General features: G+C 43.3%; 6 protein-coding genes and 1 pseudogene across 7 annotated transcripts; 3 read left to right on the forward strand and 4 right to left on the reverse strand.

The window, feature by feature from the left end:
• Positions 1 to 3,459: 3,459 nt before the first annotated feature.
• On the reverse strand, positions 3,460 to 9,123 carry LOC120359902 (probable E3 ubiquitin-protein ligase LOG2). Of its 2 annotated transcripts, XR_005576658.1 has the most exons (4): positions 8,583 to 9,123; positions 7,470 to 7,526; positions 4,267 to 4,482; positions 3,460 to 3,892 (listed from the first exon to the last, which is right to left on the reverse strand). XR_005576658.1 is itself a non-coding variant. In XM_039459344.1 (3 exons), exons 1-3 carry the CDS (start codon positions 8,692 to 8,694, stop codon positions 3,612 to 3,614), a joined length of 450 nt encoding a protein of 149 aa, XP_039315278.1. In that variant the 5' UTR covers positions 8,695 to 9,083; the 3' UTR covers positions 3,460 to 3,611. The 2 variants fall into 2 exon arrangements, 1 of the variants encoding a protein (XP_039315278.1); XM_039459344.1 differs by lacking the exon at positions 4,267 to 4,482 and having other exon boundaries at positions 8,583 to 9,083.
• A 4,019-nt stretch (positions 9,124 to 13,142) lies between these two features.
• LOC113006233 lies at positions 13,143 to 17,798 on the forward strand. The gene is made up of 2 exons (XM_039459345.1): positions 13,143 to 13,294; positions 17,504 to 17,798. The coding sequence occupies exons 1-2, from the start codon at positions 13,205 to 13,207 to the stop codon at positions 17,732 to 17,734; spliced, it is 321 nt and encodes a 106-aa protein (XP_039315279.1). The 5' UTR covers positions 13,143 to 13,204; the 3' UTR covers positions 17,735 to 17,798.
• Positions 17,799 to 18,006: 208 nt separating this feature from the next.
• Positions 18,007 to 20,617, forward strand: LOC120359901. The gene is made up of 3 exons (XM_039459343.1): positions 18,007 to 18,120; positions 18,466 to 18,525; positions 19,839 to 20,617. Exons 1-3 carry the CDS (start codon positions 18,063 to 18,065, stop codon positions 20,384 to 20,386), a joined length of 666 nt encoding a protein of 221 aa, XP_039315277.1. The 5' UTR covers positions 18,007 to 18,062; the 3' UTR covers positions 20,387 to 20,617.
• Positions 20,618 to 28,483: 7,866 nt separating this feature from the next.
• LOC105203532 lies at positions 28,484 to 30,007 on the reverse strand. Its single transcript, XM_011172335.2, has 2 exons — positions 29,891 to 30,007; positions 28,484 to 29,797 (listed from the first exon to the last, which is right to left on the reverse strand). Exons 1-2 carry the CDS (start codon positions 30,005 to 30,007, stop codon positions 28,484 to 28,486), a joined length of 1,431 nt encoding a protein of 476 aa, XP_011170637.2.
• An 18,259-nt stretch (positions 30,008 to 48,266) lies between these two features.
• Positions 48,267 to 49,235, forward strand: LOC120359903 (proteoglycan 4-like). Its single transcript, XM_039459346.1, has one exon. It carries the CDS (start codon positions 48,267 to 48,269, stop codon positions 49,233 to 49,235), a length of 969 nt encoding a protein of 322 aa, XP_039315280.1.
• A 1,062-nt stretch (positions 49,236 to 50,297) lies between these two features.
• LOC105203533 (putative uncharacterized protein DDB_G0282133) lies at positions 50,298 to 54,835 on the reverse strand. Its single transcript, XM_039459347.1, has 3 exons — positions 52,987 to 54,835; positions 51,757 to 52,515; positions 50,298 to 50,347 (listed from the first exon to the last, which is right to left on the reverse strand). Exons 1-3 carry the CDS (start codon positions 54,833 to 54,835, stop codon positions 50,298 to 50,300), a joined length of 2,658 nt encoding a protein of 885 aa, XP_039315281.1.
• Positions 54,836 to 63,088: 8,253 nt separating this feature from the next.
• LOC120359904 lies at positions 63,089 to 63,243 on the reverse strand (annotated as a pseudogene).
• Between the last annotated feature and the right edge of the window lie 1,284 nt (positions 63,244 to 64,527).

The following is a 64,527-nucleotide window of genomic DNA, read 5'->3' on the forward strand; positions in this document are numbered from 1 at the left end:
GGCACCCGTGATGATTCTTTAAGCCCGGCACCGTCAACCTTGCCGTATAAGAGTTGAGCCCATCTCCTGTCAATGTTGGCTTGGCTTGTCATTTCCAACTCTCCGTCTCGCAGTCTATCGCTGCAACGTCTTAGCTCCTCTCTGAGGAAGGCCACAGGTGCGTTCCCGGCCTGGTTGCTCGCCATAGGCAGTTTATTTAGGCGGTTTTGCCTCATCATTGGGGCATTCCATCGCATGGACGGAATCCCGAGGCCACCGTCCCTAACGCTTGTGTGGAAGAATGCGTTGGGAGCGTCAGATGGCAGGTTAAGCCACTTTTTAACCGCCGATCTTACCTTTCTGTCCACATTTTGCAGCATACTCACATTGACGCTGCCGAGTCCGAGTTTATGATATTGTCCCGGCAATATATATGTGCGGAGTATGAACAGCCTCTGCTGTGGTTTCAGAGGTGCCTTGGTAAGCTTTTCGAGCCGTTCGGTTAGTTCTTTGTTAACATCGATCTTTGTCCTACCCTCAGATGTAAAGGGTACTCCAAGGTACGTCCACTGGTTGGTTCTTTTAAGGGTCGGTAGTACCCTGTTATTGCACGTAAAAATTGGACGGGATCCGATAGCGCACGGTGCGATAGCCCACGTCCCGATAGCGCACGTTAAATTTAAAATAATCCCCGATAGCACACGTCTCTTTAGCACACGTCCCGATAACGCACAAAGTAGAACGCGCACCTGTCCGATAACGCACGTCTCGATAGGCCACGTCTCTATAGCGCACGTCCCGATAGCACACGTCCCGATAGCGCAAGTCCCGATAGCGCACGAAGTAAAACGCGCACCTGCCCGAGAGCGCACTTCCCGATAGCGCACGTCAAATTTAAAATAATTCCCGATAACCAACGTCTCTTTAGCATACGTCCCGATAACGCACGAAGTAAAACGCGCTCCTGCCCGATAACGCACGTCTCGATAGCCCACGTCTCGATAGCGCACGTCTCTATAGCGCACGTTTCGATAGCTCACGTCTCGATAGCGCACGTCTCGATAGCCCACGAAGTAAAACGCGCACCTGCCCGATAACGCACGTCCCAAAATAGGTTTAATGCGCGCATTCGGCCTAATTAGCTCTATTTCATTACTGTATTCATCTACACTTCAAGCATAATAGTTGGTATATTTGATGCGTTGCATTCATATGTTTATAATGTATAATGTCTCACTTTCAGCATTTATAAAACATGTGCATCATTATAGTAACTATTTATAAAACATGAAGCAAACGTTCTAGTAACTATTCATTTTAATATTATTTTTATTAATTCAACTAAGGGACATAACCTCATAACCTCACATGTGTCAAACTGCATGAGAATGAGCGAGCGTGAAATATACATTAACATTAGAGAAATGCAATATAGATAACTGTGATGCAATATAGAAGCTGTGATTAACAGACATCTTATTTATATAACTGCATCTAATGTTTCACGTTCAATTATTCTCATGCAGTTTGACAGGTGTAAGGTTATGTCCCTTGATTTTATTAATGAAATGAATGTTTAAATTATAAAATCAATGTGAGAGTCACCAGAACATTTATTTCATGTTTACTAATTAGTTGCTTTAGTGATCCATGTGTATTGGAAATATTGAAAATGAGATATCATACATCATGTATAAATGCTACACTTTAAATTTTCCAACTGTTATGATAGAAGTATACATAAATTTGGTCATGAAATAAAGCTAATTAGGCCGAATGCGCGTGATTAAACCTGTTATTATCTTTCTTTCTTCCTTAAATGCGTATGTTGCTCATTTTTCTAGAAAACATAATGTGTAACGCTTCAACATATCTGTCTCTTAAGTCATTATTTTTCTGCTTCTATCGTGAATGCAATATGTATTTTTAAAGAATTGATCTTCAAAACAAAAATTTAATGAACTAAATGGAGATATGAAAGTGTTTCTAATGCTCGTGTTATGATTAATTTTAAAAGCTATGCCTTAGAGGTTACATTTCTTCGCTTTCATATTTAATAGTGAGTAAATTAATTAATCAACACGTAAGGTAAGTTCAATTTGACTGCAGTTTATTGTAATAACTTTATTATAATTAACGGGATTCAAACTGTCTTATATTAATTATTAATTCATTATGTTACACACTTTAAATTCTCAGAGAGAATTCACAAATATTCTTGACCTCTAACACTCATCTTTTAAAGTTAATGCTATCAGAATACATATTGCATTGCCAATAAAGGCAGTAAAATACTGATTTAGAGATAGATAATATGAAAATATTGTTTATTATATTATAATTTAATTTATAATTAATAATTTTGATATGTATTATAATATAAGTTATACGTTGAACATTGCAGAGTGTCTCTGAATGAAGAAGTGCGTAATTCAACTAATAAATAAGGTAATTTTATTTTGAATGCTGTTCGTTATAATAATTTTATTTTAACGTTATTATTAAACGACATTCAAAATACATTTATTTTACTTGTGAATTGAGTTACACATTTCTGAATTCAGAAACTCCACCACAGCTAAGCTACGTTAGGTTGGAGCTCGATTCTCTTCCAATTCACCGTATGCAGCTTGTAGCTCGCTCCCCTTCGTATGCTGTAAGTGGTTGCTCGTGTACCTGTCGGTAGCTGGGCTATTTTATCCAATTGCCAAGGAATTTAGGTCGTATAAGATGCATCTCGGAGATATAACTTACATGGTTCAAAGTCCTCAAAGTAATTTCCAGTTTGCATAGACAAGATAATGTTTTTGTATTTTAAGAAAAAGTATTGATATTACATTGCTTTAAAATTGAATTTATTATTTTGAAACTTATTTATAAAATGAGTAAAGAAACTTAAAATAATAACATATTCTGATACATATCATTGTTTCTTATACTTATACAACGAATTTTTTTTGATATATTTTGTAAATATGTTAACTTTATAAACTTTTTGGGATAAAAGTATAAGGTATGTGTAAGACTATATAATATGTTATAACATGTTAGATTTAAAAATACGTTTCACAAATGAAAATTATCACATAATGCGTCATTACAACTAACTCGAACTCTATTACAGATTATTTGTAAACTCTTTAAAAAAAAACTTTATGCTTATACAATTAACATTATTTGAAACGTTTTGTACTTTATGATTATTGACTATTTTTTAAATTAAAATGTAAGATATATATGAAACTATATAAGTAATCTCTAATATAGTTAACTTATAAAATATTGGATTTATAAGTTTTTTTTTAAATAAAAATTTGACGTTAGTCTTACGTTAGTTCTTTACAAATAATTATAGTTATTTTAGGTAATTTGTTATCAGATAATTTGGTTTTTTTCTCATAACTTAGATAAATATAAAATAATTTGAGATGCTTTTTTGTAAACGCTTAGGAAAAAAAATTATTAAATTCTTAAAAACATTTAAAGATATTTAATGTTAATAACTTTAATTATTCTAAATATTTTTATAATTAAAGAAATTCTTACTAAACATAAGTTTTAAAATTCTTTGTCTGAAAGCTCTTATAAAATTACTAATATTAATACTGAATATTTCATTTGGTTTGCTTTTTTCATGGAATTCTTACTTTTAAATATGACGTATAATTTGTATTGCAAATAGGACATTTTTTAGATTGCAACTTCAAGATACAATCTGAACAACAACATAAATGGCCACACGAGACAAATATATGATCTGCTTTTTCAACTAAACAAATACAACAGCAATCAGGTGTACGTATGTCATTGAATTGTTGCACTGGATGATACGGAATATTTATATTTTCATTACTTTCATCCGAAAATATATCGCCATAATCGTCTGAAGGGATACCATAAATGTCTTCATCACCTGTAACAGAAAATATATAATTTTGTAAGTAAAATTATCAAATATCGTTTTTATATGTGACAGAAATATAATTTGAAATATTAAACAGACAATCACAAACATAAAAAATTTGTTAAATATATTTAAGTATATTACAAAATTTGTAAACTTGCAACGTTTAATGTAATATGAAATTGTATAATATATTATTATATAGGAAATTTTGTAAGTGGTAGCAACCAGGCAGGGAATGATTCTTTATAAAAATAAAGGAAAAGTAATTAAAATATCTATTTTTACGTATGTATTTTATGTTGAAACAATTTAAGTAAAGAAAAAAAACAATTATATTTGAAATAAAAAAAATTCATGTTATAAGAAAATTAAGTTTTTACCTCTTTTTCACCTTCAATCTTCTGTTTACATATAATTTTATGTATGTTCAGATTATATTCTTATTAGGGACGGGCACTTTCCGCTTGTATTTCTTTTTTTCTTATTTGTACTTTTTTTAAATGTTTTATGTAAACTATTATAGTTATCTATTCTTGACAATCTTATACGTAACTCTTTAAGTGGAACTTTATTACATTCCTTTTGTAATGTTCTTTCTAAAAAATTTTATCGTATTCATTATAGTGTTACGTCCAGAATTCTCGAAATAAGTCTCTCGGGTCGGTTGGCAGGTAGAGACTTAGAGAAATAATTCGAGCGAGGTAGGAAGGACGGAACAGGCCTAATCTCTCGCACACATGTCTCCGGGCGAGTGCGACGAGTCGAATGCGTCAGGTGAGTCAGAATGTAGGTCAGGTGTCGAGAATGACGATCTATGACTCTCATTCAGACTCTTGCATTCGTGTAGTCCTTATTTTGCGTAAACGAATCGAATCGCTTTTACGCGGGATCGGACTAAGTGCAATTTTATCGGAGCGGGAATTAGAGGTGGTTGAAGTAAAGAAAATGATTGAAATTAAGAATTACAATTTTATTTTAACATAATAAAAGAAATAACCAATTACAATGATAGGTGATGACTAAAATAATAATTATTAATTTGCAAATGACATTTTTGTTAATAGAGAACATGTATAATAAAAAGAAGAAAAATCTTATGTTCTTAAATAAAAAAAAATTGTAATTATAACTTAAATTCTAGTTGGTTATAAGTGTGCATGTGTAGGTGTATTTTATGATCAAGGGATTTTTAGTTATCCAGGTAGGCTTTGGAGCGAGTCGAAGATTTCTTCAAATTCATTGAGTACTCTTCGATTCGCTTCGATATTTTCATTTACTATATTCTCTACCTGTTCGGGAGTAAATAATGAATCGGAATGCGGGTTTTCTTGGGGAAACTCTAGCGCGGGGGAATATGGATCTTCCGGAGGTCTTCGAACAGGTGAATCGGAATTACGATAAAAAAAATCGGGGGAAGGTGTAGGAGGAAAATCTGTAGGAGAAAAGGTTGAATCCCGAGGAGAGGCTAAGGGTTCTGCAAAAGGATCGAAGGTAGAAGACGGTGACCCTGGTGGTTGTTTAAAATCTGGTTCTACATGAGATCCAGGAGAGTAAGAGGGGAAGGATAACGACAGGGGGAAAAAGAGTGTGATTCGGGGGACGGATTTGAGACTGGCGGAGATGAGTCGGTCGGTTCGTCGGAAGTACTCAAATTAATTAGAGCGTTAGGCAAAACAGAAATTTTTGCTCGCTGTTTGCGTAATTTACCGCAGAGCGATAACGATGCGCCAAGCCTCCGGAGCTTCTTATTTCGGCGATTCCGACAGTTCTTAATGGCTCTTCGAGTTTTATGGTCAGGGACTCGCTTACGCACTAAAATGAATTTGAGAATTGAGGCTACGTTCTCTCTTTCTTATAAAGGGAAATAAAATTTATATTATAACTTCTTGAAAGAAGAAAAAAGAAAAGCAAAAGGAAAAAGTTTGAATTAATAAGAGGAACGGAATTCTTCGTTTCCGCTGGAAGCAAAGAAAACTGCGAATTCAATCGAACGAGAGTTCGATTGTATCCAGCAGGGAATAAGGAGAGTCGCGGACCCAATCGCGAGAGCTCGATTGTATCCTGCGGGAAATAAAGAGAGTCGTGGACCCAATCGAAAGAGCTCGATTGTATCCTACGGGAAATAAAAGAGTCGCGGACCCAATCGAAAGAGCTCGACTGTATCCTGCGGGAAATAAAGAGAGTCGTGGACCCAATCGAAAGAGCTCGATTGTATCCTACGGGAAATAAAAAGAGTCGCGGACCCAATCGAAAGAGCTCGACTGTATCCTGCGGGAAATAAAGAGAGTCGTGGACCCAATCGAAAGAGCTCGATTGTATCCTACGGGAAATAAAAAGAGTCGCGGACCCAATCGAAAGAGCTCGACTGTATCCTGCGGGAAGTAAAGAGAGTCGTAGACCCAATCGAAAGAGCTCGATTGTATCCTACGGGAAATAAAAAGAGTCGCGGACCCAATCGAAAGAACTCGACTGTATCCTGCGGGAAGTAAAGAGAGTCGTGGACCCAACCGAAAGAGCTCGATTGTATCCTACGGGAAATAAAAGAGTCGCGGACCCAATCGAAAGAGCTCGACTGTATCCTGCGGGAAATAAAGAGAGTCGTGGACCCAATCGAAAGAGCTCGATTGTATCCTACGGGAAATAAAAAGAGTCGCGGACCCAATCGAAAGAGCTCGACTGTATCCTGCGGGAAATAAAGAGACTGAGAGTAATAGAGGGAGAAAAGGAAGGGTAGTGCGATAATACTGAATATATGAGTGTTTTGAAAAATATAACAAATATCTTATGAGAGAGAGAAGGTAGTCTTATGAAGAGTAAAAATAAAAAATAAAAATAATGGACGGCTGAGACTTACTGTTGGGTGAAGTTTTGAAGGTGCGAACGATTTAGTGGTTGGCAGAGCGGATTCAGCTTACAACGGCGGACGGTTGGTCGACGGTTGGCACTCAGAGTGTTCGGATCTCACAATGCCGCGTCGAATTTAAGTACGATGAATACGAATCCGAACGTCACAAACTCGGACATATAATGTCACGGAATGTGCGCCGGATCGAACTAGAGTGAATCGCGAAGCGAAAAATGAGCGATTGATCAGAATGAAAAAAGGTGCGGTATGTGCCCGTAAGTGACTGTAAATGATTGTAAGAAAGTAAGTAAGTGCTGAGTAAGTGCTCGCGAGCTCCGAAGCTCCTTCCTTTTATACCTGATTCTGCCTATGGTTCCTATGGGATTTTAATCCGCAGGTGTACCGTCTCTTATTATTGCCCACGCCCTACCTATTAATTGCGCGACAAGTGTTTCGAGTCGGTGAGGTCAATCATCCGCGTTTCAACGTTTGCTTCCGCCCAAAATCGGCACGTGTCAAGGGTAGACCAACCGTATTGACTCGACCGGACAATTTTAGCGTATCCGCGCGATTAAGATAGGCCATCTTTTCGCAATTTTTCGGTTGCTTGGCTGCATCGACTTCGAAAGAAAAGAATTGTTACTCCGCAGGACGTAACAATAGAAATATATTTATTTCTTTAATGTACTTGATGATTTGCATTACATACAACCTAAAATAAAGTATATGCTAACTTACGAATTTCATCTAATTTTTCTTCTTCGGACGAGTATTTATTTTCATTTTCAGTACTATCTGTAATTAAAAAAAGACATTAATTTATCTTGAATAATGATGTCTTATTTTCAACAGGATGCGATCCGATAGCGCACGGTGCGATAGCCCACCAACCAATCATCTTGACTTATCTAACCCAACCAACGGAAAAACTCTAGGCATCGGCCGCTGTGAGTGGTGGTGTGCTATCGGTCCCGTGCGCTATCGGGATCCGCCCATATAAAAATACATTCATTTTTGCATTCTGTTAGCAGAAATTTGTGCATTATCATACAAAATAAACTGTAGACATTGCTACAAATTTAAGCAATCTCGAAGCAGATTCTTTCCATAACTGCGTTTGTAAACAGTCTGTCAGCAAATTAACGTAAGATTGTTTTAGCAGAAGTAAACATGCAGAATCTTTTGGAAGACTTGAACACTGAATGAAGAAGCAGATCATAACGTAGTTGCTAACAAAATCGTTCAAAATTTATAGCAGATTTTGCTACTTGGGTAAAATATTAACGTCATTAAGATACTAAATAAGAAATGCAATTGAATATTTAAAAAATTCAAAGTAGTTTCTAAGTGGTTTCTGTCTTAAATATAATCATTACTGTACTTAATGTTTACATGTGTGTGTGTGTGTGTGTGTGTGTGTGTGGGTGTGTGTGTGTGGGTGTGTGTGTGTGTGCGCGTGTGTGTGTGGGTGTGTGTGTGTGTGTGTGTGTGCGTGCGTGTGTGTGTGTGTAAACTTAATCATAAATTAGGACTATTTTATAAAGTATTTTAATATATATATTTTTAACAAATATTTCTAATCTATTAAAAATTTTTAGAAAATTATTAAACAATTTTTTCTACCATCTGTTGCCGAAAACCTTATATTAGTTTAAATAAATGAAATATAAACTAAGAGAAAAAAAATTAATTAAAAGCCTATATTTATAAAGTCTTACGTCTTAATGTATGATTAAGTTTGTATGAATAAAATGATGGAACTGATGCAAAATTGTAATTTATTCGTAGTTATCAAAATATTTTTAAATAAATATTGAATAAATTACAAAATAAAGTATAAGAAAAACAAACCTTTAAAATTTTCTTTTTCTGTTTGATGTAAATATTGCTTGTTAAATGCTCGAAACATGTATAAAAATTGCTGAAGAGGTAACCTATCAAGCAAACAAATTTTATTAAACATACGAAAGATTCAAATAAAGTATAGTATGAAATACATTGTTATGTATCTTTAAATATTGCAAAAATCTAATAAATTTCTATATTTATAAATTAAGATGTTATTTATTAAACAGAATTTAATTTACTTTTAAAATTAAATTCAATATGAACACACAAGGTATCTAAAAAGTCATCCATGCAGCCATTTTAAAATAAAGTAAATGATTTCTATAAAAATGTTTTAAACAAAAATGGTTTGGTCTGGATACAAATTATATACGGTAAAATCAATTTTTACAAAAATTGATTTTTCAAGGTAATTGTTACATATAGATCACTGTTACTTTTTAAAAGAATTACATGATTTTTTTATATAATTTCTCTAATTACTTTACGTGTAAAGGTAAAGTTATCAAAAAATTAATAGTATGAAACATTTTATACTTTCTTCTAGTATACTTTGACATAAAATATAAAATGTCTCATAAACTATTGATATTTTGATAATAATGCCATAATATTTTAACATATAGAATTATAAAATAAATCATTACATGTAATGATAACAATAATTGCTTTAGAAAAATAATGCAAATTGCAATATGCAATTGTAGACATTTTTAAAGCATCTATGTATTTTCATTGATCAATTGATCTGGGTAAGCTATAAAAATTGACCAATCACAATCAAATGCGAAGAGAATATTCGACTGTAATTGATCAATTCTTATGGCTTATGACTTATGATACCGACTAATAGCTTATTGTAGAAAGTCTATTAACGGTTCATTGCTTCATATGTACGACTCATCGCCGTTTTTCTTTAACCAGTGAATTGTAAGGTATATAGTAATGTTTCTTGCCGAATTCCTAACGTAAAAGAATATAAAATAAATAATCATTTGAGAGATATTCATTAATCAATTTAATTCGGAAAATTTTCCACATATCTTTTATAGGTTATCCTCGTTGAACACAGTAACCGCTCAAGTTCCGTATACGTGCCGTGCGTGGTATAAAATATGTACAAAATTGTTTTGATTACATCTGCTTGATTCAATCGAAGGCTCATCACGTTTTGCATATAGTGTGCAATGCAAAAGTATTCCTATATCGTACACTAAAAAAAGGAATAGTAAGTACACGTACAATATAATTGATGTTATCGTTTCATGAGAACATTTCATTTTTACATTTTCTTATATATTTTTCTTCATAAAAACAAAAAATTATTATTATTTTAAAGTCACTGTCAAAGAAGTGTCACATTAAAACAAAGAGTTCAAAGATAACGTTTATTAATATCTTAGTAAAGTTATCGTGTTAATGTTTTAACTTTTTTAAATTTAATGTAAATCAGATGTCTAATATCGTTACACGGCGGGTCCCGATAGCACACTCACAATGGCAGATGCCTAGAGATTTTCCGTACGTTGAGTTAGATAATTCAAGATAATTGGTTGGGCTATCAGGATGTGCGCTATCGGAACCCTCCCATCGTTATAATAAGCGTTTATTTGTACGTATTTATGTTCAAATGTAGTATACTTTGTGCAATTGTTTAATCTAATATATTCAATTAAAGATAAGGCAAAATTAAAAATAACTGTAGAAATAAAGTTTTTTCACAAAAATATTAGGCAATTTGTAGTATGACTTTATATATGAATTAGTCTAATAGTAATAAAAATGCTATCAGTAATAAAAAAATTAATAAAAATTCGAAATACTCACCAATACTACAAAAAAAGACAATTTTTAATTGTTTTTGTAATTTTCTATATACTTCTTCTAATACATTTTCCATTCCAGAAACCAATAATAAATTGAGTTTTTTGTAATTATTTTTTAAAATTATATGATATATTTTCTTGCTTATTCTTTAAAAGAATATGCAACGTTACTAAAATAATTTTGTTTATTAAACAATTACGTATGGCTATGAGTATTAACGTATTTTATTAACGCATACTTTATTAATTATTTCTGTTTGATGTTGTGTTATACACGAGTTGAATTACCGGAATTCACTCTGAAGAGAGCGCGAGTGAGAGCTGCGTGAGTGATTAGTCTTCTCAGCGCTCGGACTCGATACGGCCCTGAGCGCGCGATTGCGAGAGCGATTTGATGCGAGATCGCGAGCGACGAAGGTAGCGTAAACCCTTTGTATACTGAGAGGAGTGGGAAGCGGGAGAAACGAATTAAGGTGAACAGAATGATCACTCCGTTGAATTAACCTTTGCAATTCACTCGTCTTTAATTGTAAAATTGTTTCTCAGAGTTCCATACTTAATTTAGCGAGCGCATGAGTTCAAGAAGCGCGTGTCGATAACGAGCGCATCCACGCGCACCTTCTCACTCCCGATACTTCCCGAATATGTCGTCGCTCGATTCCGAGTGTAGTGTATTACTCGCGTCGCTACTCGAATCTGAGGCTGCGGATCTCTCGCAGAGAGCGCGAACCTTCCAGATCTCGTTTAAGCAAAGGAAAGTCGGGAGAAGCAAATTCGGCGGGAAAATGCCTCATTGGCTCGAACGAACTAATTACTGTCTCGTCATCGACGATTTGAAACAGCGTACGGACCGGACCGGTAAACTTAATATTTACTGGATTCGACCTTCCTTTGCGGACGACCACGATAAAAACTTATTTGCTTCGCCTGCAAATATTATTCCCGTGACCGTCGAAGTACAATAATACAAGACTTGGCGAATATCATAATTCTTCAATGTAACAACCTTTTGAAATGAATAGCGAACGAACAAAACAAAAAAAAAAGAAATTAAGTAACTTATAATTAGTTGAACGCGAAACAATTTCAATTATGTTTAATTATGAGAAAAAAAAAAGTGTTTAATTTCAAGTTTAATTGTTGTGTAATTTTCCTTGGAAATTGCATTAATGTGTATATTATCATTTATTTCAATTTTGATTAAAATGTCATTCATATTCATAAATTACACGTGTATTGAATTTCAATACAATTAATTTTTAAGTTACTAAAAATTTATATTTTATTAACTACTTATTGCAAATGTACACCCAAGGACTTTGATTCTGTCCATGGGGAAATTTTCCAAACTAAGAAGTCACTACTTTCTACATACTTGCAGTTCATGATTAATGAAACGACTAAAGCTTATTGGTCGTTACGTTAATCATGAAGTGTAAGTATGTAGAAAAATAGCGACTCCTCAGTTTGGAAAATTTCCTCAAGGACAGAATCAAAGTCCTTAGGTGTACTTATATACATACATTAACAAGTAATGTCGGCTTTATAAAGGCATTCCTACTTAATTTTATTTATGATTAAATTTGTATTTAAGTCTGGAAAAATTTAATTAAAATTTGATTCTTATTCGAATCAAGTTCTATTCGGTTAGACATAAAAATTTCAAATTTGATTTAATTTGATTATCGAAGATTCGATTTAATTTGCAAATGCTTGCTTTGCACACTTATTGTAGGAGATATTTTATTACTATTTAAATAACTTGATTTTGTTTCCTTGATTTTATTGTTATATTTATAGATGGAAGAATTTTCTGGTAAAAAGGCAAATAGCCGTCTTTATGTGTTCAGTGGATATATGTATAATAGGGACAATCGGTATGAATATATTTATCGATGTAGTAGGAGACATTATTTTAAATGCAAAGGATGTCTGCAACAAGATGGTGAAATGTACACTCTCGTTACCGAACATGATCACCCACCAGATGCAGCATTATCTGAAAAATTGAAAATGAAGCAAGAAATGATAAAAATGTGTAAAAATAGATATACAAATAACAAAGACATTTTTGATACTATATCACGACGTTATCCTACAGCAGCTACATCAGTAACATATAATACTATGCGATCATCTCTTTATCGTGAAAAAATCAAATATAAACCACTGTTTCCTGTAAATTTTTTGGGTTTACATACAAAGCTTCAAACTTATAAACCTTTAAACAGTATATATAAAGGTAAAGCAACATCAGTAAAAAATGAAACGGCCCTTATATTCAGTACAGATATACTATTGAAAGAGTTGGCTGCATCCACCGAAATGTATCTTGATGGGACTTTTTCTGTAAGTTGTTTTTCTAATATTGTTCTAGTATTGTTTTTCTAATATATTAGGTCATTAAGTATAAAACTTTACACATGTGAATATCTTGATATTTACATGTATAAAGTTTTGTACTTAATGACCCAATATTTGTGCTTTTAAAAAAACCATAAAAATATTCAAATGTCTTATTTTGTCATTTGTTTATAGATTGTTCCAAAAGTTCCAAAAATAGCGCAGCTATTTACAATACATATACGTTACTTTCAAACAGTAAGTTTTTTTATTATCATATATTTTAAAATTTAATCTAATTAATTGTTCTATTTAAAAAAATAAATTAAATTAATATTTCAGGCAATTGCAACAGTTTTTATATTATGCGAAGCACGAAGTAAACCTATTTATGATGCTATATGGACAAAAATAAAGGAATTAATTCTCGATCTCGAAAGAAACATTAAATTCATAATGTTAGATTATGAACGTGCAACAGGAATATCAGTTAGTGAAAATTTTCCATCTGCTGCAGTACATGGATGCTGGTTCCATTATAATCAGGTATAATATACTTTACTTAAAATAACAATTAAAGATGCAAATTATTTATTTTATTGTAATATATATATATATACATATAATGCAATAAAATAAATATATTTTCCCTGGATTAAGGAAATCGGACGGCGATGCAAGACATTATAAACACTATAAATATTTTTATATATATATATATACAGGGTGTTTCAGACCACCCGTACACCCCTTTTCTCTTCGCAGGATTAGGACCAATCAAAAATATGTTCAGACGAAAGTTGTAGGGTTTCAAAAGATCTATTCAATGATCTTATCAGTTTGACCTTGGATGGCGTCGCCAAGGTCAGATCGAAATCACATTAAGTTTTTTAAATGAAACACCCTATTTTTGATTCCAGAATCTAATAGCTGGTGTCAAGACCTTTCCAAAACACTACAAGGAAGTTTATTTTCGTTGACTACTTTCCGAGTTGTGCGGCTTGAAAGTTACACTACCGCCAACACCATGTAAATAACAATATAGAATCACGCGTTACGCAGAAAGCCGTGCAGCCGACACAAAGAAAGTAAACACGCGAGCCGGGCCAACAAAAACAGATCATGAAAAATCGTGAAAGTTAGCTGTCGCGACCGTAGATAGTCACATACATATGTATGTCATAACATTATGTAATTACATTATTACTTTAACGGTAGCACACGAGCAATAACGAGCGCGGCTTTCTGCGTAACGATGTCTAACTCGTGATTTTATACATATTGTTATTTGCATAGGATGTAGTAGAGATGTATTCACCACAACGCTATTGTGACTCAACTCAACACGAGTGACAATAACTCTCTCAAACTTGTCACCTACGTCTTCAATAACCGTCATATCAGTATCAATCGCGCAACAAAAATCCGACCCTCTTTATTAGTCTAGGTTTATTTAGCCATGTCCTATTCCAATGAAGAAGCATATGATATGCTGCTAATTTTAGGTGAGTGTCGAGGTACATTCATTGCAACGGAAAGATTGTGGCGGGAACGTTATCCTGATCGGACTCCTCACTCGCGAAATGTTTTTTCACGTTTGGCTAAACGAATCAAAATTAAAGGTGTCGTTCAGCCTCAACATAACAAAGGTACACAAATTCGTCGTCCGATTATGGATGAAAGAACAGTGGAAATTCTTGCATCGACAGAATTGAACCCTTATGATTCTTTAAGACGACGAGAACAAGATTCTGGTGTTAGTAAAATCAGTGTTTGGCGCATTCTAAAAAATAACAAATTTCACCCTTACAGAATGTCTGTTCATCAAGCGTTGAATTATAATGATATTAGACAGAGACTTGTATTTTGAAACTTTATAAGACAGCAACCACTTGATTTCCACTTGAAAATTTTATTTTCTGACGAATGTACACTTAAAAGTGATGGATCTGTTAATACTTGGAACTCTCGTTATTGGGCACTATAATCCTCACTGGTTGAGATAAGTAGATCATCAAACCATTTGGAAAGTCAATGTTTGGTGTTGGAAGTCAAATCATAGGTCCTGTTTTCTTTGACAAAAATCTAAACGGTGATAGATATTCCGCCTTGATAATGACAGATCTTCCTGTCTTACTAGAAAATATTCCTCTGCAATTGCGCCTGAACATGTGGTTCCAACAAGATGCATGTCCGTCTCATACATCGAGAGTTGCTCGTGCGGCATTAAATACTATGTTCCCCGACAAGTGGATAGGCAAATACGGTCCAATCAATTATCCACCCCGATCACCAGATCTCACCGTCCTTGATTATTATTTCTGGGGAAGGATAAAAAACTTGGTCTATCATGAACGTCCGACTACGAGGGATAATATGATTCGTAGAATAAGTGAAGCAATTCGATCCTTACGTGCCGAGGAAATTCTTCGAGCAACCAATGATTTTCAAAATAGAGTTGATGCTTGCATCGCAGAGAATGGTGCTCACTTTGAACATTTAGTCGCTTAACAAAACATACACTCATTCATTCCCGAACGTGAGAGGCAAGGGGACTCACGTGAATCAAGCACCCCAAACGTGAGAGGCAAGGGGACTCACGTGAATCAAGCACCCCAAACGTGAGAGGCAAGGGGACTCACGTGAATCAAGCACCCCAAACGTGAGAGGCAAGGGGACTCACGTGAATCAAGCACCCCAATGGGATGAAATTCTCGTCACGTCCACGTCGTTCATTCTGGATAATGCTAAGCACGGGAAAATGCATACAGTCAATCTGGACATGATTGATCATCAAACATAATCAATCCAGTTAATAAACAAAAGCAGAGTACATAAAACTTTGACTCCCCTTTTCCTCCCCCATACACATACGCATGCACGTATGCACACACCCACACACAAGATTAAATCCGACTAAGTAACCACCACATGGTACATCTTGAGTAATGCTGATGCTGGCGGTAGTGTAACTTTCAAGCCGCACAACTCGGAAAGTAGTCAACGAAAATAAACATTCTTATAGTGTTTTGGAAAGGTCTTGACACCAGCTATTAGATTCTGGAATCAAAAATAGGGTGTTCCATTTAAAAAACTTAATGTGATTTCGATCTGACCTTGGCGACGCCATCCAAGGTCAAACTGATAAGATCATTGAATAGATCTTTTAAAACCCTACAACTTTCGTCTAAACATATTTTTGATTGGTCCTAATCCTGCGAAGAGAAAAGGGGTGTACGGGTGGTCTGAAACACCCTGTATATATATATAAAATTAATTTATTTTATATTATATATATATATATAAAATTAATTTATTTATTATTATATATATATATATATATATATATAACATTTGATTTATAAAAATAAAATATTAAATCCATATACATATATTTGTGTATATCTTTGTAATTGTAAAAACTATTTATTATTTGTAGATTATTATTTATCACATAAGTGGATAAATCTCCTTTCATTATTATTTGTCTGTTGTCTTCCATATGGTCTAATTATTTGATTAATTATGGTCTAACTATGTTTTTCCGATCCTACGTGAGCATTTATATCTCCTATCAGCACAATGTCCATGAATCTCTCACACCTTCCATGGTTTCGTGTAACTTTTCATAGAACTCCTTAATTGCTACAGACTCATTTTTTGACAGAGCATATACTGCTTAATAGCAATAATTTGTCATTTTCCTGTGATGTAATTGTATGTTTATTTTTAGTAAGTTTTTGTTAAAAGGTTCCCAGTTTGATACTTTATTCTTTAGAACTTTTTTTATCAGAATAAAGACTTTTCTTCTTGCTTGATGGATTTGAATCTTCTTTGAGAATTTCGCTGTAGAAATGGATGTAATTTCCAATGTTTTCTGTGCTATTTTTTTTCTTTTTATTTCACTCAATACCGCAATATCGATATTTAGTTTCTTTGCAAGAAAATTCATTTTCTCCGTGGTGCTTTGAACGTTCCAGGTATCGAATTACATAATTCATTTTCTCTGCTTTTGTTGTTGTCGGTTGATTTCGTCTTTGCATCCAAGGCTAAATTTAGGGTTCTTATTGTTTATTGTTTTTATAAGTGATGTATTACTAGTCGCCTCAACCATTGATCTGGAGGACCAGTTAATTTGTGATCAAAATTTCCTTCCTCTAGTTTTTAATGATCCAATGCCTCACTGCAAGGCTGCTTGTCTGTATTTCTAGGGCTGCATTTCGAAATTTAATACCAATACTGAAAAACTATAGTATACGTAAGGACTTAAGCAGAATGGTTGACTTATAATTTTAATACAAGTTTTACGACTTAAATCTTTGTCTTTAGTAATGCACAACAACTGTCTTGTGTTTCTAGTCTTATGTTACAAACAAAATCTCTTTTTAGTTTAAGACTTAAGACATAAGATGATTATTGTTACTAAAGACAAAGATTTGAGTCGCAAAACTTGTCTTAAAATTATTAGTCAACCATTCTGTTTAGGCTCTAATGTAAACTATAGATTTTAGTACTTACAGTAAATTTTGGAACACAGCCTAGATAGGAACTTATAGAGAGTGCTATCATTTGGGTCAAATGAACCGTGGTTTTTTTCAAGGTTGTTACTCGTTCCCCTTCTTTTTCAAGTCTGTTAGTTGAGACCCCAGGCTTGGGACTAGTAAAGAGGAGTTAAGAAAAATATTAGAATTAATTAATATATATATTTTATGACAATAACCGAAATCTTTTTACAATTCTGATATTATTTTTCAGGCAATTTTTCGAAAATGGAAATGTTTAAATTTGTTACATGCACCTCATGATGTTTTGTTTATGACAATGACGTTACCTCTGGCTCCACCAGAATATTTCTCAAAAGCTTACAAAATAATAGAAAAGCAAGCAGATACAATGGAAGAGTATCCAGATATTTATTTCTGGCATATCTACGTCGCAATTGGCTTCAAACCGCATCGAAAGTTAGCGTTTATAAATGTCTTATAAGGACTAATAATATAGTTGAATCTTTCCATAACGTAGCAGCAAAAAAATTTGGTTCGAAACATCCAAATTTATGGTTGTGTTTGGGTAATTATTTTTATAATTATTTATTTTAACTAAGTAGTATAACATCATTATGTTTTACTTATGTTTTTTTTTAGAAAAGTTATCCGACATTCTTACTGATCAAGAACTTGATCTTGAAAGAGCTAAGAATGGTTTACGTGTTAGACAAATACGTTCACGTTTAGAAAAACAAAACAATTTACGTATAGTAGAACTTTAGGCAGATCTTGTTACTGACAGGATATCCTTAGAACAATTTTTAAAAATGTTTTACAATCAACATCGAGACCGACAATACAGCATGCAGCAATTAATACATGAAGGTAAGAAATTTTTATTTTTTTAAATTCATTCTTAGTTATTAAATTTCTATATTAAAGGAAATTTGCTTTCTACTGAAATTGTGAGTAGTGAGAAATAAATTTTTAGTAAGCATTTTCTCTTTCCCCGCTTTTCTGACTCCCCTTTTTAACATTAAATTTATAATAATTATAAATTGATAATATCTTTATTACATTAAATTTCCTTGATTTTTTCTTTAAATCTTTTTAAAATTTGATTTATTTTATTAAATTAAATTAGAAGATAATTTGAATATTATTATAAAAATATTACTTTATAGTATATTACATATTTTCTTAAACTTTAAATGTTTCAAATGTTTACAGATGCCAATAACGACGATGATGTACATCTAGAATATTTCTCTGAAATACAGAATGAAAGAGGTATGTATTAATAAAAAAAGTACAAATGAAAACTAGTATTTTTTTTATTTAACATCCGGATCATTACAATCTGTCTAGCGCTGGACATTCAGTAACGTTTATGACTTAGATCAAAAGACAAACAAGGTATATGACTATTGCCATACTCTTATATATTATACGTATATTTGTATATACATTGTAACGTTCCATTTGTAAGTTTACATTTATTCCATTCTACTTTACTTTTACAATATTTAGTCAAGTTAAGGGTTTCCTTATAAGGTCCGAAGAAAGATTTCTTTTAAGTTTTTGTACAATTCTTTTTTTCATGAGTTCTGTGGCAAGACAGTTAGGATGCTCGATTAGAATATTACGATATTTCAGGTTGTATTCCTTAATAGTTTCCTTAACTGTTAGAATGTTTAAGTCGCAACAAAAACTCTTTTGGAACGTACCAAGGCGCGTTTGTAATTATTTTGAGAATCTTGGACTGAAATCTTTGTAAAATCTCAATATTTGTGGTAGATGCTGTGCCCAAAAGGCCGGTATTCATAGTGAATTCTTATATTTAAAATCATCTTAAGTAACATCTTAAGATGCCATCAACCAATCAGACAGCCATATTAGCATTTTAAGACGATCTTGAAATAAGAATCGACTATGAATATCGGCCAAAGTTGGATATCATAGGTCCGTATAGGCTTTAATGTTTTGTATATTAACAGCTTTTTCTCAAAAGATAGTTGAGATTTTCTATTTGTCATCCAATATATTCGTGACTAAATTTTTATTTAAGTTTTGTCTATCTTTGGCGGACCTTTGGTAACTTAGAACATCTCCTATGGATTTTGCTCTAGCTTTGTTTTGAAAATATGTCATAGGTAGATTTTCCTAGTAAGATTTTATTGTTACTCTGTTTTTTGTCTTAGTCTGGCTGTGTTCATTGTTACCCTTAGCCAGTTATCCTAATATTATATTATTTTCTGTAATCGAATCTTTAGTAGACAATGATTACCGCCCCTCCCCCAAAAAAAATCCATGGGCTTAGCCTCCGTAGGGGATGGATTTACCAGGCTAGAGCTTGGGGCACCACTTGGAGTAGTACTTTTCGTTATTATTTTTTCCATTGCTATCTTTTTGCTAGTCTTGATCTACCCCGAGTATTTTATTTCCCCGGTATCCTCTGGCAAACCGATGAGTATTCTCCAATGCCCTACAAGAGGAAACGCCCGATGGAGGACTAGCAACGCCACACGAGTAGTATTAATTAACTATTAAATTATTTTAATAATTTGAAATTCTAATGAGAATATTTTATTTGTTATTTTTAAAAAATACAGTTGTTGACCAAACCTCATCTAGACAAGTGAATGTATCACACTACTATTCCGGTCGTGGCCGCAGGCGTAGACGAACAAACACCTTTATTCCTCCTGAAAGACCTGTTCATATTTCTCCAAAAAATAATTCAGAAAGAAGGCATTCTTCAGAAGAAGAGGACATACCGCCTGTTACTCCTTCTCAAAGATCTATTCATATTTCTCAGGAAAATAATCCAGAAAGAAAAAATTCTTCAGGAGAAGAGGACATGCCGCCTGTTAATCTTCCTCAAAGATCTATTCATATTTCTCAGGAAAATAATCCAGAAGGAAGGCATTCTTCAGGAGAAGAGGACATGACGCCTGTTACTCTTCCTCAAAGATCTATTCATATTTCTCAGGAAAATAATCCAGAAAGAAGGCATTCTTCAGAAGAAGAGAACATACCGCCTATTATTTCTCCTCAAAGCTCGATTAATGTTTCCCCAGAAGTTTTACAAGATATAATTCTTATAGGTTCAAGTAAGAATTTTTACCTAAAAAAATACGAAATAAGATGAAGGCTCCTGGTCCGCGACTGTGCTGAAATCGTGACATTATGAACGAGAATTGATACGTGAAAATTTGTTGCATGCTATTTACAAATAAAATGAATTTGGATAAAATAAAATCATGAAATCGCTTTAAAACACTTGTAAAAATCTACGAAAACTCTCTTTTCTTCCTGTGACAGTCAGTAAACAGTCGTAAGTCACGTAAAGTGAGACCTATTTACACACACACACACACACACACACACACACACACACACGCACGCACGCACGCACGCACGCACGCACGCACACACACACACACACACACACACACACACACACACAGAGGAAAATATACGGACTGACAGCTGTTGAAAGAAATGAAAAATATGCTTCTACGTATAAATTTTAGATAACTTTAGTTTTCACCAATTTTTACAAACGTGCTAAGCATCAGACAAGTTATATTTTCACAATGTAGGACATAATAATGGCAGGCATGACAAAATTTTGTCAACACGTACATTTTCCACGTAAGACTAAATTCTAACTTTTACCATGATACTAAATCGCTACCGTCAATTCTTGGCTAAGTAATCAGGAGCTTTAATGATTATTACTATAATAAACGCTTTACAATTGCTTCATCTTATTATTAATTAAAAAAAAAATTTTACAAAAAATATATTTCATGCAGAATTATATCAAGAATTATCACGAAAATATTTCCTATGAAAAATGTTGTTCTTTTATAGGAAACATTTCTGCGATAAATTTAAACGTATAATTTTTCATTTATTTTTACGTTTCATTTATTTAACGTTTTTCATTTATTTTTATAAAGAATCATTCCCTGCCTGGTTGCTACCACTTACAAAATTTCCTATATAATAATATATTATACAATTTCATATTACATTAAACGTTGCAAGTTTACAAATTTTGTAATATACTTAAATATATTTAACAAATTTTTTATGTTTGTGATTGTCTGTTTAATATTTCAAATTATATTTCTGTCACATATAAAAACGATATTTGATAATTTTACTTACAAAATTATATATTTTCTGTTACAGGTGATGAAGACATTTATGGTATCCCTTCAGACGATTATGGCGATATATTTTCGGATGAAAGTAATGAAAATATAAATATTCCGTATCATCCAGTGCAACAATTCAATGACATACGTACACCTGATTGCTGATGTATTTGTTTAGTTGAAAAAGCAGATCATATATTTGTCTCGTGTGGCCATTTATGTTGTTGTTCAGATTGTATCTTGAAGTTGCAATCTAAAAAATGTCCTATTTGCAATACAAATTATCGTCATATTTAAAAGTAACGTCATATTTGAAAGTAAGAATTCCATGAAAAAAGCAAACCAAATGAAATATTCAGTATTAATATTAGTAATTTTATAAGAGCTTTCAGACAAAGAATTTTAAAACTTATGTTTAGTAAGAATTTCTTTAATTATAAAAATATTTAGAATAATTAAAGTTATTAATATTAAATATCTTTCAATGTTTTTAAGAATTTAATAATTTTTTTTCCTAAGCGTTTACAAAAAAGCATCTCAAATTATTTTATATTTATCTAAGTTATGAGAAAAAAACCAAATTATCTGATAACAAATTACCTAAAATAACTATAATTATTTGTAAAGACTAACGTCAAATTTTTATTTAAAAAAAAAACTTATAAATCCAATATTTTATAAGTTAACTATATTAGAGATTACTTATATAGTTTCATATATATCTTACATTTTAATTTAAAAAGTAGTCAATAATCATAAAGTACAAAACGTTTCAAATAATGTTAATTGTATAAGCATAAAGTTTTTTTTTAAAGAGTTTACAAATAATCAGTAATAGAGTTCAAGTTAGTTGTAATGACGCATTATGTGATAATTTTCATTTGTGAAACGTATTTTTAAATCTAACATGTTATAACATATTATATAGTCTTACACATACCTTATACTTTTATCCCAAGAAGTTTATAAAGTTAACATATTTACAAAATATATCAAAAAAAATTCGTTGTATAAGTATAAGAAACAATGATATGTATCAGAATATGTTATTATTTTAAGTTTCTTTACTCATTTTATAAATAAGTTTCAAAATAATAAATTCAATTTTAAAGCAATGTAATATCAATACTTTTTCTTAAAATACAAAAACATTATCTTGGCTATGCAAACTGGAAATTACTTTCAGGACTTTGAACCATGTAAGTTATATCTCCGAGATGCATCCTATACGACCTAAATTCCTTGGCAATTGGATAAAATAGCCCAGCTACCGACAGGTACACGAGCAACCACTTACAGCATACGAAGGGGAGCGAGCTACAAGCTGCATACGGTGAATTGGAAGAGAATCGGGCTCCAACCTAACGTAGCCTAGCTGTGGTGGAGTTTCTGAATTCAGAAATGTGTAACTCAATTCACAAGTAAAATAAATGTATTTTGAATGTCGTTTAATAATAACGTTAAAATAAAATTATTATAACGAACAGCATTCAAAATAAAATTACCTTATTTATTAGTTGAATTACGCACTTCTTCATTCAGAGACACTCTGCAATGTTCAACGTATAACTTATATTATAATACATATCAAAATTATTAATTATAAATTAAATTATAATATAATAAACAATATTTTCATATTATCTATCTCTAAATCAATATTTTACTGCCTTTATTGGCAATGCAATATGTATTCTGATAGCATTAACTTTAAAAGATGAGTGTTAGAGGTCAAGAATATTTGTGAATTCTCTCTGAGAATTTAAAGTGTGTAACATAATGAATTAATAATTAATATAAGACAGTTTGAATCCCGTTAATTATAATAAAGTTATTACAATAAACTGCAGTCAAATTGAACTTACCTTACGTGTTGATTAATTAATTTACTCACTATTAAATATGAAAGCGAAGAAATGTAACCTCTAAGGCATAGCTTTTAAAATTAATCATAACACGAGCATTAGAAACACTTTCATATCTCCATTTAGTTCATTAAATTCTTGTTTTGAAGATCAATTCTTTAAAAATACATATTGCATTCACGATAGAAGCAGAAAAATAATGACTTAAGAGACAGATATGTTGAAGCGTTACACATTATGTTTTCTAGAAAAATGAGCAACATACGCATTTAAGGAAGAAAGAAAGATAATAACAGGTTTAATCACGCGCATTCGGCCTAATTAGCTTTATTTCATGACCAAATTTATGTATACTTCTATCATAACAGTTGGAAAATTTAAAGTGTAGCATTTATACATGATGTATGATATCTCATTTTCAATATTTCCAATACACATGGATCACTAAAGCAACTAATTAGTAAACATGAAATAAATATTCTGGTGACTCTCACATTGATTTTATAATTTAAACATTCATTTCATTAATAAAATCAAGGGACATAACCTAACACCTGTCAAACTGCATGAGAATAATTGAACGTGAAACATTAGATGCAGTTATATAAATAAGATGTCTGTTAATCACAGCTTCTATATTGCATCATAGTTATCTATATTGCATTTCTCTAATGTTAATGTATATTTCACGCTCGCTCATTCTCATGCAGTTTGACACATGTGAGGTTATGAGGTTATGTCCCTTAGTTGAATTAATGAAAATAATATTAAAATGAATAGTTACTAGAACGTTTGCTTCATGTTTTATAAATAGTTACTATAATGATGCACGTGTTTTATAAATGCTGAAAGTGAGACATTATACATTATAAACATATGAATGCAACGCATCAAATATACCAACTATTATGCTTGAAGTGTAGATGAATACAGTAATGAAATAGAGCTAATTAGGCCGAATGCGCGCATTAAACCTATTTTAGGACGTGCGTTATCGGGCAGGTTTTACTTCGTGGGCTATCGAGACGTGCGCTATCGAGACGTGAGCTATAGAGACGTGCGCTATAGAGACGTGGGCTATCGAGACGTGCGCTATAGAGACGTGCGCTATCGAGACGTGCGCTATAGAGACGTGGGCTATCGAGACGTGCGCTATAGAGACGTGAGCTATCGAAACGTGCGCTATAGAGACGTGGGCTATCGAGACGTGCGCTATAGAGACGTGGGCTATCGAGACGTGCGTTATCGGGCAGGAGCGCGTTTTACTTCGTGCGTTATTGGGACGTATGCTAAAGAGACGTGGGTTATCGGGAATTATTTTAAATTTGACGTGCGCTATCGGGAAGTGCGCTCTCGGGCAGGTGCGCGTTTTACTTCGTGCGCTATCGGGACTTGCGCTATCGGGACGTGTGCTATCGGGACGTGCGCTATAGAGACGTGGCCTATCGAGACGTGCGTTATCGGACACGTGTGCGTTCTACTTTGTGCGTTATCGGGACGTGTGCTAAAGAGACGTGTGCTATCGGGAATTATTTTAAATTTAACGTGCGCTATCGGGACGTGGGCTATCGCACCGTGCGCTATCGGGATCCGCCCGTAAAAATTGTGCTGCCATCGACCACCGTCTTCTTCTCGTGTGGCACGTTTCTTAGAGCAACCGTCATACTTTTTGCTGCATTTATTTGCAGACCACAATCTCTAAAGAATTTATTAGAGATGTCTAGAAGACTTTGAAGGCCAACGGGTGTTGACGCGAATAATAGGAGATCATCTGCAAAGGCCGCTGCACCTACGACCAGTTCTCCTATTCTTGCTCCGATATGTTCGGGGAGTCTACGGAGCATTCGGTCGATGATCATGTTGAAGATCATGGGTGACATTGGGTCACCTTGTTTGACTCCACACGTCGGCTTAATCTTCTTTGAGGTCCACCCATTACAGCATAGGACCGTGGTGCTCCTGCCGTACATATCCATTATGTAATGGATCATAGGTTCCGGCAGGCCCATAACTTCTAACGTTTCCCGTATCGTTTTGTGCGAGACTGAGTCGAAGGCTTTGGCTATATCTAATGAAGCCATGAATAACTGCTTGTGCCGTTTATGGTGGTACCTAAGTATTAGGTCCAGTAGGAACGTGTTGTCGGCACAGCCATCTGTAGGCCTAAACGCTCTTTGCCTTTGGTCAAGTTCGACTGACTGCACCATACGGGTCGCCAATATTTTATGGAAGGTCCTAATTAAGACCGATGAGACCGTAATCGGTCTAAAGTCCTGAGGTATGTTGGCATTAGACTTCTTTGGTATCAGTGTAGTTACTGATGCCAGGAGGCATGTTGGCGCACTACCACACCAGGCTATTATGTTAAAGATTCTGGTAAGAATCTGCTTCGGCACTTTCTTTAGAAGGCGGGCTGTAACGCCATCTGATCCGGCCGAAGTTGTGTTCGCAGGCATTGCTCGTCTGATTTCCTCTGCCGTAATTGGCGCCCAAAGTTCTTTCTGCGTTGGGCGTTTGATGTCACCACTTGAAGCAGTGTCGATGTGACTGCTCATTACTTCTTCCCAGAAGGGGACCATTCTGTCCTTTGGTGGAATCCGGACATTAGTGACATCATCGAGCAACATGCGTGCGCATTTGCTCCTGTTTTTCCGCCAGAGGTCCTGCACCCGGGCGTATTCAGCGCGCCTAGCACGCCGTTTAGATTCGGTAAAACGGCCCGCGTCAAACCCCGGTCGCTCGGCCGACTGCCCGGCGGTACACGCAAGGTATCAGGCCGCAGCTCGCTGTGCGTCGAGGCCGTCGCAAGCGCGCGCCACGGTACACGGATGTTCAACGGACCTAGCGCCGTCACCGGTCCTGGCCCGCTGCTGGCACGTACGGTTAACCTTCGACAGGCCCGCAAACGCGTCCCCCGCCGCGTCCGCGCGCGCGTGGGTACCGCGATACCGGTCGGCGACGCTACTGCTTTGGGTACTCTTAGGACCCGTCTTGAAACACGGACCAAGGAGTCTAACATGTACGCGAGTCATTGGGACTTGTAATGGTATACCTAAAGGCAAAATGAAAGTGAAGGTCGGCCCTGGTTGTCGACCGAGGAAGGATGGGCCGCGTCGCGATGCGGCTCCGCACTCCCGGGGCGTCTCGTTCTCATCGCGAGAAGAGGCGCACCCAGAGCGTACACGTTGGGAACCGAAAGATGGTGAACTATGCCTGGTCAGGACGAAGTCAGGGGAAACCCTGATGGAGGTCCGTAGCGATTCTGACGTGCAAATGGATCGTCGGAACTGGGTATAGGGGCGAAAGACTAATCGAACCATCTAGTAGCTGATTCCCTCCGAAGTTTCCCTTAGGACAGCTGGCACTCGACCGTTCCCGCACGGAACGCGAACGAGTCTCATCTGGTAAAGCGAATGATTAGAGGCCTTGGGGCCAAAACGACCTCAACCTATTCTCAAACTTTAAATGGGTGAAATCTCTGGCTTTCTTGAAACTTGAAGCCACGAGCATCTTAATCTCGGATCAGAGTGTCAAGTGGGCCATTTTTGGTAAGCAGAACTGGCGCTGTGGGATGAACCAAACGCAAAGTTAAGGCGCCCAACTCGACGCTCATGGGACACCATGAAAGGCGTTGGTTGCTTAAGACAGCAGGACGGTGGCCATGGAAGTCGGAATCCGCTAAGGAGTGTGTAACAACTCACCTGCCGAAGCAACTTGTAACCGGACTCGACGTGTTAGTGTTGTTTCAGCCTCGGGTTACCGGAATTAACATTTAAAATTTCAAAAAGCTAAGTTTTGTTGGTCGTTTATTCTCGACGGTCGCCACTTGTTTTGCTTACCCGAAAACAAGAAAGGTGATCACCGGCTGGGTCGCACCGGTAGTCACGTCGCCTACCTCGTTGTATACGCCCTCGATCGCGGTGTTGTTTGACCTGGTTCCCTGCGGCGGTGTATCCGATCGTCCGTCTGAATTTCGGGTCCAAGTCCCTCGGTTGCTCGAAGCCTCGGTACAGCCGATGCTCGGTGATTTACGCCCTCGCAATTGGTAGTTGTTTGCGGAATCGTCGCGCTCACTAATGCGTGCTAGTACGTGGGGTGGGAAAATTGTTGGTCGCTCAAGTGAAAGATGAAACTCAATGTTCGAAACAAATCACACAGTTTATTGCGTTAAACTACATGCGGACTGCCGCGTTCGCATTGTCGTTCGTACAATTGTATTTACGCGGTCGTTCACACAGTCGTTCACGCGTTCACGCACTTAATCTAACGGGATGCGTCGTCACACATCACTCGCGCACGCACGGCGCTTTTATGTACGCGAGTTTCAAACGCGTATTACTTTCAAAGGAAATGCCGGCACTGTCGATCGCCCTTGGGCACCGTGGGCGAAGATTACTAAAAAAAGTCGTAAAATGGTTTATACAGTTTTCGATTCGCGTTACTAGCGAAACGGTTAATTTCGTTCACAGCGCGATTTTTTATTCCGGGTTGATACGAGATATTTTATTTCTCGCCCGTTCGCGGTTGTTAAACGAAACTCGTCATCCTCGCGGGATGATATATCTCTCTAGCCATCCGCTCTGGCTCGCTCCTCGAAATCCACTGAAGCTCGAAGCTTCCACCTCGAAGTTGCGGGACCGTTTTTCTCCCACTCCTTCGAGGTTCTTTTCGTTCGGCCAATCGTGGCCCTTCGCGTCACGCGAGTCACGCCCGGTGCCGCGGTGGCTTTTTCCCCCGGGATTGCGGCTCGCGGTTCGCGTATGCGATCCCCGATGCACGACCGTTATTATTACGTCACGGTAATTTCCGTAATTTAACGAAATAAATTATTTGAAATGAAATAAATAGCATTGTTGGTCGGCCATCGCGAGATCGCCCGTACGCGTTTCGCTGATCGCGTTTGCGCCTCTTATTTTTAATAATTGAAATTATTTCAATAAATGTAACTTTGCATGTATTATAAGAGAAAATAAATATTCAAAGCATATTGCGTATCGGTCGTTCTGATTTGTATGCAAAGTAATGTTAAATTGATTTATAATAAAAACAAATAATAATTATCATCGAAATAAAATAAAATAAAACATAAAATGTAAAATATAAGAAAATAAGATAATGAAAATAATATATGTGATTTAAATGATTATCTACACGAAATGTAAAGTAAAATAAAGTAAAGTAATTATCCTAGTTTTGTATCGCCGGTTTCTTATCTTATTTGTCATTGCTGACGCGCGTTTGGATGACAGGTTGCTGGTCTGCCTCGTGTTCGCCTCTCTTCTGCTGCGTTGTCACGTATCTTGGCGTGACGGCCCTCTGCGGCGTTGAGGGTTCTGCGTTGCTGTCTCTTTCTCTCGTTCTTGGCGTTGACGTATCCGCCCTGGTTGGTTGTTCGGTGTCGTTTTTGCTTTTTATTTTCTCGATGATCGTTTCAATTTTCACATCAGACATATTTTTGTCGGGGTTTACACTGGTTGAATCGCCCTTTAGCATCTCGCTGTATACGCCCTTTAGCATCTGTAATTTAATCGGGAACAAAGTGAAATTGCTGGTCGTCGGCGGTGACAAATTCCCCGTCAATTTCGGGCACAAATTTATTTGTGGCCGGAATTTTGAAAGAGGTGATGGGTGGTTGTTTGTGGAGAAGGTGAGTATTTTGGAAAGGTTGAGTATATCTCTCGGAAGTTGGAGGAATTTTGTTACGGGTTTGTAACTTGCTGGTTTACATTTTCTTATCATTTTGACTCTTTTTATTTTGATAAATGGTTTTCTGGAGTCTGTTATTTCGATATTTGCTATTCTCGGTAGATCTTTATTTAATTCAAGGTCTTTCGGTATCACGGACGTTTCTGTTTCGTCAGGTCGTATGTCGTCAGCTGTCATTAATTTATATCGTCCAGTTTTTTCATCTCGCAAGTAGTGTCTTGTATTCCGTCTCATGTTCGGGTTTTTTATGTTTGCTTCTTTTCTTTCTCTTCTACGCGCTGCCATAGCAATTTTTTGCTGCTCGGTATATATCCTTATGCGTTTATTATTTTTTTTGCTAGTTTGTTTATTTTTTCTCGGCGTCTTTGATTTTGTTGCGCGTTGTTCTTGTTCGTGGTTATTCTTGAATGATTCCGAATTGCTGCTGCTATTATTTTCTTTTATTGTTAATCTTCTTGTTTTGCTAGGTGCTGCGTGTAGTTGGTCTTCCTCGGACATCTCGGGATCTTTTTCTTTCCTTTTTTTCGCGTGGGGTTGATTTTCCACTCTTTTTTTTCTTTCCCTTTCGTCGTGCTTGGATGTTGACTGTTGCTGTTGCTTTCTTTCTTTTTCTTCTCTCGCAGTATTTTTCTCGCTCTCTTTTTCTTTTGGTGTTGATGTTATTATTTTATGTTGTGGCGTATGTAATTGTGTTAGTGTCACATTGCTAGTTATATTTGTCGTTAATTTTTTATTTTTAGTAATATCGTATGTTTCGATGTCTTGTGATGCTGTCGGTGTATGTAACCATGATAGTTGGTCTGCCGCTTGGCTTGTCGTTCCCTGGGATAATTTGTGAATGGACGTGATTTTACCGTTTTTCAGTTTTAACGTGAGCTCTCACGTTTCGCTGGGATTGCGTACTTCGCTACTTACGTTTTCGAATGAAACGTTGGATGTAATTTTATAAATTTGTTTGTGACTTTCGTCCATCACGTTTATGGTATCAAGATATCTCGTTGTTGGTATTCTCCTTTCAATAACTTTTGTCATTAGTTCTATTAGTTTGTATTCTTTGTCTGAGTTATCTATGCGTGCTGCTTCTCTCGTTCTTTGGTCGGTATTCAAAGATTGTTTTATTCTTGACAGGAATTCGATTCTTTCTCTGGATGCTCATTTCATCTCAGCCCAGTCTATTCGTGATTCGGCTACTTTGTTCCACAAGCGGTCCTCCTCGGCGATTGATATTTCATACTCGCGTTTGTCTTGCTCTTCTTGTATCAAAATTCGCATACGCTCGTTGATGCTGAATGCATTTGATACGGCGATATTGCGTTGTAGTACGCCATTTGCGTCGATGAATGACGTGGCTGTCTGTATATGTTGAGAGTCAGTCATTTTTATCATGGATAGTTGGTCTGCCGTTTGTTTATCGTATCGTCTGTTTGTCTCGTCGTTTGTATTGTCGGTTTTGTCGTTTTGCTTACCGTACGTCTGACTTACCGCCTCGTTACGGTTTGCACTGTCTAACGTTAATTTTGTAGTGTCGTTAACGTTTTTGGTTTTGTCACGATTGTTGGTCAGTGATACCGTCAGCACCGTAGTTTTAAAAGCACTGTGGCGTCTCTCGTCGCCCTTGGTCTGCAAAGTGTGGCTGTTGCTTGTAGCGCCATCCGTTGCTTGGTGGTTGAACTGCGTTGTCGTTGCGCTTGAGTGGTCTTTGGTCTCGTCGTGCTTACATTCTTCTTTCTTTTTCTTGCTTAACAAATTTCTTATTAAACTAACGCTATTTCTTGCTTGCGTTAATAACGCGTAAATTTTATTTCTTTTCGTTCTTAATTTTATTCTATTACTTTTTATAATTCTATTTCTAACGCGTGTTGTTTGATTTTTACGCTTATTATGAATCATTTTGTATCTCGTTTTGCGTATAATTGGACTATTAAAGCTATTAATTATTTCATTATTGTTTTGGGGAATTAAAATTTTTTCTACGTTAGTATGCTCGCTCGCTTCGCGACGTTCCCCGTCATCTTCTGTATTTAAGTTTTGAAATTCGCTCGCTATTTTCGCGATAATCTGTTTTTCGTTATCATGTATTTTTACGCATTTGTTAATTAATTTTGTATCGCTCTTGTTAACGCATCGCTTTCCTTGGCACGTTGTTTCGGTTTTTATGATTAATTTGTTTGTGACCGGTGTTTTGGTTACGCTTTCAATTTTATCATTTTCTGTACATATTTTAAAGATTTTTCTCGCGTTGTTTTCTTTGTGTTCTAATTTGCGTTTTAATTTAATCGGTGCTTTTATTACGCGCCTATAGTCGTTCTTTAGTTTTTTATTTGTGTCACATATGATTAGCTGGTCTGCCTTAATCGCGTTTCTTTCTCTGTCCGCATTTATCCATTTTTCCTGGCTATCGCTGTCGCTTTGGTTCGTTTGGACATTTTTTAATTTTGCTAACTCTATTTTACTTTGTTCCAATATTCTTTCCATAATCAAAGGTTTGTTTCGCTCGCTTAAGTATTTCTCGCGCTCTGCTTTGCGTAATTTATTTTTTATTTTTTTCATTTTCGGTGTATCTTTCTAATATCATTTTCATTGTTATCGCTTGCTTGTTAATTTTGCATTCGTTATTTTTGTTTTTTGGTCTTAATGGAATTTCGTTACCGAATATATCGATGTAGACTTAGCGTGGCTCTATGATATCTGATTTTATGCGCTCGATTTGATCTAAATTTAATTTACGTGTTTTTCCGTCTTCTGACGTGTTTGTTAATTTATTGTCGGTTTGCCTATTGTTCGTTTCTATCTCGCATAATTGTATATCGCTTGTTGTTGCGTTTCGCTCGGATTTTATGATTGTATTATTTGATCTAAATTTAATTTACGTGTTTTTCCGTCTTCTGACGTGTTTGTTAATTTATTGTCGGTTTGCCTATTGTTCGTTTCTATCTCGCATAATTGTATATCGTTTGTTGTTGCGTTTCGCTCGGATTTTATGATTGTATTATTTGATTTTGAATCTGTTTTAATTTTGCGGGTGTTTGTGTCGTTACAATTTGTCACGTTCCCCGTCATTCTTTGCTCGCTCGAATTGATTGAATTACAGTGACTCGCGGGTTTAACAATAGTTTCGCTTATTTTATTTGTTACAATTTTACTTGCTTTGCTAACTCCTATCGGTAAGTGTGGATTTGATTTATTACGATTTTCTAGATTGCTGGTCGGTGTTATTTCTACTACAGGTTTGTATAGGTAATTTGTTTTTAACATTTTTATGCACGCTGCTCTCTCGAAAGTATACGACTCGCCTCCGCTCGGTAAATCGTTTCTGGTTGCCATTCTCCATGCGCTTATGTCATTCGTCTCGAAGGTTTCGTATATACAATCGTCGTTTGCTTTGACGGTCTTCCATGGCGTTGTTTCGTTTCGCTCGCGGTTATAATTAGCTATTAAATTATTTTCGCGTGTACATTTGTTTGTTACAATCGTGTTATATTGTCTGTCTTCGTCCTCGGTTTCGGACTCGTAACCTGACAATTCGTCATCAGTCTCGCTTTCCGATTTTTCGCTGTACGCTTGTTTGCTTGAGTTATTTTGTTTATTTCGCTCTAAGTCGTTATTATTTTTATTGATATTTATGTCTATCTCTATATCCTCCGGTTCGCTTTCGGAGATTGAATCGTCGTCGGATAATTCGCTCACGCTCGAATCTTGCTCGCTGTTGTTAGATTCTATTTCTAACGCGTGTTGTTGGTCTGCCTCGTCGTAAGGCAATTCTTCTACGCTATCTACCGCGTCGTCTGTATTTTCGCTCTCGCTATCGTAATCTAAGCTGCTTGTTACGGATCTTGTGTTGGACAATTCGTCCTCGCTTCGCGGTTCGGGATCGTTTAATCCTATGTATCTTATGTCGCGTTGCTCTTCGTCATTGCTATCCGTATTTATATTAATTTCACGTTCGTCGCTAAAATGTTCTTCTATGTCAATTTCGGGAAATTCGTCTTCGTCGTCGCTATCGCTTTCGTTGTCGGGCTTGTATTTTGCCTGCCTATATGGTCTTAGCATTCTGCTGTTGAATGCGCCTATAATATTACCGTCGCGATTGCCTACAAGATATGCATTTTTCCGCAAAATCTCGATAATCTGGAAAAGACCACTGTATAACAGACACAGTTTTTGAATCCTTTTTTGATTCGCGTCTGATAGACTGTGTTTTCTAATCCAAACTAGATCTCCTGGCTCGTATTGTCGCGCTATGGTATGCTTGTCCGCTTGTTTCTTACGTTTATTCGCACTCTCTAATAACTTAGCTCTAGCTTCAACGATTTTTTGTTGGTGCGCCACATCTATTCTAACTTCTGGTATAATTCTTTCCGGTAAATCTAAATGATCTATGTCGTTAGTATGTAACTCTATTGGACTATAACCCGTACTACTGTGCGTGGTCGCGTTTATTACGCGCTCCGCTCGTTTTAAAATGTTGGTCCACAATCCGTGATTATGGCTGCAATAAGTACGAATTATTCTGCCCAATTCTCTCATAACGCGCTCCACGGGGTTAGACTGTGGATTGTACGACGTTGTCTTTTTAATCGTGACGTTATAATTAGCGCGAATGTTCCTCATTCGTTCGCTCTAAATTGACCTGAGTTGTCGCTAAGTATCTCATCGGGTATGCCGACTTCGTCGAAATATTTCTCTAATCGCTTTATTATATTCTTAGTATCTTGTTTTACCATTGGATATAATTTTACGTGTTTGGAAAATTTGTCCATTACGACTAAAATGTATTTAAAATCGCATTTCGCTTTAGGTAACGGACCGAAAATATCGATTGATATCGCTACGCCCGGTTGGTCGGGTAATTCGTAGTATTCTGGCCCTGCCATGGCTCTAGTGTAATGTTTCGTCGCGTGGCATGTTCTACATGATGCTACGATATCTCTGCAAATTCTATCTAAGTTTTGTTCTTCGAAGTATCTATTGCAAGAAGCTATGAGTTTGTCAGTGCCAAAGTGCACGAGTAGTCTGTGCGCTTTGCGTAAAATTTTCCATCTAACGGATTTTGGTAATAAAATTCTCTCTTTTCCGTCCTCGCATAATGATCTGACTAGCTCGTTGCGCCATATTACGTCTAAACGTTGCGGGTCGTCCGCCGCGTCTAACATTGGTTGCAATTTTCGCTGCGCCTCGCCGATTATGCGCGTCCAGTCGTCCGTTATTGTGCCGTCTCTCGGGTTTTGAATTAATGCTATGTGCCTGTCCTCGCTCGCTTTATATATCGAGTCGGTGTTTCTAGATAGTTGGTCTGCCATCTGGTTTTCTTTACCCGGTATATGTCTTATTTCTAGATCGAACTCTTGTAGAAATTGGAACCATCTGGCTATTCTAGTATTGTTTCTTAACATACGCATGTACTTAGAAAAGTTAGTGCTTTGTGATCCGTATGGACTCTGACTCGCCATCCTAGCAGTAACGTATGCCACTTGCGTAGTGCCCATACTAGCGCTAGTGCTTCTAACTCGGTTATCGTGTAGTTAATTTCCGCTCCTTTGAGCGATCTACTGGCGTATGCGATTGTGTATTTAGCCTCGCTGTCGTCGCGGTATTGATAGAGTCTCGCGCCTAATCCGGATCTCGCTGCGTCGGTCTGTATGCCGAATTTATAATTTTTTCGAATCAAGAATAATACTGGAGCCTCATCGAAGGCTGTTTTTATATTTTTAAACGCTTTTTGTTGGACTGCCGTCCACTCGAATTTTTTATTTTTTCTGAGTAATTCCTCTAATGGTTGCGTTAATCTAGAAAGATTTCTTATGAATCGTCTGTCCCAGTTTACTAAACCAAGAAATGATTGTATGTCGCGTTTATTTCGCGGTCTCGCTATATTTTTAATCGCGTTTCTCGTATCTTGATTAATTTCCGCCGTTATTTCGGAAAATGTGTGGCCTAAGAATTTTATCTCGCGTTTAATAAATTCGCATTTGTCGCGATTTACTTTGAAGCCTACTTCGTTTAATTTTTCTATTACGTATTTTAGATGTATTAAATGTTCCTCTAACGTTTTGCTGGTTATTAGTATATCGTCTAAGTATATTATCATGTATTCCGCTGCTTTTGGTCCGAGAGCTTGCGCCATTGCTCTCGTAAATGATGCTCCTGCAGTTTTGATGCCGAAAGGCATTCTTTTGAAGACGTAAGTCTGTCCGTTGAATAGGAAACCTGTGTATTTTCGCGATTCTTTTTTTAACGGTATTTGCCAGAATGCATCTGCGATGTCGATGCTCGAGTAATAATTGTTGGATCCCATTCGTCTAAATACTTCCTCTATCGTCGGTGGTTGTGCGTAATCGTCGATCATACGCTTGTTTAGTTCTCGCGCGTCTAAGCATAGCCTAATTTTACCGTTCTTTTTAATCACTACTACTAACGGGTTTATAAATTGTGTTTGTTGCTTCATAACTATACCTTTTTCCTCTAATTCCTCTATATATCTCGTTACTTTCCTCAAATGTTTTTCCGGAATCGGATACATTTTCTTTTTAAACGGTTCTTCGTGTTTTACTTTGATTTCGTGTTTATAGTGATTGACTTTACCTATGCCCTCGCTGAAGACTAGCTGGTTTGCCATTATAATTTTATTTAACTGGCGTTCTGCGTCATCTAATGTAATCGCGTTAATTGTTTTAAATTTGTTATCGCGCTCCGTTCCAAATTTAATCCTTGTATGTTCGTTATACGTCATTGTCATTTTGAATTTTTTTATAAAATCTATACCTAGTATCACTTTCTCGGACATTCGTTCTACGATGAAAAACTCGTGTTCGAAATTTATTTCGTCGTACGTAAATTTTATTCTAGTCTTGTTGGCTATTACTGCGCCTTTTTCCGAAAATGCGCCTCTAAGTACGAATCTTCTAACGGGTATAATATCTAATACGTCGTTATTTTCGTTGAGCTCGTCGTAAAGCTCTTTGGTAATTGCAGATATGTCCGCGCCTGTATCTATTAAAGCGTTCGCTGAACAATTGTTAAATTTAACTGTTATTATCGGAGTTGTCGGTTCTCTCACGGATTTTTCTTGATCTTCGCGCATTGTTTCGTCTAGGCCTTCTAATATTTGCTCGGTACGCATACGTTTGATCGGTATTAACGTGTCGTTCCTCGTCATCTCGCGCTTCGAATCGTTATGTCTAATTTGCGGTTCGCCGATTGTTATACGCTCGTATTTGAATTGCAAATCATTTTTTATTTCTTTAAACTTGTAACGCTGGTGGTTTTCGTGCGGGTGCGGGAGGTGTCGGAACACGGTGGCGGATAAGCTCGCCGGATTGGTCGGGTTCGGTAGAATAATCGCACTCGGTATTTAGCTGACAAACATATGAGATCTTTATTTGAATATAGTATTTACAAGTAGCCTCAATCGCAGATTGGGTCTAACGCCTCGCGACAAGTGGACCCAGCCTTAGCGGGGGCGCGATTGGCTCGTGGTGGTCGCGGCGACCAATTGCCGCTGCGCGGTCGGAATCGCGAGCGGTGGTAACGATGAGCGCGCGGTGACGCGTGGGCTAACGAGCGCGCTAGGCGAGAGCCAAGACGGAAGTTCGAAACAAAAATCAATAACCGCGAGAGTACAGCTGAGTCGGTACAGTGTCAAAAGATAACTCTAACTTAGAATGATACATAATAAGAGCTGGAGTACTAGAACTATGAAATTATAAGGATACAAAAATAACTCTAACTTAAATTAAATCGCGTGGTTTGAAACGGACTCGGTGTCCGGGGAGATCGAGGAGCCGCGGAACGCGGCATCGGAGCGACGGTGACGATTCCGCGTCTCGCCCGAGCCGCCTCGTGCAAAATGAGGCGAAGTTCTCGCCAGGACGCGGATGCCCTGACGAGGCTTTAGGTTACACGAGATTCTTCCCTGAGGGATAGGACGGAAGGGATTGGCTAGGGATACCCAGCCGGCGGACTCGACGAGGATGCTCGTCGTGGTCGGTGATTCGCCGAGGATACTCGGCTACGGAGCACGGCGAGGATGCTCGCCGTGATTGGCTGTGGACAGTATTCGGTAAGATCGGATTTGCCGAGGATGCTCGGCTTAGTCGGGACGACGAGGATGCTCGTCGAGGGGAGTCAGGATGAGGCGAGTATGCTCGTCCTCTCGGGAGTCGGAGTGCGGTCGAGGATACTCGACCTGTCGGATTCGGCGGACCGGGAAGATCTGTCTTCGGTGTTCCCACTGCCGGCTTATATATCCGAACGCACGGTTGGGCGGACCAATCCGTGCGTTCAGTCGGCTGGTCCGGAGTGGGAGCGTTGCCGAACGCCACGGGCGGCGCGCGTGCTGCCGCGTGATCGCAACGGCAGGTTATCTCGGTGCGTGCACGTGACGTTCTGCCGGTGTATTGCTCGGGTGGACGGAGCGGAGTGGCCGTGCGCGCGAGGTGGAGGGGCGTTTTGTTACATCAACCCCCCCCCTTTGTGAGTGGCGAACTTTGGCCACTACGCCGGGAATTCCCGCACGTAGTGGCACTGGCCATCACGACCGAAACGAAGCGTGAAGCGGCGGTTGGCGAGACGGATTTTGTATACTCGCGAAATCGTGGCCGCGTAGTATGGCACGTGCACTGTTAGGTCGTCGGTGACTCGCACCGGTATTGGCGGTCGGTCCGGGCGTGCACCGCTCTTGGTGGTGGCGGCGGTCTCCGGTGCTTTAGAGGCCTTGGCGTCTGCTGGCGAGACCGGTGTCGGAGCGGTGGGTTCGCTGGCGGCGGTCTGCTGGGTGGTGGTTCCCGCGACGGCTGGCCCCGGTGTTGCGGAGATCTCTTCCGGCGGCGTGGAGATTGCGTTCTGGTGAGGCTGGTCGGCTCCCTCTGTTCAGTTTAGAGGTGTGGTGACGGTGGCAGACCCGTTGTCGTCCTCTAGGTCCGACAACGGATCCCCGAACAGCGCCGTCAGCTGGTGACGCGTTCGCTCCTGCCGTGTCTCCTTATCCAGTTGTTTGGCCCGTCGTGGCATCGGTGGTGGTTCGGCCAGTAGCGCAGCCAGTTTCCGCGCGTTGGTCGCCGTCGAGCGTTGTATCCGTACGCCAACCACTGGGTGCCTAGTTGCTCGGCTCGTCGAGGGTGCGGGAGTGCGCTTAGCAGGTTTGGCCCTTTGTACCAGGTCTGGCGGCGGGGCGCGGATGGCAGTGACCGGTCTGGTACGCCTTGGGGCGTTTGGTGATGCCCCCTGAAGGACGGGCAAGCTTCGCTGACCGTCGGAGCGGCGTTGCGTGCGGAGAGACCTTGGCGGGATGCTGCGCACGGAGTTTTCCGAGGTCCCCGTGGTTGTCGGACTTGGTCGTAGGTGTGGCGGCGACGGGAACAGGTTCGGTGGGGCTGGCGTGGTGTGCATCATCCTCTGCCAGATGATTTCGAACTCGGCGTCGTTGGCCGGTGTGGTGAGGATTGCGTCCAGGTCGGATTCCATGGTGGATTCGGATCTTTCTGCTGCTTCCTGGTTGCGGTGGTCCTCCTTATATATCGTTCTGAATTGGGGGAAGTAGCTCCTTCCCTTCCGGTATTCACGCCGTCCGGGCGTGATCGGCACGAGCCCCGTTGCTGGCCAGTCTGTCGTCTGTTCCTGCAGCATCATCGTCGGCGTCGTCTGCTCCGGATTTGTCGGTCCCGCCGTCGTCTGTCATGGCGTCCATCTCCGTGTCGTCTGCGGTCGCGTCGTCTGCTTCCGCGTCGTCTGCTTCCTCACGGTCCGTCTCTGCGTTGTCTGTCCCTCGGGTCTGTTCGTGCCGATGACCCGGCTTAAGGTCCTGCACATGTATGTGACGATGCCACTTACCGTGCTTGTCCCGCAGATCGACGACGACTGGCGAGTGGATCTTTCGGACCTCCAGCGGTCCGATGTACTTGGGGGCTAGTTTTGAGTTAAAGGCCTTGCCCTTGTTCGAGAGGGGGTGGTCCCTCTTCCAGACGATGTCTCCTATGGCGGGTTTCCATGCCCGTCTCCTCAAATTGTAATACCTCTCTTGACGGTTGAAGGCTCGGGCGAGGTTCGTTCGGACCACCTCGTATGCTTCCTGGAGTCGTCGCTGGTTGGTGGCTGGAGCGGCTGTCGGCGCATGTCTTTCGTCTGGGTCTCGTGGTGGCGTCTCAAGTTCCCGCCCGCAGTTCAGATAGGCGGGCGTGTAGCCGGTGGCGTCGTGGACGGCGGTATTATATGCAAATTGCAGCGCCGGGATGTGCTGATCCCAGCGGCGGTGATCCCGGCCGACGAATTGTGCGATCATTGTTTTGACCGTCTTATTGGTCCGCTCGACGGGATTGCAGTGAGGAGCGTGTACTGGAGCCGTCCGGTGGCGGATGCCCAGGTCGCGCAGTCGTTCGCGCACGTGCCCTGCCATGAACTGCGTCCCGTTGTCGGAGATCAGGGTCTCGGGGCAACCGTGGCGGTAGACGACGCGGTCCGTAATGTTCTGGGCGATGGCGGTAGCGGTTGCTCGTCGCAGCGGCACCAATTCCACCCACTTGGTGAAACGGTCTTGTAATACCAGTAGCCAAGCGGCTCCGTTGGTGGACCGCGGGAGAGGTCCTACTAGGTCGGTGGTGACCTGTTCCCAAGGCGCTTCCACGTGGGTTGCGTGCATTAGTCCGGCCGGTCGGACCTGGGCACTCTTGTGCGCCTGGCAATTGGCGCACGCCCGTACGTGACACGCGATATCGGCGAACATCCCCGGCCAATAGTAACACTGCGCGGCTCGGGCAATGGTTTTAGCAATGCCGAGGTGCCCGGCGGCCGGGTTGTCGTGTATCCGTGCCAGTACGGCCCCTCGTTCGTCGCGAGGTATGCATCGCTTCCATTGTGTCTCGGCGGGTTCGTCCTTAAAGTTGGTCGAATGGAGTATGCGGCGATATAATCGACCGTTACGGATTTCATAGTCCGCGAAGTCCCTCGGCCGCGCCCGTACGCGGAGAATCTGGCGGCGGTACCACGGGCACGCGGGGTGCGCTTGGTTACTGTATACGGCCGGTAACCTGAATAGCGCGTCGGCGACCCGGTTCAGCTTTCCCGCGCGGTACCGGACGTCGAACGTGTACTGTTGGAGCTCGAGTGCCCATCGGCCGAGTCGGCCGGTAGGGGAATCCAGGCGGCGTAGCCACTGGAGGGCCTGGTGGTCGGTGACGACCGTAAACTCGTACCCTTCCAGGTAACCACGCATATGCCGGATGCCCCACACTACGGCCAGGCACTCGAGCTCGGTGGCACTGTAATTTTTCTCCGCGCCGTTGAGTGACCGGCTGGCGTATGCGATGACGCGTTCCCCCCGTCGAAGTGCTGCGAGAGGACGGCGCCAAGACCGTACGTGCTAGCGTCCGTCTGGAGGACGAACCGGCGCGAGAAATCTGGACACGCGAGGGTGGGTGCGGAGGTAAGCGCGTGCTTGAGCTCGCGAAAAGCGGCCTCTTCGTCGGGTCCATCGGGCGTTCTTTCGCGTGAGGCGGGTGAGCGGCGCGGCGGTTTCGGAAAAGCTAGGTGTGAAGCGGCGGTACCATGACGCGAGCCCCACGAATTGTCGGACTTGTCGTACGTTTGTCGGGGTTGGCCACTGTGCGACGGCGCGAACCTTGTCGGGATCGGTGCGGATTCCCTGGCCATCCACGATGTGGCCCAAGTATTTAAGTTCGTTGAGACAGAACTGGCACTTTTCCGGATTTAACCGGAGCTTGGCTTGGCGTAGTCGCCGAAAAACTTCCCGCAGGTGCTGCAGATGGTCGGAGAACGTTGCGCTGGTCACGATAATGTTGTCTAGATAGACGAACACGTGAGGTTCCAATTCGGGGCCCAGTATTCGGTCGAGCAAACGTTGGAACGTCGCCGGAGCCGAATGCAGTCCGAAAGGCATGACGGTGAACTGCATTAGGCCCCGGCCCGGAACGGTGAAGGCGGTGATTGGCCGGCTATCGGGCGTGAGCGGAATCTGCCAATAACCTTGCTGTAGGTCGAGCGTAGTGAGGTATCGGCCCCCGCGCAGCTTGTCTAGTGTGGCGGGGATTTGCGGTAGCGGGTACGCATCCCGCTCGGTGACTTCGTTTACCTTCCGAAAGTCAATACAAAAACGGTGTTTCCCGTCCTTTTTCCTCACTATAACCACCGGGGAGCTCCATGCGCTGGTTGATGGCTCGATAATACCGGCTTCTTCCATTTTGCGGACCTCCTCATCGATGATGCTTTGCATCGCCGGGTTGCGCGGTCGGTACCGTTGTTTGATCGGTACGTCTGTTTTCAGCCGGATCTGGTGGCTGGCCTGGTCGGTCGGTCCTCGTACCTCCTCGAACTTGGCCAACTCCATGGCCAGGAAGGCTTGGAGCTCCCGCTCCTCTTGTGCGGTTCGTTTTACCATGCCCGGGGTCACTGAGTACGCCGCGGGTGGCGTTTTTCGGAGCTGGAGAGGTGGCGGGGGTATAGCGATCTGTAGTCGGGCCCACAGGTCGGTTCCTATGAGCATCGGGCTGTCTAAGGACGGAAGGATCTGGAAGGTGTGTTCGAGTTGACGGCCGGCGATTCGGAGGCGGAGTTTGACGCGGCCTGGCGTGGTGGCAGTGGTGCCGTCGGCTAGGTGGATTGCCTCCTCCTGTTCCTGCGGCCATATCCGCATCTCTTTGGCGTACCCGGCGACCTGTCGGTTGATGATGGATACTTCGGCCCCGGTGTCCAGTAAAGCGGAAATCCGGTGTTGTCCCAGGCGGACCGGTATATGGGGTCGTGGTGTGTACTTTATGTGGACTCGGGCCGAGGAGTGGTTGCGTCCCCGGCCGTTGCGGCGTTTCCCGCCCGAGGATGACAGTCCTTCGTGAGAACGCCGTCCTTCCCGCACTGCGAGCAAAATTTGCGTGCGGGTCTCCTGCATTCGAAACGGCTGTGTCCGCGCTGTTTACAGCGCCAGCAGGCGGTTGCGCGGTCGTAGGGCGGGGTGTCGGCGGGTGTAGCGGTGTTGACTTTCTTCCTCTCGGCACGGGTCTCGCTCTCCCGGGCTCTGGAGATATCTTCAAATTCGGCGGCTTGGTCAGCCAGGTCGGCGAGGTCCGTAGCGTCGTTCATGCGTACGTACAATTTGTACTCTGCCCGCAGGTTTTCGTACAGGCGGTCTACCTTTTCCGCCTGGGTAAAACCCCCGGCGCGCCGCATCATCGTAAGCAGGGCGGTCGCGTACTTGGCGTAAGCCTCGTTGGGTTGTTGTCGGCGTTCTTGTATTTCGCGCATCAGCTTAGCTTGGTACCGTCGCGGTAGGTAATGCCGTCGTAGGGCACTGGTAAAGTCGGTCCATGTGTCCCAGGATTCTCGCTCATTCCGATACCATGCCAGAGCATCCCCTTTTAATAACTCTGGGAGTCCGGCCTTCATCTGGTTGTCGGTGTATTGGTATTCTTCCTGTAGTTCGGTTACGCGCTCTAAGAATGACAGAGGGTCGCGACCGTCGAAGTGGCAACCCCATTTGCGTATTTGATTCATAGTCTTACTATGCGAGTGGGACTCGTTTCCGGTGACCGGTGGGGACGGGCTTGCGGTTTCCGGCGCAGGTGCGCCGGCGGACTGGTTCTGATTGGTCATCGTAAGGAAGTGACGGGTTACGCGGTATCGTAACTCGTCAAGTGTACCGGTTGCCTCTATTTGATACGTTTGAGCTAACAACTCGAGCTGGTCTCGCGGTAGCTGTTCGGTCCACTCGGCGAGAGGCATTTATCTCCGGGTGCGATTATCTGTTTTGTAACAAAACGCCCCTCCCGCGCACGGCCACTCCGCTCCGTCCACCCGAGCAATACACCGGCAGAACGCCACGTGCGCGCACCGAGCTAACCTGCCGTCGCGATCACGCGGCAGCACGCGCGCCGCCCGTGGCGTTCGACAACGCTCCCACTCCGGGCCAGCCGACCGAACGCACGGATTGGTCCGCCCAACCGTGCGTTCGGATATATAAGCCGGCAGTGGGAACGCCGAGACAGATCTTCCCGGTCCGCCGAATCCGACAGGTCGAGTATCCTCGACCGCACTCCGACTCCCAAGAGGACGAGAATACTCACCTCATCCTGACTCCCCTCGACGAGCATCCTCGTCGTTCCGGCTAGCCGAGGATCCTCGGCTAATCCTGTCATACCGAATACCGTACACCACCAATCACGGCGAGCATCCTCGCCGTAGCCGGGTATCCTCGGCTAATCCTGTCCTACCGAACACCGTACACAGCCAATCACGGCGAGCATACTCGCCGTGCTCCGTAGCCGAGTATCCTCGTCGAATCACCGCCCACAGGCTGGGTATCCCTAGCCAATCCCATCCGTCCTCTCCCATCAGGGAAGAGTCTCTCGTAACCTAAAGCCTCGTCAGGGCATCCGCGTCCTGACGAGAACTTTGCCTCTTTTTGCACGAGGCGGCTCGGGCGAGACGCGGAATCGTCGCCGACGCTCCAATCCCGCGTTCCGCGACTCCCCGACCACCCCGGACACCGTGTCCGTTTAAAAACACCGCGTTTAGTTAAGTTCTTATTATGTATCTTTTGTAAGTAGATTTATTACGTGTCGCTTTACCATTTCACCCGTGTTATTACGGACATCACAATTTGATTCTTTTAGTGTAAATGTAATCCCGGCTCTCGCTTAACGTTTTCATTGAGCAAGCGCGTCGTTGTCCGTGCACCGTCACCCAAGCTAGCGATTCCGACAGCTCAACGGCGATTGGCCGCCGCGACTACCGCAAGCCAATCGCGTCCCCGCTTAGGCTAGGTCCACTCGCCACGAGGCGCTAGACTCAATAATCCATAAGGCTATGTGTAAATATTGCAGCTAAATAAAGATCTCATATGTTTGTCAGCTAAATACCGAGTGCGATTATTATACCGAACCCGACCCATCCGGCGAGCTCATCCGCAACCGTATCCTGACACCTACCCGAACCGCACGAAAACCACCAGTGTTACATGGCGCCCGAACAGGGACCGTTTTGAAACAACAGATAATCGCACCCGGAAATAAATGCCTCTCGCCGAGTGGACCGAACAGCTACCGCGAGACCATCTCGAGTTGTTAGCTCAAACGTATCAAATAGAGGCAACCGGTACACTTGACGAGTTACGATACCGCGTAACCCGTCACTTCCTTACGATGACCAATCCGAACCAGTCCGCCGGCGCACCTGCGCCGGAAACCGCAAGCCCGTCCCCACCGGTCACCGGAAACGAGTCCCACTCGCATAGTAAGACTATGAATCAAATACGCAAATGGGGTTGCCACTTCGACGGTCGCGACCCTCTGTCATTCTTAGAGCGCGTAACCGAACTACAGGAAGAATACCAATACACCGACAACCAGATGAAGGCCGGACTCCCAGAATTATTAAAGGGGGATGCTCTGGCATGGTATCGGAACGAGCGAGAATCCTGGGAAACGTGGACCGACTTTACCAGCGCATCAGCGCCCTACGACGGCATTACCTACCGCGACGGTACCAAGCTAAGCTGATGCGCGAAATACAAGAACGTCGACAACAACCCAACGAGGCTTACGCCAAGTACGCGACCGCCCTGCTTACGATGATGCGCGCCGGGGGTTTTACCCAGGCAGAAAAGGTAGACCGCCTGTACGAGAACCTGCGGGCAGAGTACAAATTGTACGTACGCATGAACGACGCCACGGACCTCGCCGCCCTGGCCGACCAGGCCGCCGAGTTTGAAGACATCTCCAGGGCCCGTGAGAATGAGATCCGTGCCGAGGAAAAAGTCAACACCGCTACACTTCCGCCGACACCCCGCCCTACGACCGCGCAACCGCCTGCTGGCGCTGTAAACAGCGCGGGCACAGCCGTTTCGAATGCAGGAGACCCGCACGCAAATTTTGCTCGCAGTGCGGGAAGGACGGCGTTCTCACGAAGGACTGTCATCCTCGGGCGGGAAACGCCGAAACGGCCGGGGATACAACCACTCCTCGGCCCAAGTCCGCATAAAGTACACACCACGACCCCATGTACCGGTCCGCCTGGGACGACACCGGGTTTCCGCTTTGCTAGGACACCGGGGCCGAAGTATCCATCATCAACCGACAGGTCGCCGGGTACGCCAAGGAGATGCGGATATGGCCGCAGGAACAGGAGGAGGCAATCCACCTAGCCGACGGCACCACTACCACCACGCCCGGCCGCGTCAAACTCCGCCTCCGAATCGCCGGCCGTCAACTCGAACACACTTTCCAGATCCTTCCGTCCTTAGACAGCCCGATGCTCATAGGAACCGACCTATGGGCCCGACTACAGATCACTATCCCCCCGCCACCTCTCCAGCTCCGCAAAACGCCACCCGCGGCGTACTCAGTGACCCCGGGCATGGTAAGACGAACCGCACAAGAGGAGCGGGAGCTCCAAGCCTTCCTGGCCAGGGAGTTGGCCAAGTTCGAGGAGGTGCGAGGGCCGACCGACCAGGCCAGCCACCACATCCGGCTAAAAACAAACGTACCGATCAAACAACGGTACCGACCGCGCAACCCGGCGATGCAAAGCATCATCGACGAGGAGGTCCGCAAAATGGAAGAAGCCGGTGTTATCGAGCCATCAACCAGCGCATGGAGCTCCCCGGTAGTGATAGTACGGAAAAAGGACGGGAAACACCGTTTCTGTATTGACTTCCGGAAGGTAAACGAAGTCACCGAGCGGGATGCGTACCCCCTACCGCAAATCCCCGCCACACTGGACAAGCTGCGCGGGGGCCGATACCTTACTACGCTCGACCTACAGCAGGGATATTGGCAGATTCCACTCACGCCCGATAGCCGGCCAATCACCGCCTTCACCGTTCCGGGCCGGGGCCTAATGCAGTTCACCGTCATGCCTTTCGGACTGCATTCGGCTCCGGCGACGTTCCAACGTTTGCTCGACCGGATCCTGGGCCCCGAATTAGAACCTCACGTGTTCGTCTACCTAGACGACATCATCGTGACCAGCGCAACGTTCTCCGACCATCTACAGCACCTGCGGGAGGTTTTTCGGCGACTACGCCAAGCCAAGCTCCGGTTAAATCCGGAAAAGTGCCAGTTCTGTCTCAACGAACTTAAATACCTGGGCCACATAGTGGATGGCCAAGGAATCCGCACCGATCCCGATAAAGTTCGCGCCGTCGCACAGTGGCCAACCCCGACAAACGTGCGACAAGTCCGACAATTCGTGGGGCTCGCGTCATGGTACCGCCGTTTCACACCTAGCTTTTCCGAGACCGCCGCGCCGCTCACCCGCCTCACGCGAAAGAACGCCCGATGGACGTGGGGACCCGACGAGGAGGCCGCTTTTTGCGAGCTCAAGCGAGCGCTCACCTCCGCACCCACCCTCGCGTGTCCAGATTTCTCGCGCCGGTTCGTCCTTCAGACGGACGCCAGCACGTACGGTCTTGGCGCCGTCCTCTCGCAGCACTTCGACGAGGGGGAACGCGTCATCGCGTACGCCAGCCGGTCGCTCAACGGCGCGGAGAAGAATTACAGTGCCACCGAGCTCGAGTGCCTGGCCGTGGTATGGGGCATCAGGCACATGCGTGGTTACCTGGAAGGGTACGAGTTTACGGTCATCACCGACCACCAGGCCCTCCAGTGGCTGCGCCGCCTGGATTCCCCCACCGGCCGACTCGGCCGATGGGCCCTCGAGCTCCAACAGTACACGTTCGACGTCCGGTACCGCGCGGGAAAACTCAACCGAGTCGCCGACGCGCTCTCTAGGTTGCCGGCCGTGTGCAGCAACCAGGCGCACCCCGTATGCCCGTGGTACCGCCGCCAGCTCCTCCGCGTACGGGAGCGACCGGGGGATTTCGCGGACTACACAATCCGAAACAATCGACTGTACCGCCGTATACTCCATTCGACCAATTTCAAGGACGAACCGGCCGAGACACAATGGAAGCGATGCATACCTCGCGACGAAAGAGGGACCGTGCTGGCACGGGTACACGACCACCCTGCCGCCGGTCACCTTGGCATCGCCAAAACCATTGCCCGAGCCGCGGAGCGTTACTACTGGCCAGGAATGTTCTCTGACATCGCGCGTCACGTACGGGCGTGCGCCAGTTGCCAGGCGCACAAGAGTGCCCAGGTCCGACCGGCCGGACGGATGCACGCAACCCACGTGGAGGCGCCTTGGGAACAGGTCACCACGGATCTAGTGGGACCCCTCCCACGGTCCACCAACGGAGCTGCCTGGCTGCTGGTGTTGCAAGACCGCTTCACCAAATGGGTAGAGCTGGTGCCGCTGCGGCGAGCGACCGCCACCGACATCGCCCAGAACATCACGGACCGCGTCGTCTACCGCCACGGTTGCCCCGAGATCCTAATCTCCGACAACGGGACACAGTTCGTGGCAGGGCACGTGCGCGAACGGCTGCGCGACCTGGGCATCCGCCACCGGACTGCTCCAGTACACGCCCCTCACTGCAATCCCGTCGAGAGGACCAACAAGACGGTCAAAACCATGATCGCGCAATTCGTGGGCCGGGATCACCGCCGCTGGGATCAGCACATCACGGCACTGCAGTTCGCGTACAACACCGCCGTCCACGACGCCACCGGCTACACGCCCGCTTACCTAAACCACGGGCGAGAGCTTGAGACGCCACCACGGGACACTGACGGGAGACCCACACCGACAGCCGCTCCAGCCACCAATCAGCGACGACTCCAGGAAGCATACGAGGTGGTCCGAACAAACCTCGCCCGAGCTTTCAACCGTCAAGAAGGGTATTACAATTTGAGGAGACGGGCATGGAAACCCGCCATAGGAGACATCGTCTGGAAGAGGGACCATCCCCTCTCGAACAAGGGCAAGGCCTTTAACTCAAAATTAGCCCCCAAGTACATCGGACCGCTGGAGGTCCGAAAGATCCACTCGCCAGTCGTCGTCGATCTGCGGGACCAGCACGGTAAATGGCATCGTCACATACATGTGCAGGACCTTAAGCCGGGTCATCGGCACGAACAGACCCGAGGAACAGACAACGCGGAGACGGACCATGAGGAAGCAGACGACGCGGAAGAAGACGACGCGACCGCAGACGACACGGAGATGGACGCCATGACAGACGACGGCGGGACCGACAAATCCGGAGCAGACGACACCGACGATGATGCTGCAGGAACAGACGACAGACTGGCCAGCAACGGGGCTCGTGCCGATCACGCCCGGACGGCGTGACTACCGGAAGGGAAGGAGCTACTTCCCCCAATTCAGAACGATATATAAGGAGGACCACCGCAACCAGGAAGCAGCAGAAAGATCCGAATCCACCATGGAATCCGACCTGGACGCAATCCTCACCACACCGGCCAACGACGCCGAGTTCGAAATCATCTGGCAGAGGATGATGCACACCACGCCAGCCCCACCGAACCTGTTCCCGTCGCCGCCACACCGACGACCAAGTCCGACAACCACGGGGACCTCGGAAAACTCCGTGCGCAGCATCCCGCCAAGGTCTCTCCGCACGCAACGCCGCTCCGACGGTCGGCGAAGCTTGCCCGTCCTTCAGGGGGCATCACCAACCGCCCCAAGGCGTACAAGACCGGTCACTGCCATCCGCGCCCCGCCGCCAGACCTGGTACAAAGGGCCAAACCTGCTAAGCGCACTCCCGCACCCTCGACGAGCCGAGCAACTAGGCACCCAGTGGTTGGCGTACGGATACAACGCTCGACGGCGACCAACGCACGGAAACTGGCTGCGCTACTGGCCGAACCACCACCGATGCCACGACGGGCCAAACAACTGGATAAGGAGACACGGCAGGAGCGAACGCGTCGCCAGCTGACGGCGCTGTTCGGGGACCCGTTGTCGGACCTAGAGGACGACAACGGGGCTGCCACCGTCACCACACCTCTAAACTGCGCAGAGGGAGCCGACCAGCCTCACCAGAACGCAATCTCCACGCCGCCGGAAGAGATCTCCGCAACACCGGGGCCAGCCATCGCGGGAACCACCACCCAGCAGACCGCCGCCAGCGAACCCACCGCTCCGACACCGGTCTCGCCAGCAGACGCCAAGGCCTCTAAAGCACCGGAGACCGCAGCCACCACCAAGAGCGGTGCACGCCCGGACCGACCGCCAATACCGGTGCGAGTCACCGACGACCTAACAGTGCACGTGCCATACTACGCGGCCACGATTTCGCGAGTATACAAGATCCGTCTCGCCAACCGCCGCTTCACGCTTCGTTTCGGTCGTAATGGCCAGTGCCACTACGTGCGGGAATTCCCGGCGTAGTGGCCAAAGTTCGCCACTCACAGAGGGGAGGGGTGATGTAACAAAACGCCCCTCCACCTCGCGCGCACTGCCACTCCGCTCCGTCCACCCGAGCAATACACCGGCAGAACGCCACGTGCGCGCACCGAGCTAACCTGCCGTCGCGATCACGCGGCAGCACGCGCGCCGCCCGTGGCGTTCGACAACGCTCCCACTCCGGGCCAGCCGACCGAACGCACGGATTAGTCCGCCCAACCGTGCGTTCGGATATATAAGCCGGCAGTGGGAACGCCGAGACAGATCTTCCCGGTCCGCCGAATCCGACAGGTCGAGTATCCTCGACCACACTCCGACTCCCAAGAGGACGAGAATACTCGCCTCATCCTGACTCCCCTCGACGAGCATCCTCGTCGTTCCGACTAACAGAGTATCCTCGGCTAATCCTGTCATACCGAATACCGTGCACCACCAATCACGGCGAGCATCCTCGCCGTAGCCGGGTATCCTCGGCTAATCCTGTCCTACCGAACACCGTACACAGCCAATCACGGCGAGCATCCTCGCCGTGCTCCGTAGCCGAGTATCCTCGGCGAATCACCGCCCACGACGAGCATCCTCGTCGAGTCCGCAGGCTGGGTATCCCTAGCCAATCCCATCCGTCCTCTCCCTCAGGGAAGAGTCTCTCGTAACCTAAAAGGGCATCCGCGTCCTGACGAGAACTTCGCCACTTTTTGCACGAGGCGGCTCGGGCGAGACGCGGAATCGTCGCCGACGCTCCAATCCCGCGTTCCGCGACTCCCCGACCACCCCGGACACCGTGTCCGTTTAAAAACACCGCGTTTAGTTAAGTTCTTATTATGTATCTTTTGTAAGTAGATTTATTACGTGTCGCTTTACCATTTCACCCGTGTTATTACGGACATCACAATTTGATTCTTTTAGTGTAAATGTAATCCCGGCTCTCGCTTAACGTTTTCATTGAGCAAGCGCGTCGTCGTCCGTGCACCGTCACCCAAGCTAGCGATTCCGACAGCTCAACGGCGATTGGCCGCCGCGATTACCGCAAGCCAATCGCGTCCCCGCTTAGGCTAGGTCCACTTGCCACGAGGCGCTAGACACCATAAACCACAAGGCTATGTGTAAATATTGCAGCTAAAAATAAAGATCTCATATGTTTGTCAACTAAACACCGAGTGCGATTATTATACCGAACCCGACCAATCCGGCGAGCTTATCCGCAACCGTATCCTGACACCTACCCGAACCGCACGAAAACCACCAGTGTTACAGTTTCAAAACGGTCCCTGTTCGGGCGCCATGTAACGCTGGTGGTTTTCGTGCGGGTGCGGGAGGTGTCGGAACACGGTGGCGGATAAGCTCGCCGGATTGGTCGGGTTCGGTAGAATAATCGCACTCGGTATTTAGCTGACAAACATATGAGATCTTTATTTGAATATAGTATTTACAAGTAGCCTCAATCGCAGATTGGGTCTAACGCCTCGCGACAAGTGGACCCAGCCTTAGCGGGGGCGCGATTGGCTCGTGGTGGTCGCGGCGACCAATTGCCGCTGCGCGATTGGAATCGCGAGCGGTGGTAACGATGAGCGCGCGGTGACGCGTGGGCTAACGAGCGCGCTAGGCGAGAGCCAAGACGGAAGTTCGAAACAAAAATCAATAACCGCGAGAGTACAGCTGAGTCGGTACAGTGTCAAAAGATAACTCTAACTTAGAATGATACATAATAAGAGCTGGAGTACTAGAACTATGAAATTATAAGGATACAAAAATAACTCTAACTTAAATTAAATCGCGTGGTTTGAAACGGACTCGGTGTCCGGGGAGATCGAGGAGCCGCGGAACGCGGCATCGGAGCGACGGTGACGATTCCGCGTCTCGCCCGAGCCGCCTCGTGCAAAATGAGGCGAAGTTCTCGCCAGGACGCGGATGCCCTGACGAGGCTTTAGGTTACACGAGATTCTTCCCTGAGGGATAGGACGGAAGGGATTGGCTAGGGATACCCAGCCGGCGGACTCGACGAGGATGCTCGTCGTGGTCGGTGATTCGCCGAGGATACTCGGCTACGGAGCACGGCGAGGATGCTCGCCGTGATTGGCTGTGGACAGTATTCGGTAAGATCGGATTTGCCGAGGATGCTCGGCTTAGTCGGGACGACGAGGATGCTCGTCGAGGGGAGTCAGGATGAGGCGAGTATGCTCGTCCTCTCGGGAGTCGGAGTGCGGTCGAGGATACTCGACCTGTCGGATTCGGCGGACCGGGAAGATCTGTCTTCGGTGTTCCCACTGCCGGCTTATATATCCGAACGCACGGTTGGGCGGACCAATCCGTGCGTTCAGTCGGCTGGTCCGGAGTGGGAGCGTTGCCGAACGCCACGGGCGGCGCGCGTGCTGCCGCGTGATCGCAACGGCAGGTTATCTCGGTGCGTGCACGTGGCGTTCTGCCGGTGTATTCCTCGGGTGGACGGAGCGGAGTGGCCGTGCGCGCGAGGTGGAGGGGCGTTTTGTTACAAACTTTTCTAATCTACCTTCTTTTTTATGTTGCTTATGTAATAACTGCTGCCAAGATTTTCGATACGCTATCGGAGATTCTGTTTCTCTCACTTGTTCGGGAAATTTGACGTTTCTGTCGTGTGATGCTTTTTCTTCTTTTTCGTAAGATAGTCTATTCCATCTTTCGTTAGCTAATCTAATGCGTTCGCGATTCGCGTCGTAATTATCGGTTGACTCGTCGCAATCTAAATCTTTATAATTTACGTGTGAGCTCGTATGCTCATTACTGTCGTAATTTTCCTCTAAATGTTCTTTGATAATTTCTAAAGGATCGTCGAATTTTGTTCTGCACTCGCGTTTGCTTTCTATCGTTATCGTGTTTATGTATTTGATTTCCATTTGTTGGTTTGCTTCATGGTTCATTAGATATTTTTCACGCTCGTTATCTTTTTTGTTTTTATTCTCTCTATTTGTACGCTTTAGGCCTCGGGATGTCTCGCTAATAGACGTGCTCTCGCGTCGATCGGTATTAACGTTATTATGTACATGACTGTCGCTAACCGCGTTTCTGTCAATTAACGAATATGCCTGATTGTTTTGTATGCGCGTTCCCTCTGCATCGTCGTTCGCTGAGATTACTTTTTTGCGTGGCTTGATTTTAGAATCATTTTCGTCATGACTCGGATTACTTCTCGAATTGTCAATTGATTCGTTTCCCGTTGCCTTGTAAACGCGATTTATTTCCCTCGGTTTTTGTTTTGCAATTTTGTTTATTATGTCGTTGTGGTTTGAATCTATAATGGAATTTATTATTGTTTTATTTTTGAATGCGTTTTTATACGCTAGTATTTTAAATTTATCTGAATTAATTGTTTTTATGTTCTGTCGGTTTGTTGCATTAATTTTGTTTGCGCTTTTGTTTGACATTATTTCGCATATTGGTTCTGCGACTTGTATTTTAACTGTATTAATTTCTGTATCATTATCTTTGTTAATTGCTATGGGTTTAATTGTTTCAATTATTTCCCTATCTTGTATATTTTTATTTATTTTATCGATAATTTTTAGATTCCAGTTAGTTTTTATTCGTTTTGCCGGTTTACCTTCATCTATGTGTTTATATTTTCTTTTATTTAATTTTTTTATTGTTGGTAAATTGCTTGTGTTACTTTTTATGTTTGAATTTTCAATTATCACTGTGTTAATTTTATCTGAGTCATTATGCTTTATTTTACACGCTTCCGTATTTAACATTAAATATTTACGTTTTATTTTGTTTACTTTTAAATCGTTTGATTTTGCGTTTGAATTTTCGAATATCATCGTTTCGATTTTATCACTAGATCGCATCATGTTGATTGTTTTATCAATTTTATTATTTGCGGTTGGTTCCGTGTTTTTATTAAATTTTTTTAGAATCGATTTGACGTTATTGTCTTTGACTTTTAATGCTCTTATCGCTTTATTCGTATTAATGCTATCCTCGCTTGCCGTAAAGTACTCGTCTGAGTCGCTTTCGCTTTTCGATTCGTTACGCTGTTTCGCGGTTATCGATGTTAGCGTTTTTCTCGTGGTTGGCGAAGATTGTCTATGCGTGTTATTTTTCTTACTATTTTTGCTCGCTGACGTATCATTTTTACTCAGGACATACGATTTGTTTTGATTCGCGATTTTATTGTATTTAATTTTCGACGAATCGTCGTCGTCGCTGGTTAATTCTGTAATAATTACGCCTTTGCGCTCGCTTGATCTGGGTCGTCGGTCCTCAGATCTTTCTTTATTATTACGTGTATTTCCGTAATTATCGCGCCTATATTGTTGATACTGATCATTTTTGTTGTATTCTATCGCTCTATTAAATCTATTTGTGCTGTTTGGTCGCTGTCCGCTATTCGATCTATTACGCGAATAATTATTTGCTGGTCTGCGTCTATCTTTGCTCCTCGATCTATTGTTAAATAATTTTGTTGGATCGTATCTAACTATTTGTTTAGTAGACTCGTTATATTTATTTCTTTTGTACGCCTCGTAATTTTGTTTCGGTATCGCGCCCTTACTTTGGTCTGGAGAATTTTGCTTTTTTCTGTAGCTAGATTTTTTTCGATCGCCTAATGCTTGTAAACTGTCTAATAGTTTTACGAACTCTCCTAGGTCGTTCATTTGCGTTCTAACTTCGCGCTTTATGTCGTACGGAAAATGATCTTTGATCATGTAAATTATTATTTCATCGGTTATTGGTTGGTCTAAAAGCTTAGCTTTATCTACGATGTCCATTGCGTATTCGCCCATCGTTTTGCCTGAGCTTGCCGAATATTTATTGTTAATTAAATTTTTTCTGAACTCGGTTTGAATTTCCGGACTCCAAAATTTATCTTTTAACGTTTGTAACGCGTCCTCGATGTTCGTTGGACTTTTTAACCTTATCCACGATTTTGCGTCATGCTTAACTATATTTTTTAACCAATAAAGTTGCTCGGTTTCACTAATTTTTTCGAATTTTGCTTTATCTTTGAACTCGCGAATAAAGTTTACTACGTTTTGCGTGTCTTGCGTGCCTTTATAAGATAAATATTTAAACGGTGAAGTTAACCACTCGTTTCGTGGTATTCTAATACCTGAGTTTCCGCCGTTACCGCTTCCTCCTGTTGTGTTTTCATTATCGCGGTTGTTACGCGGTTCGATGGTCGTTTGACCTTGTTCGTTCGTTGATCTCACGAAAGTGTATTCGCTTTGACTCGAGTTTTGGGACATTGCGTAATTTTGTTGGTTGTCCTCGACACGGCTTTTTTGAAATTCGTCTCGCGAAGTACTTGGAATTTCTTTGTACGTTACCTGTTTTGCTGTATCGAATCGTCGATACTCTAACGCTAATAATGCTTCTTGACGCATTCTCATTTTTTTAAATTCTTTTACTAAATTTGCTACTACGCTCGTTATCGATTGGTTCTCGATGTCGCTTAGCTGGTTTACCTGCGTGTTCGCATTGCTATTAAACGCGTCGCGATTATTGCTATCGCTGATTGTTGCGTCATTTTTATTTTTCTTGCCTGATTGGCTTCGCGTCGTCACTCCGTCTTTGTTGTTATCGTTATTGTTACTTCCGTCGTTATTCATTTTTGTAATTTAATTTTACTCGCGGGTTTTCGATACTGTACCTTCACGCACTGGTTTCACCGATTTTTTATTGTACTCGCTCACTACTTCGAACGCTCGTACCCGGTTTCTTTTGTCAATACGTCTCGCGTGTTTTAAACGGGTATGCTATTCGTATCTTTTCTCGCGCTCTGCTTTTGCTTCTTTAAGTTGACGGGAATTTTTTTATTTAACGATTTTATATATTTTATCAGTTTGCGGAATGCTATTAAACGCGTATAAATTGTTTTCACAATTTATTTATTTTTATATTTATTTGACGTCCTTCGTTATTTACACACCTGGCCTTTTGTTTGGCAGTGCGTCGAAGTTCTTGACGGTTTTATTTTTGTTGTCGTCGAATGTAGATATTGTTATTATGTTGAAATGCTTGGGTATATATGTTTGTATTTTGAGTCTTATTATGTGTCTTAATCTAATCTTATGTCATCTGCAGCTGACTAGGTTAATTTAAAATTGATTCTTATAAACTAATTTCTAATATTATTGGTTATTTTATATTTATTTTACAGATTATATTTATATTGTTAATAATTAGTTGGTTTGCCAGTAAGTTTACTATTATACTTCTTAGTGCTATTATCATATATTATTAATGAATATGTTTTGTTATGTATAGTGTTAATCGTGACTGTGTATTGCTGATCAGCTTAGAACAGTGATAGTTATTTAGGTAATTTTAGGTAAAGTTATAGATTTTAGAAGTTTCATTCACACAAGGGTTACCATCATTCATTCGAAAGCTTGAAATGTGAGAATTAATAGAAAGAATAGTAGTCGTGCTAGAGATTTGAAAATGAATCGGAAGTAGATGTAATATTAATGTGTATAATGTCTGTAAATTGTATGTGTTTCTTAACACTAGTTGCTTAATTTTTTAAGTATCGATAACGTAAAATAAAATAAAATAAATAAAAAAACATTGCGCAGGGATTCGTTTAGAATTTGCGTATTGTAAATTTTAAATGAAAGTAGAGTTATAAATTGCTAAACTTATATGTTAATTATTAAAGCTAATTATATGGGTTATTATTGGTTTCTTATATCTATCTTATAAATTAATTATTTTCGAAGTGCTTTACTTCGGTGTCGTAATCGGTAATTAAATGTCGTAATCGGGTTAAAATATTAAAATGATTGTCGATGATCAAAGTTCGCTTGCCGATTTTGTTTCTGAATATGATATTTGCGCTCGTTATTTTTTTATTCACGTTAATTCGTTTCGTCGCGGAACGTAGTCTTCGCGGTGTACGATATTGAGTTGAGATAGTTGGTCTGCCACTATCTATTTGTTAACTCGGCGTGAAAATTTCTAAGTGTCGAAACTCTTGTTGTTTCGTGTTTGTGCTTGTTAAAGCTTACTCTTCGCGTGTCTCGAGCTCTATCTCGATTGAAATATTATGCTACTATCGCTATCCTGCTTTATGTTCGGCTTCGCGTTTAATGTCGTTCTAGCTCGCGCTATACGGTTTTCTGATATCTCCATCTCTTTCTTTGTTCGGAACTCGCTTTGATCTCGGCTTCTGAATAGATTTGAGAGGTTTCTTTTCGCGTCGCGTTTTTTTTTTAGAGAACGTATTTTTCTCGACGGATTTCCGCCCCTTATTTTCGTTGGAACGTGATCGTTCGTGTTGCTATGCGATGTTGCGTAATATCGAAGCTTCTAGAACTTTCTAGAACGTTCGGCTTTTAACGTGTTTTCACCTACCTTTGGTGTATCTTGCAATGTTGATTTGCATACATATATGAAATACATGTAGTATTGTTTGATTGAAATTTTGTGTTTTATTTATTATTTTGTTGGTTCGTTTGCTCAACGTGTAATATTTTTAGCGTCGCGCTCTTAGCTGCGTTAACGGAATTTGCTTTTGACTTTATGTTGTTATAATTATCTAAATCGTTTTCGATTAATTTTGTTAGTCTTTTACTCACTACAAATTTTTACGAGCTTCTACGATATTGTTTCTCAAACGAAAATTAAATTTTCTCGTGAGTTTAGAATGTTTGTTATGTTTAGACTCTGACGTGTGAATAATTTCCGAAAATCTGATGATAAGCTTTTGATTGTTCTAAAACTTTTTTAGACGTATCAGGAACTCTCGTTTTACTGAAATAGACACAACGATATCTCAATGCGGATATATAAGTCTCTCTAATTTTCTTAATGTTGTATAGCTTTCCGTTAAAATACGTTTGCAATATGCACTGGAATTTATTTCCATAAAATTTTTAATGCAAGGTATATGCATGCGACTATCAAGCAAATTTGCAATAATATTTTGTTAAATATTTCGTTTAGTTGAGCTTCTCTTAATTTATTCAATCTGTTTTGTTGCTGTTCGTTACATTCGTTGGGCATTTTATGCCGTTAATATAATTATTATTACTGTGACTATTAAGCATAAAGTTAGTAACATTGCTATGTAAAGCAGTTCAAAATTATTGTTATACGTTACACTTGGTTGGTCGTCGTCTTGCATATTTCTTTTAGACGTGAAATTTTGTTAAATCTTATAATTAAATGTTTGATTCATGCATGGATTGTCTTATCTGATATTCTGGTTGTGATGTGAAAGTGAAATTTTTATTTGTTTATTTTTAGCGCAAATTTTAATTATTGAATTTTGTAATCTTTATTTTTCGACTATTTATTATTTTCTATTTGACGATTTACGTATCGTTAGTTTCGTATTACAGCGTCTTACGTTTTCTTAACAAATTTTCGCGGAATTGTCTTCGCTATTAGATATTTGAAATTTTGAATTTTTCTTTAAAATTCGAATCTGCGCTTACGAATTTTTTGAATATGTAATATAACGTGTCAAACTACTCGTGATTTCGTTATCTATCGAGCTGTACAGTCGAAAATGCTGTAAGATTAATTTTTTATTATTGCAATTATGAACTTGTTGAAATTTTTCTAAGTTTTTTATTCTTAAAAAATTTTTTGCGCAGGGCTTCGCCTAAGAAAGTGCTTTTTTTGAATTTTTTCACTTTTCGCACTTTTCACTTTCACTCACTGAATTTACTTATTTTCTCGCGATGATTTTAACACTCGCGGATTTATGATGCCGACGCGGTTGTCGCGAATTGATTGGCTTTATAGTTACTTGCGTAATTCATTTTTCAATTATTAACGTCTACCCGATAAGTCACGGTCGCCATTTGGGAATGAGGGGTGGCGGAAAGGAATTTTTTATTGGGGACGTATTCGTAGTCACAAATTGTTGGGTTACAGGTTTTCGATATATCAGGTGAGATCTTCTGACTATGGTGAGAAGATTCTTTGCGACGTTAAGACCGTGGTGAGCTATCTAACTGTAACCGGACTCGACGTGTTAGTGTTGTTTCAGCCTCGGGTTACCGGAATTAACATTTAAAATGTCAAAAAGCTAAGTTTTGTTGGTCGTTTATTCTCGACGGCCGCCACTTGTTTTGCTTACCCGAAAACAAGAAAGGTGATCACCGGCTGGGTCGCACCGGTAGTCACGTCGCCTACCTCGTTGTATACGCCCTCGATCGCGGTGTTGTTTGACCTGGTTCCCTGCGGCGGTGTATCCGATCGTCCGTCTGAATTTCGGGTCCAAATCCCTCGGTTGCTCGAAGCCTCGGTACAGCCGATGCTCGGTGATTTACGCCCTCGCAATTGGTAGTTGTTTGCGGAATCGTCGCGCTCACTAATGCGTGCTAGTACGTGGGGTGGGAAAATTGTTGGTCGCTCAAGTGAAAGATGAAACTCAATGTTCGAAACAAATCACACAGTTTATTGCGTTAAACTACATGCGGACTGCCGCGTTCGCATTGTCGTTCGTACAATTGTATTTACGCGGTCGTTCACACAGTCGTTCACGCGTTCACGCACTTAATCTAACGGGATGCGTCGTCACACATCACTCGCGCACGCACGGCGCTTTTATGTACGCGAGTTTCAAACGCGTATTACTTTCAAAGGAAATGCCGGCACGGTCGATCGCCCTTGGGCACCGTGGGCGAAGATTACTAAAACAAAGTCGTAAAATGGTTTATACAGTTTTCGATTCGCATTACTAGCGAAACGGTTAATTTCGTTCACAGAGCGATTTTTTTATTCCGGGTTGATACGAGATATTTTATTTCTCGCCCGTTCGCGGTTGTTAAACGAAACTCGTCATCCTCGCGGGATGATATATCTCTCTAGCCATCCGCTCTGGCTCGCTCCTCGAAATCCACTGAAGCTCGAAGCTTCCACCTCGAAGTTGCGGGACCGTTTTTCTCCCACTCCTTCGAGGTTCTTTTCGTTCGGCCAATCGTGGCCCTTCGCGTCACGCGAGTCACGCCCGGTGCCGCGGTGGCTTTTTCCCCCGGGATTGCGGCTCGCGGTTCGCGTATGCGATCCCCGATGCACGACCGTTATTATTACGTCACGGTAATTTCCGTAATTTAACGAAATAAATTATTTGAAATGAAATAAATAGCATTGTTGGTCGGCCATCGCGAGATCGCCCTTACGCGTTTCGCTGATCGCGTTTGCGCCTCTTATATTTAATAATTGAAATTATTTCAATAAATGTAATTTTGCATGTATTATAAGAGAAAATAAATATTCAAAGCATATTGCGTATCGGTCGTTCTGATTTGTATGCAAAGTAATGTTAAATTGATTTATAATAAAATCGAATAATAATTATCATCGAAATAAAATAAAATAAAACATAAAATGTAAAATATAAGAAAATAAGATAATGAAAATAATATATGTGATTTAAAGAATGATTATCTACACGAAATGTAAAGTAAAATAAAGTATAGTAATTATCCTAGTTTTGTATCGCCGGTTTCTTATCTTATTTGTCATTGCTGACGCGCGTTTGGATGACAGGTTGCTGGTTCGCCTCTCTTCTGCTGCGTTGTCACGTATATTGGCGTGACGGCCCTCTGCGGCGTTGAGGGTTCTGCGTCGCTGTCTCTTTCTCTCGTTCTTGGCGTTGGCGTATCCGCCCTGGTTGGTTGTTCGGTGTCGTTTTTGCTTTTTATTTCCTCCATGATCGATTCAATTTTCGCATCAGACATATTTTTGTCGGGGTTTATGCTGGTTGAATCGCCCTTTAGAATCTCGCTGTATACGCCCTTTAGCATCTGTAATTTAATCGGGAACAAAGTGAAATTGCTGGTCGTCGGCGGTGACAAACTAGCCCTGAAAATGGATGGCGCTGAATCGTTGAGCCTATACTCTGCCGTCAGCGGCTGGTGGGGCGGTGCGAGCGCGCGAGCGCGAGCGCCGTCACGAGGCCCTGACGAGTAGGAGGGTCGCGGCGGTGTGCGCAGAAGGGTCTGGGCGCGAGCCTGCCTGGAGCCGCCGTCGGTGCAGATCTTGGTGGTAGTAGCAAATACTCCAGCGAGGCCCTGGAGGACTGACGTAGAGAAGGGTTTCGTGTAAAAAGCCGTTGCACTCGAGTCAGTCGATCCTAAGCCCTACGAGAAATCCTACGTCAATGACGGCGTACTTATACTCAAGTTTTTACTCTCTGTCTCGCACTCGCACACTCTCACTCGTCGCGCGTGACGCGCGCGCCCGCGTGCCGGGCGACGCTGTACGTCGCGCTGAACGACGAGCTGTGTGCTCGCGAGCTCAAGTGTTCTGACACACGCCCGTCGGGCGAAAGGAAATCCGGTTCCTATTCCGGAACCCGGCAGCGGAACCGCATACAATTCGGGCCCTCGTAAGTGTGTTCGTCGGGGTAACCCAAAATGACCTGGAGACGCCGTCGGGAGATCCGGGAAGAGTTTTCTTTTCTGTATAAGCGTTCGAGTTCCCAGGAAACCTTTAGCAGGGAGATAGGGTTTGGTTCGCGAAGAGCACCGCAGTTGCGGCGGTGTCCGGATCTTCCCCTCGGACCTTGAAAATCCAGGAGAAGGCCACATGGAGGTGTCGCGCCGGTTCGTACCCATATCCGCAGCAGGTCTCCAAGGTAAAGAGCCTCTAGTCAATAGACTAATGTAGGTAAGGGACGTTGGCAAATTGGATCCTTAACTTCGGAATAAGGATTGGCTCTGAGGAGCGGGGCGTGTCGGGCTTGGTCGGGAAACGGGTTTGGCTGACGTGCCGGGCCTGGGCGAGGTGAATGCTCGGCGTTCTCGCGCCGAACACGGGATCCGAGCTCGGTCCCGTGCCAGGCTTCCCGCGGATCTTCCTTGCTGCAAGGCTCCCGTGGCGGCGCGAGCCGTCGCAGTCGTCCTCTTCGGCCGCCATTCAACGCTCAGCTCAGAACTGGCACGGACTAGGGGAATCCGACTGCCTAATTAAAACAAAGCATTGCGATGGCTCTCGCGGGTGTTGACGCAATGTGATTTCTGCCCAGTGCTCTGAATGTCAACGTGAAGAAATCCAAGCAAGCGCGGGTAAACGGCGGGAGTAACTATGACTCTCTTAAGGGTCAGCCTCCTCAGCTCTTGATACCCACTCAGTGGATTCTTTGAGCTGTGGACTAAGGCCCCCTTACAGCGAGTCGTAGTTGGGACGCAATGCGCAACGTATAGCCTCTCGTGTCCAAGTCACACAGCTACCTCCACGTGGTACTCCTGGTAACGTCTTCGGACGGCTAAAAGCTGCTGTGGCAAACCGGGCCACCGCAAGCGGGCCGTAGACCGACACCCAGCGGGTCGCGACGTTCTACTAGGGGAGAAGTGCACGACGACGACGGCCGGACATCGGACGCAAGGCGGCGTGCCGGCGCGCGAGCCGCGAGGGCCCAGCGTGGCATCGCTCACCGACGTGAAGCCAGCGTCGCTGACAATGAATCTCCACGTTTGATCATTTTGGTTTCTTACGTTTACTCTGAACCGTTTCACGTAATTTTGAACTATCTCTTCAAATTTCTTTTCAACTTTCCCTCACGGTATCGGTCTCGTGGTTGTATTTAGCCTTAGATGGAGTTTACCACCCACTTAGAGCTGCACTTTCAAGTAACCCGACTCTGAGGAGAGATCCTCCCGAGACGCGCACCGGTCGCTACGGGCTTGGCATCCACTGCGGGTAAGTGGCCCCATTCAAGATGGACTTGGACGCGACGCTGCACCTCGGGTTAAGCGGATCCTCCCGAACACCACATTTCCCTGCGGCGAAACCGCGAGATTCGGTGCTGGGCTCATTCCTGTTAGCTCGCCGCTACTAGGGAAATCCTGGTTAGTTTCTTTTCCACCGCTTAATAATATGCTTAAATTCAGCGGGTGATCTCGCCTGCTCTGAGGTCGTCGAAATTATGCGACGACGACGACGGCGCGTAGGCTACGCGTCGCTCCGTACCGCGCGCAAACACCTCCCACCTTCTCTCTACATTTTATAGATATAATCGAGTAGGTAGGACGGGTGGACGGCGACGCTCACAACAGGGCACCGCGCGTGTGCGCGTGCTGAAAGGGTTAACGACAACGAAGCGGACACTCTTGGTGCGACGAGTACACGCGACCGAGCGCGCCGGTCCCAAGTCTTTCTCTTTCTTTTATGTTCCCTCTCGCCGGTTTACAACCTCGGCGCGCGGTTGCGCGCGCCGGGCGAACCGGGGAAAAGGAAAAAGAAGAAGACTCTTTCGTGGATTCGGACACGCGGCGGGCTCGCCGCGAGTTACAATACGAGCTCTCCACGCGCTCTCTCGCTCGAAGATGACACGCTTCGCGCGTACGACGATACGCCTGGTGTTGCTGGGCGCGATTGCACGCAGCTCCGCGAGACCCTATTGCCTGCGCCTATACCCTATTACGGCCGGGCGCGGGTGGGTCCCCGGGCGGCAACGGCGGCACCGACACCTCGCGGCGCACGCGCGCGCGTATATGCGCGCACCGAGAGAAGAGGCGCGCTTCGCTCTCGTCACGTTTCCCTTCAGTCATTTCGGACGATGCCCCGATTTGTGGTGCGGCCGACGCGGCGCTAAACAGCAGCGCGAGACCGGCAATAGCTCGCCTATATCTCCTCCTTCCCTACGGGAAGCGAGGATGCGAGGAGCGGTCCCGTGGTGCCCTCGCGCGCGCTCCAACGAGTCTACAATCGCGAGAGGGACTGTCGTCCTCTGCGGCGTTGCGACTTCGTCGTTTTTAGGGGCGAACGTCCAACAATCGCTCGTACGCCGTGTGCGCGCACGTAACGCGACCCTGCGCGCGAGCGCGCTCGACACGTGCGTGTCGAGGCGCGACGCCGAACTGCGTGCGAGCGACGGCGCAAGCAGTGTGCTTTCATTAGGACAACCCTCAGCTATGCGTGGTCCGGGAATTGTATCCGTGGACCGCAATGTGCGTTCGAAACGTCGATTTTCATGTGTCCTGCAGTTCACAAGTTGGCGCGCAATTAGCTGCATTCTTCATCGACCCACGAGCCAAGTGATCCACCGTTCAGTGTAATCGTTTGTACATTCTTCCCGCTACGCGGGAGCTCTCTCTCACAACTTGGAGCGAGCTTTCATACTCCCTTGTGGGTCTCATATGTGCTTTGTGGGGCCCTTCGATCAGCCTGGCCGCGCGTCCCAGCACGAGCGGAACGCAGTCCCGTTTACGGGGGCTACGGCAAAACGGGACACCGGGCACCACACGCGTGCGCGGACAGACTACGCGGTCGCGGTAGCGGTGCCACTGGTCGAGCGAACGGAGCGTCTCTCGGCTCATCGCCCGTCTCGCGGAGAGCACGCGAGCACGGGGCACGAGCGCGAGAGCCGGGGCGGAAATCTTTGAAAAACCATCGGTCGCGAGAAACCACCGAGATAGCGGCTCTCGCCCCTGCAGCGCGCGTAACGCACACGACACGCGTGCGAAAACGCGGCTCTCAGGTTACCACCGGTAAGCGCGCACGCTCCCCAGCGTGCTAAGCACGCGGGGCGCGGCGACTCGCTCCTCCATCGCCCGCTATCCAACGCGCTGTGTGCGACGGCAACGGACGCTCGGAACGCGTCGGCGGGCGACCAACGGCAGACGCACGGCACACAACGACGGCGCGGTCCTCTCCGTTCTCAATTTCCTCCGATCCACGGGTGAGAGCCAGACGCAACGCGTCTCGGTCGGACGCTCAGCGTGGAACACGCTGGTGTCGCGACGACGCGTTGTGGTGCGCGCGGCCGATCGGACGGACGGATCGGAGCACACGTTCATGGTGCGTGGTACGTGACGCGCATCGACACCACTCGTTAGTCCAAATACCTTTGGTCTTTTTTTCTCTTCCGTCGACATCGCTCACTAATTCCCCGGCGGTGGCGCGCGCCGGCGACGCGAGGGGACGGGCGACGCGACGGCGTGAGTCGAGAGGCAGTGCGCGCTCGGAGGTGAGAGCCCGCCCTCGCGGGGCGACCGAACACCGCTACAGTCTCCTCGTTCAAACAGTCGTCAATTCCACCAAGATCTCGCTTGCTGTCTCTATCCGTGAATTCCACAAGAGATCTCGCACGTGTTGGCTCGCGCTATCGCGCTTGCCACGGTGCATTCTTTCTGCCTGCGTCGCGCATCGCCTTTTCTGAGAAAAAGGCGCGTGTCCTCTTCCAGTCGCCGCCGACTCACACTGCCGCAGCACACACGAGTGCGCGCGCGCGGAGCAGAGCGCAGCCTCCGGAACGTTAATGATCCTTCCGCAGGTTCACCTACGGAAACCTTGTTACGACTTTTACTTCCTCTAAATGATATAGTTTCGTCATCATCCC

The sequence above is a fragment of the Solenopsis invicta genome, unplaced genomic scaffold (genome assembly GCF_016802725.1).
Source record: "Solenopsis invicta isolate M01_SB unplaced genomic scaffold, UNIL_Sinv_3.0 scaffold_3212, whole genome shotgun sequence".
NCBI classification, from domain to species: domain Eukaryota; kingdom Metazoa; phylum Arthropoda; class Insecta; order Hymenoptera; family Formicidae; genus Solenopsis; species Solenopsis invicta.

Excerpts from the sequence above, each read along its gene's own strand:
- LOC120359902 (XM_039459344.1), bottom strand. The coding sequence starts at position 8,694 with ATGTTTAATAAAATTTGTTTGCTTGATAGGTTACCTCTTCAGCAATTT. Across the intron at positions 7,527-8,582 it reads AGAAAAAGAAAATTTTAAAG|ATAGTACTGAAAATGAAAAT; the intron begins GTTTGTTTTTCT and ends TTTTAATTACAG. Across the intron at positions 3,893-7,469 it reads AGAAAAATTAGATGAAATTC|GTGATGAAGACATTTATGGT; the intron begins GTAAGTTAGCAT and ends TTTCTGTTACAG.
- LOC113006233 (XM_039459345.1), top strand. The coding sequence starts at position 13,205 with ATGTTAGATTATGAACGTGCAACAGGAATATCAGTTAGTGAAAATTTT. Across the intron at positions 13,295-17,503 it reads GCTGGTTCCATTATAATCAG|GCAATTTTTCGAAAATGGAA; the intron begins GTATAATATACT and ends ATTATTTTTCAG.
- LOC120359901 (XM_039459343.1), top strand. The coding sequence starts at position 18,063 with ATGTTTTACAATCAACATCGAGACCGACAATACAGCATGCAGCAATTA. Across the intron at positions 18,121-18,465 it reads GCAGCAATTAATACATGAAG|ATGCCAATAACGACGATGAT; the intron begins GTAAGAAATTTT and ends AAATGTTTACAG. Across the intron at positions 18,526-19,838 it reads TGAAATACAGAATGAAAGAG|AAAATACAGTTGTTGACCAA; the intron begins GTATGTATTAAT and ends TGTTATTTTTAA.
- LOC105203532 (XM_011172335.2), bottom strand. The coding sequence starts at position 30,007 with ATGACAAAAGTTATTGAAAGGAGAATACCAACAACGAGATATCTTGAT. Across the intron at positions 29,798-29,890 it reads CCAACGTTTCATTCGAAAAC|GGAACGACAAGCCAAGCGGC; the intron begins GTAAGTAGCGAA and ends AAATTATCCCAG.
- LOC120359903 (XM_039459346.1), top strand. The coding sequence starts at position 48,267 with ATGGAATCCGACCTGGACGCAATCCTCACCACACCGGCCAACGACGCC.
- LOC105203533 (XM_039459347.1), bottom strand. The coding sequence starts at position 54,835 with ATGAATAACGACGGAAGTAACAATAACGATAACAACAAAGACGGAGTG. Across the intron at positions 52,516-52,986 it reads AAAAGTAAACAAAATAAAAC|ATTCAAACCACAACGACATA; the intron begins GTAAATATTTAA and ends ATTCCATTATAG. Across the intron at positions 50,348-51,756 it reads TAAGCAACATAAAAAAGAAG|CCTTGTGGTTTATGGTGTCT; the intron begins GTAGATTAGAAA and ends ATTTACACATAG.